Raw genomic sequence first — 72,089 nt, forward strand, 5'->3', positions numbered from 1 at the left:
CAGCCTTCCAGCAGATGCCTGCCTTCCCACCCTCCACCCCCAACGCATACACATAGGCTTCCTACTCCAGGAAATACATGCTTCTTATTGCTGGGATCTTTTTGTGTCCGAAGCTTAGTTCAAAGTCTAATTTCCAGTGGATTTCCTCTTTCATTTTCAATTATCTAAATTCTGCTCATAATTTAAGAATCAAGTTATGCCCTACCTGAACAGAATTAGTTATCTTGTGTTTGTTGTATGACAGGCACTGAGTTGAGTGCTGGGGTTAAAAATAAATATAGAAAGTATAGTGTTTCCACTCCATGACAAACACAAGTAATTGCAACATGAAATCACAGATTCAGAGAATACATACAGAATTTACTATGGAATTAGAGAGAGGATTTTTTAACACAATTAGAAGCATGGGTAGAGATAAAGAAGGCTTCTTGGAAAAGGTTACTCTCAAGAGGAGTCTTAAAGGATTAGAAGGAGTTACCTAGGTGAAGGGAACAGGGACATTCCAAGCACGGAGGTCAGCTTGAGCAAAGACATCACCAGGATAAACAGCACAGCACAGAAATGGAATTACCTAGAATTCAGTATTGAAGGAGAGCAAAACAGGAGGTAAATGGTCATGTAAGATAAAGACAAAGAAATAGGCCAAACGATGTGGAACCATTGGCAAGTTTTGTTAGGAAAATGACGAGATCAGACTTGAACTTGGATACATTATTTTTGTGCATTCTATAAGGATGAGTTTGAGCACATAGTCTTAGAGGATGGAAGACCAACACAATAAGCTAGGGTTTACATTAAAGAAGTGTAAGTAGTTACGGGGATGGAGAAAATGATTCAAGATTTAGGAAGTGAAGTGCTTGGTGATTATATGGATATGAGATCCGAGGGAAAGGAGAGACTCAAGAATAGGATCTCAGCCCCAATTTCTATTTTGATTAAGTACATGTTGTGTCCTGAGTCAGGAATGAGAAGGAAGAGGCTTGGGGGGGTGGGGAGTAATGAATTTGACATTGAGCATTTCCCTTTTGGTTATTTATTGATGTCCTGACCTGTTCCAAAGGATTTAGGGAAGTGCATGGAACTAAAAGTTCCTGTAGGACAATGAGATCGAAGTGACCAGGAGGTTCTGGACCATTTCAGAGCTGGAGAGAGAACTGAAGCACTATTGACATCATACCATGAAGACTACTACAGTGTATTACCACCTCTGGTGGCAGTCAACATCTGGTAAGTGGATTTGCTCAAGGAACTGCAGAAAGTGGAAGAAATGTGAGTTGATGGCAGAACCTTGAGGAATATCACCACTTAAGATGTAAACAGTAACTGCGAAATTCATGGAAAAGGCCAAGAAAGAGTGCTCAGAGATGTGTAGCTGATTAAAGACAGATTGGCAGAGTAGTGTAATAGAAACCTAGAGTGTAAAGTGTCAAAACAAAGGGAGTAAGGAATCTTGTCAGATGCAACAGAAACATCTATCCTATTCAGTGGGCTGGTGGCAGGGAAGCCAGACCTCAGTCTATGAAGAGGTGAATAGGCCAAAGAAGAGAAAATTCAATCCCACATTCAAGAAATAGGAATTAAGAACAGTGTGTGGTCAAGGGAGGATCTTTAGGATGCAGGGTATTTCTTTGTTTATTTTTTTCACTTACGTATTTAAGCTATTTTGTTTCTCTAACAGAGAAGTAAAGCAGAATGTTCAGGATAGAGAAGATAATTGATGGAGGAAATCATAAGAAAAGGCAACTCAGCGCACCAATGGGAAGGGAAAGACCACTCTGTTCTCTAAGACTAAAAGGAAGGAGATGAATTACAGGCATGTAAATAAGTGTGTAGCTAAAGAGGGCAGAACTGAGGGAGAGCATAGGTCATGATCTCATCTCTCTCTTCAAAGTAGGATACTTTCCCTAAAAGTGGTCCCAAGGAACTCTCCTTCTCCATTTGTACTCCTATGGCACTATTTTCTGAATGATTTCTTAAAAATGCTCTAGAGTGCCTTTTATTTCTACACACGCACGCACACACACACACACACTGTTTAGCCAAATTCATTACTTTCCTGGACAATTAATATTGGTGCATATTGGCTAGCACATATGCACAAAATGGACTTACTCTATGATTAAAGAATAAATATAGATTCAGTAGTAAATTCCAGCCCTCCAGAATGTCCCATAATCATGTACAAGATTGCAAGATTTAAAGAAATGTTGAAAAGAATAAGTAATGGAAAGAAAAGAAATTAAGAACCACTGCTTATTTTTAATTTTTTTTTAAGATTTTTTTAATTTATTTCACAGAGAGAGAGAGAGAGATCACAAGTAGGCAGAGAGGCAGGCAGAGAGAGAGGGGGAAGCAGGCTCCCCGCTGAGCAGTGAGCTCGATGTGGGGCTCAATTCCAGGACGCTGGGATCATGACCTGAGCCGAAGGCAGAGGCTTTAACCCACTGAGCCACCCAGGTGCCCCTTATTTTTAATTTTAGTTCATCCAAAAAGGAAATGAACAATTCTAGAGGTTTTTAATTATTTGGGATTTTTCAGTATTAACCAAAATGAGAGAGACAGAGAGACAGAGAGAGAGAGAATGGAAAGAGAAAAAAGAAAAATACAAACCTAGAAAAATAAATATTATTTTGCTACACTTTGGATCCTCCACAACATGATGTTTGGCATATGGAAGGAGTCAAGAAATATAGAGTAATGGGTTGTCCTGTATAAAATTCCTACAGAAACATATAGCTCCTTAACAATGGCATTATCGCTAATAGTGAAGAACCCCTGAGAATTAGAAATAATTAAAATAAGAACTGGAGCAGTGCTCTAGGGACATCGTGTACTCGTATGAAAGGCCACGTGATAGCTCTTCCTGACCCCAAGGCCTCTGGGTGTTTTGGCAGGCTTGATGATAATGTCGCCAAGTGGGTTGCTGTGGACGGCAGGTTTATGCCTGCAGTCAGATCCCACCCACCAGCTCAGGGGCCCACAGGGAAATAGGGCCAGACCTCTTTGGCTTCAGCTCTATTTCCACTTCTATAGATAGCCATAGCACTCACATAGAATCTAAGGAAGTGAGATATTTTGTAAACAGGAAAACAGGACTGCCATTTGTCCTGGTTTCACCCCAATGGGGGGGAGCAAATAGAGTCGATCCCCTTGCACCACAACAAAATCTTCCCTTTACAGCTCCACCCTACATCTTCAGGGAGTCTGGAAGAAAACGTGTTCTGCAGTCTGTGCTTTCTCTTCCCTTTGCTTTGCTATCCTGCTAAGGGACGGACGAATATGGACTTTCATGTTCAGGCGCATCTCGCTCCTGACACAGTTCTGCTCACTAAGGCTAGAGTAGGATATATACAATACTGTATTATGTATTTCAAAGTCACTAAGAGGCTAGATCTTAACTGTTCTCACCACAAAGAAGAAATAATAATTATGTGATGCGGTAAAAGTGTTTGCTAACATTATGGTGGTGATCCTATTGCAATAGACAAATGCATCAAATGCACAGTACCCCTTAAACTTCCACAGTGTTATCTGGCAACTACTTCTCAATTAAACAAACAAAGTTTTGCTAGGGCTGCCATTCCATGAAGTCAGCTCTACTCAGCTTCAGATACCTCTCAGGCCATCGAACTGTGGTGGCTTTCCTGTGAAAATTCCTGCCAAGTCCACAGTCATGGATGGCTTTTGCCTGCATATCTGATTTGCTCTCTCTTACTCGGCTGGGACTCTTCATGCTCTGAATACTGACTCACTCTCAGCTTCCTTGGCCCCTCCCAACAAAACTACAATTCTAGGAACTCCCAGTTCTAGAAATATTGATTCTACCAAAATAAAAGCATAATAATACGAGGATGTTTATTATAGCAGAATTTGTAGCAGCAAACAACTGGAAATGACCTCAGCACCCATTAATCGAGTATGGTTGAATAAAGTATATATCCACACTATGTAATATTACACAGATATTTGCAAGGTCTAGAAAGCTATGATGATTTTTTTAAAGGACTTGAATAGAAGCAGTTATAATGTGATCCCATTTTTTTCCTAAAAGTGAAGTCTTTGTATGTCTATTGGTGTGTCTAGGATTTTATACGCATTAAATAAAATACAAAAGGACAGGCATCGGATTGTTCAGATCAGTTATGTCAGTTGGGTGGTTGGAAGGTTATCGTACCTTATTGTTGATGTTCTTAAGCAGGAATTACATTTATAACTTTAAAAACAAAACACCTAGAAATTCAGGATACCTGACCCTCATCCAGACTTGCAACACCTCAAGGAATTATATGAGAAGGCTTAAGGTTAAATAAAATGATTAAGTTTGTGTAGGGAAATAATTGTAGACCCATTAAATTTCTTCTAACTCTTGGAAACAAGACATGTTATTTTTATTTTATTTTATTTTATTATTTGCAAAGATAATTCTTCTTTACTCTCTTATGTCATTAGGAAATCCTAACAATGTTGATCCATTTTGAAGATCTACATGAATTTTAAGTAAAGGAATAGCTTGTCTATTTACTCTCCTTCTGACCACTATTCCTTGTTAAGACTTAAATGTTTTTTCTAGATAGGGCCATAGTCCCATTTTTAAGAGGGTCTGGTGAACACAGTTGCTTTATAGGAATGATCCTGTCAGCTGGCAGATTGACATGTATTAAATTCAAGCAAGCTACCCTGAGATGCAGAAAAATAAGGCCATTCTTCTCTCAGGTGATGATTTGTGAAATCTAAATCTTTTCTGTATCAAGTATTTCATTTCAAAATTCCTAATTGGGACAAAAAAAACGTAGACATCGAACACCATGAGCTGCTTTTGGACGTTAAAACAATTGCTCATGATTTTCCCCTCTGTCATTTTCACAGTCGACTTGTCATTCCTAGGAAATGCCAGGACTGCTCATAGACTGACTGACACGGAACGGTTGGCATCTCACCGGAAGGTATGTTATCCTAATTTAAAAGTTTTCTAAATATAAAATTGGAGGATGCTTCCAAAGCAGGTTCCTTATACAAAAAAAAACAAAACAAAACAAAACAAAAAAAAACACCTTTTTTAAAAATTTCGGTTAAAAACTGTAAACTGGGACTTAGTATCTGTTAGTCCTTATTTTCTAAAATTATATTTTAACTGTTAAACCCAAGTATAGGAACCTATCCTATGCTTTAGTATATTTTTTCTTCATCGCTATTTTGCACACATAGAACATTTTCAATAAATGTTAAATGGGTAATGGAATTTAGTCATACGCTTCTTTTTCTTAAGATTTTGTTTATTTATTGGAGAGAGAGTGATCTTGAGAGAGAGCACAGGTGGGGGGAGGGGCTGGGGCTGGGAGGGAGGAGAGGTGGGAGAGGGAGAAACAGGCTTCCTGCTGAGCAGGGAACCTGAAAGGGAGGTGGGGAGTTCCATCCCAGGACCCTGGAATCCTGATCTTTGACGGGAGCTAAAGGCAGACGCTTGACTTACTGAGTCACCCAGGCGCCCCAGAATTTAGTCACACACTTCTATAAAACTTTATATACCTTAGGAATGGCATTTTTATATTCAATTGCAATATTAATAATAGAATATCAATGAAATACTAATAGAAAGAACAAACTTCTGAAATTAAAGAAGTGGTTTGATGCCAAGAATTTTATGTGTGGGTGCACACGCATGCACACATGCATGTGCACACATGCACACATACCTGTATAAAACTTTGTACATAAGATAAAACCTATATAAAATATTAAATAGCGCAATATCTTTTCTTCTGAGCTGGCAATTCTTGCTTCTGAAATAGGGTAAGGGATGCAAAAAGTTCAGAGAAAAGCAGAAGTCAAATTGAAAAAGTGTGATAATGGTGGGGGTTTTTTTGAAAAATAAATCAATATATTGAGGAAAGAATGCAAATAGAGCAAGTGATGTTCATTGCTCCACTTAAAAGACTTTTTTAAGTTTATTACAAGTGGCTCTACTATGGGTTAAAGTAAAATCTATTCCAAATTTATCAGGGGTAACGGAGCAGTTTCAGTGATTAGCTATTTCATGTCCATGCAGCTGTAAGGCTATAGCAGAGGATCATCTAGGAGCAAAAAGGAAATTATGATCATTTAACTTTTTTAGAAATATCCCTCTTTTTTTCTTCTCCCTCTGTTTTTCCTCTTAGACCCACTCATCTTCTCTTTCTCCTTGCTGTCTAATCATAAGTAATCCTTTTCTGGGCTGCAAAAAACATTTCTTTTTGGCTCTTCTTCTCCCTTGGAGGAGTTACCATTTTATCTCAGACTCACTGGAGACCAGCACCTAGAATGGTGAGTAAATCCCAGTTCCACGAGCACCAATTCGTGTCTGTGATCCTAAATTCATAAAGTCTACCAGTAAAATTGGGAGAAAAAGAATGGTTTCTCTCTTTTTGAGTCAAGCTGCATTTCTAACATAAATCTAGAACTTCTTTCAACTCTTCTTGACGCTTGATTTCCTCTCTGGCAGCAAGGAGCTTACCTATTTTTTTTTTTTCAAGAAATTTGTCAAATTCTCTGAAAGTATCCTTTAAACATTCCCCACACCCCCCACCAAAAAAAAAAAAAAAATAGCAGCAACAACAACAAAACCAGCTTGATCAGTTAATGGTAAATAAATGAGAAACATACGGATTAAATTTCCCTTAAAACACACAAGGATTTAAAAATTAAGCAAAGAATTACCAAGTAAAATATTTGTTTGCCAAATTCCAAATGTTTGAAAAATAGTTCAAGATGTTTGTTGAACCTGAAATGGGCCCGAGTTACCCATCCATATTTAATTCAGGCAAAAATAATTCTTATCAGCTGAATGCTCTAGTTAGTAAACTCAGGAAGAAAGAAAAATCAATAACTATATAGATTTTTTAATTTTTTAATTTCCATTTTTTCTAGCTTTATTGAGATAGAATCAACATATAATACTGTGTAAGTATAAGGTGTACAAGGTGTTGATTTGATATGCTTGTGTATTACAAGCTGATCACCCCTCATAGCATGAGTTAACACCCACAATATGCCACATAACTGCCATTTCTTTTTTGGGGGGAGAATATTTAAGGTCATTCTTTTTTTTTTTTTTTAATTATCTAATTTTTTATTTGACAGAGAGAGAAATCACAAGTAGGCAGAGAGGCAGGCAGATAGGAAGGGAGAAGCAGGCTCCCTGCTGAGCAGAGAGCCCGATGTGGGGCTCGATCCCAGGACCCTGGGATCATGACCTGAGCCGAAGGCAGAGGCTTAACCCACTGAGCCACCCAGGTGCCCCAAGGTCGTTCTTTTTAAAATATAAGCATCCAAATTGAAAACCAATTGCATTTGTAAAAGGTACTCTAGAAAGATGTGATGATTCCATTTTGGATTTTCCAGAACACATCCCAAATTATGTTTTGATAAATTATGCATAATCCTCCTTTCCGCAGCCTGTGTCCTCCTATGCTCTTCAGTTTAGCTATTTCCTTTAGTAATATGGCCAAAAAATATTGTGGGAGAGTGAAAGTGACCAAGTCAAGAGCTTCTTACTGAAAGAAAAATCTGTTCCCAAAGTAACTTTGGCCTTTAGTGATTTTAAGAATTTCTATTTGGTTACTTCATCACCTGCTCTTACAGATATTAGTCCCACCAATCCTGATGAGGGATTCGTCCCATCCTGACAGATAAGTCTGAGACTAGCTAACCAATAAAAAAATGTGTTTGCTGGAAAGTTAAAGCTGATGATAAAGAGTTGGTGAGTACTATAAATAACATACTTTTCCCAGATGTATTTCCTAGATATAGACGTCTAATGAAGTGAATGGAAAAGAGAAATTGTTGGAGAGAAAAATAAAAAAGAGAGGAGACTCTTAAGTACTCTCTGTTAAGGTTATGACTTGGGGCCACTATAGTTGTAGCTGTGTACATTTTATTGGGAACAAACTGGAATTTCAAAATGGAAAGGGGCTTTGGAAATGATCTAGGCTAGAGCACCTTCCACATCTTCCAACTTCCAGATATTTTACTCAGTATCCTTAGTTTAGAAAATTATATAATGATAACTCTATGCATTAATTTTCTATTGCCATCATACTAAACACAAATTTAGTGGCTTAAAACAATACAGATTCATTATTGTACAATTCAGCAGGTAAAAACTCAAACACAGGTCTTCCTGGGCTAAGATCAAGGTCTCAGCACGTCTGCATTCCTTTTGGAGGCTCTAGGGGACAATCTGTTTCCTTGCCTTTTCTAGTTCCTAGAGGCTACCACATTCTTTGGTTCATGGCCTTCTTCCTCCGTCTTTAACCCCAGCAACGCTTCATCTCTTAGACCTTGCTTATGTGTTTGTATCTTCCTCCCTCTTCTGCCTTCCTCTTCCACTTGTAAGGATTCTTGTGATTAATTGGGCCCACAAAGATAATCCAGGATAATCTCTCTATTATAAGGTTAGTTTTTTTAGTACCCTTAATTCCATCTCTAATCTTAATCCCCCCTTTCTATGTAACATAACGTATTCACAGCTTCCAGGGATTAGGACAACATCTTAGAGGATAGAGTGTGGGCATTGTATTACCTGCGCATGCTATAATCTCATTTGTAGATGGAAGCCCAATGGGAGAGAGGGATTAGACCATTACCTTTGTGGCAAATTTATTCTTTTCCATGTTTCTATGTGAATGGAATGGCATCGTAATAACCTGCCACCTCTAGTAATTCTGAAATCACTCAATGATTCCAAAACTAGAAATGTGTCTTATCTCCTGCCTGTCATCCAGGCATTGATTTACTTTTAGATCTGGTCAGGCCAGTGCACAAACTAAAAATAATCAATAAATCTTTAATTATTGAGTGGCTGATAGGCCTAGAAGTGGACTCCTGACTAAGATCATCCATTGGTTGGTGCAGTGTTTTGGGAATTTGGAAACCAAAGCCAAGCAAGGTAAATAAAAGCGGATCTACCTAATCGGGAGTTGGAGTTCTTATCTCATAGTGGTCTGGAGTGTTTCCTGAATGTAAATTTAAAACATTTTTGCCAATGAGGATAAGAAAATGCAACAGAAAATAAACTTCTAAATAAAAATGGAAAAAAAAAATTGGCCTTTGTGTTAATGTTCTAAAAAGTAAGCACTGCAGTAAGCTCTAATCTCCTAAATTCAGAATTGTAAACTTTATGGGGGAAAACAAAGCATTTAATGATTTTCTTGAGGCACAAACAGTACTAAAAAATAGATAAAATATGGTGTAATTTTCCAACTACATTCAATACAACCAAATGATAAAATTTTCAATTAATTTCTAATTCATTAGTCATAACAAGGATACATTTAATTTTCTCATGTTTATTAATATCATTTTTTCCCTATTGTCTCACCTCTTCACTGTTCCCTAGATCATGAAGTATTTAGCACAGTGACCAGCTAATTGATCGCTCATTCTGTCTTTATAGGAAAAATAAATTTATAATTAAATTCAAAATGTATTTAGAGCATATGAATATTCATATGTTATTATAAATATGTAAACAGTAAGTTAAAAAGAATGAATCAATGAATGAATGAATTGGTAAGAAAATCTTAAAAACAGCTTTGAGCAGATAAATTACCTCAATGTTTAAATTCTCAGGAAAACAGTACTTTAAAAGTGCTAAAAGAGAATGATAAACTGTATGTCAATATCTAGCAAACCAGAAATTTTTAAACATACTGTTTGGATCCGTGCTGCATGACGATATATCATGATTTCCAAATTTCTCTAAGTCCCAAATGGGAACATCTAGTTGGTCAGAGGGATGCAATGTATCAGCACGCTTTTTAAAGTTTTCATTTGGGAAGCGTGGTCTGATCTCTAACCTGCTGTAGGACCTCTCTTATGTTATAAAGTATTTGCATGCTGGGCAGTCCAAATAAATGTCACTGAGTTATAAAGATAATCTTAAAATGAAACAGTTGTTAATTATCATTAGAGCTAGGAACATCTATTAATTTATTGAGAAAAAATAACCAGCTGTTATTTTAAGCCCATTATATACATCATCTAATTTATCTCTTCAAAGTACTGTGAGGTAGGTGTCACGATGTGCCCTTCACAGTTAAGGTTCAAAAAAAATTGTTAAGTAGCCTGCCTTAGGATACTATAACTGATTCTAAACATCACATACTTCTGCTGGTCTCTAACCAACCCTAACTACATTAAAACCAACCTGAAGTCTTTTTTAAAACAATACTAACAAAACCCTTTTGATGGGCTACAACAGAACCCAAGTGAGTGTTGCATCTCCATTCATTCTGTTGTACATAAGGACAGGAAGTCTACCCATGAAAAACCCAATTTCAGTACTCAACACCAACTTCAAGTTATTTCTGGGAAAGTAGCAAAGATGACTTTTGCACCACTTACTTTGGAAAAGAGGAGATGAACTTAAAACAGTACTGAGGGGCATAAGCAAAGAAAATGATCTTAAATCACTACCTTCTCCTTTTGATATAATTAGTATCAAAGTCATTGGACTGAGTTACCAAAATATTGTAAGCCCCTTTTCCTCTCTAGTTCTTTAAATTCAACAGCGTTCTAGAATTGTGAAGGACTAATTCTGTCTGAAGAACGGTCTGGAAATTTTAACCTCAAAGAGTGCTTTTCTAGTGATTTTGATTTGTCCTTGAGGGCACATACCAGAAAACATGAAAAGAAATGAAACCTGACAACTTTAAAAATTTGAATTAATTATTCAAATATAAGGTATTATTTCCTTCATTGACTTTTTCCCCAGTATCATCAAGATAAATCTTGAATGGAATTATAAATTTTTCTTAGTACTATTTTCTGCTCTTCCTAATATCTATCTCGTGCCATAAAAATATTTAGGTAAGTCAATGTTTATGTTATTACATTTATAGTTTTGTAGTTTTCAAAATATGTATCATTTAAGGATTCGAGTCCAAGTTAATTTAATAAGCATCCCATACTTCTCTTCCATACTCTTTTTCCAGATATTCTGTCATCTGATCTTTGAGGAACCACACAATTTAAGGCAGGACCTCCTGCTATTTTCATGCCAGTCTCCCTGAATCCTATTATTAACAATTGAAATTTCAGCAGCCAGATGCTCTCCTCGCCTTGTATGCTGCATGCTGATGACTTCTTAATTAGTGTCTTCTACCCAGGAAACTCCCCTGAGTTGTAGATTCCTATATCCAGTTTTCTGCAGGCATCTCTGCCTGGATGTACCATAGGTATCCAAAACTCAACATGTCTGAACACTGATCACCTTCTCCATCACCCAAGCTTTGCTTCCACCACTCTTGGGTCAGGCTTTGTGTGTTCACCTTCTCCATCACCCAAGCTTTGCTTCCACCACTCTTGGGTCAGGCTTTGTGTGTTCTCTACTTCATACTCTTGAGTCTTCTGTTTTCACACATTTTACTTTCCAAGTATTTCTTGGCTCTTCTCCAACCTCTTTCTCCCAGCTCACCATCAAGAGATTCCTACTGGACTCCTTTAAATCCATCTTTCACAGGGTCACCCAAATGAATTATTTCAAATCTAAATATGACTAGAGCATTTTCCAGAAAAGTCTTTATTGTGTCCAGAATTAAATCCCTGTTCCTTTATGATGGATATAAGATTCTTTGTGAGCCATACCATACTCTCCAGCATTTTTTTTCTTGTCAAGATAGCCAGAGTTGATCATGTGGTTCTGTCTCATTGTTTGACACTTTTTATACTCTGATGGCATCAAATCACTTGAGCCCCTTTAAAAGGGCACTGTTTCCCCATGTTCTTTGCCCCTTGAACTGGCTCCTTTCCTTTGTAAGTGAAGATTCTTTGTTCATATGTCACCCCTTCCTAGAAGCTTTTGCTAAGCCCCTTCATACCTTCATATATCCATACCCACCAGTGATGAGTTCTTCTCTATGTTCCCAAAAACTTCTAGGATCATCATTACAGATGAACACAGGATCATGCCAAACCTGAGCTTTTAAGAATACCTGAAAATATCTGGGGTCTTTCTATTTCCATGTCTCACACGCTTTAGGCCATGTGTAAATGTTTGCAGTTGAATGACTAAGTTAAAGATACTAGAATGCAGTTACATAGGTATTTCAAGTTCCTTTTTTTTTTTTTTTTTGGTTACACCATGCTGTGTCTAATGCTGATCCTATCTACTTCAAAACCCAAATAAGTACTGCAATTTTGGTAGGACAGAAATCACTAGTTTGAAATGTTACATTTTCATAGTTTGATACTATACACAATAAGTAGAATTTTAAATGAAAATTGATTGATCTGGTAAAGTGTTCATATTCTGCCAGCTATTTTCACAGTTCTGGGTCCAAAATCATTATAATATAGTTTCTACTTTAGCATTCATCAAAACTATAAAAGAAGTGTTGCCATTCATGGATGTATTAGTGCAACAGGGCCCAAATGCTGCTTTCAAAGACTATTTTCTTATACAGAGACATTTTATAGTCAGGCAATCATCTTGTTAAACATTTCCTCTAAAATTTTAAAAATCATTACCTGGGAGTCTATCACTGTGGCACTAATCACACCTCTACAATTAAGCTTATTTCAACCCTTTCACTGGAATTCTTTTTCTTTAATCAAGGGTTTATTATTGGACTGTTAATGTGAAAGTTGAAATAAAAAATCTCAGCTCAGGAATGAATTCTAATAGCAGTTATAGAAAACCCTGAGAAATTCTAATATTTTTCTGTGAAATTTCTGTTAGGATGTGGGTTTCATTCCCCTTCCCCCTTTATTTTCTCGTAGAATGATTTGCCTTACTTAAGGGAAATGGAATGTTTCCTCATGTTTTAAGGATATCCTTAATCTACTGCATTTGGGTTTTTCTTGGGATGTTCACAAAAGCACAATTATTTTATTAAGCTGGAGGTGCAAATACAGTTGGCCTGGCGATGTTTTCTACCTTTTCTACATCATGAAGTGGAAGTTCAGTTTTGACTTTTGTAAGAAAAAAGCATCAGAAAGTATTTTATCTTGCCAAATGAATCAACCAGCTTTTATTCTTCCCAAGAGTTTCACTAATGGAGAAGAGTTTTAAGTTCAAGGACAATACTTATCTTAATAACAAGCTAGTCAGATTGTGACTTTAGAATGAGCCAATTTGGTATAAAACTGTAGTTTTAAAGTAAATTCACACACGATTGCATTTGCTATTCACAAAAGGCCTCTAAATAATCAGAGCAGTCCTAAACCTCCTGAACTTTCCACTGCCTTCCTCCTCCCCCTTCACCACCACCCCTTCAGTTCAAGTCCCAACCATCTTTCACCTCGATCAATAGCTTTCCGCCACCTCACATCATCTCTTTCTCCTTCCAATCAATTTCGCCTGTGATAGCCTGAGAGATACAGGTTTTTAAGTGGTTATATGTTTTTAAATTAGAATGCTTAATGCCTTCACTCATTTTGCTTTTTAAGGTAAAGAATAAAGCCCTTGACACCAGAGAAAGGCATTGTTACTAACCAAGCTCTATATCAGTCCCCATCTTGGTTGTCCCTTGACCACCTACCCAAAGAGCTAGAAGAGCTAATATTTACTTCTCCTGACTTTCTTGCACTTGCAGCTAGAAGAGGGCATGGGACAGCTCTCTAACCAATAGGGTATAATTGGAAATGTGCCAAGGACCAAAACGACATTTGCTCTTTCATATGAAATGGATGTAGCTGTTGCTGCTACCTTTCCTTCATTTCTTCCTGTCTTGGATATGGCTGTGATGCCTGCGGTTTTGGCAGCCATTTTATGACCATGAGACAATGAGTGTGAGGATGAAAAACAACCCACTGACCATAGACAGTAAAAAAAAAACAATAAATCTGTGTCTCCATTGGCATCAATAGATGGCTGAACTAATGTCAATAATTGTCTACTGCTAAAATCTTTGTTATTGAATCCATATTTTTAAAACTACTGCTAGTAGAATCTTCCATTATTTGAAATCCAAAGCATTTCCAACAGAAATACATGACTTGGGGCGCCTGGGTGGCTCAGTGGGTTAAAGCCTCTGCCTTTGGCTCAGGTCATGATCCCAGGGTCCTGGGATCGAGCCCCACATTGGGCTCTCTGCTCCATGGAGAGCCCTGCTTTCTCCTCTTTCTCTGCCTGCCTCTCTGCCTACTTGTGATCTCTGTCTGTCAAATAAATAAATAAAATCTTAAAAAAAAAAAAAGAAAGAAATACATGACTTACAATGCCCACCGTATTTCTCCCACCTTCCAGTGATATTAGAGTTCTGAGTTCCTAAAATGTTTCTCCTGCCTTGGGGATTCCTATCACACCACCCAATCCCCCATGCACACACTTTACCTAGTTAACACCTTCTCAATCTTTGAATTTCAATTAAAATGGATCTAAGAGATTTTCTGTGACCTCTGGACTAGGTCCTTTCCTTCAGTTATGTACTCTTGTAACATCCAATGATTATCTGTCTTGACACATATTATATTGTAAGTACATATTTATTCATAGGAGTATTTAATGATGTTGTCTTTTCCATGAGATCTTTTAGAGTTGAAGCCACATTGTTTACTATTGGCTGCCCAATTTTTAGCAAACAGCAATTTTTAGCATCGAAGAAGCATTCAATTGCTTCAGGGAAGGAAAGAAAGAATGAAAGAAGAAAGGAACAAAGTTCATGAGAACTAAAATCTCAAATTTGAAGTTAAACTTGGGCTTTCCTCTGACTTTGTAGTTTTCTATCTCATGGTAGTGGTATTTTCCCTTCCAGGTAAATATTGTTTTCTATCTCATATGTGAAGACAATGAATGAGCCTAAAGTAAATGTTCTGTATTTTTGAAACCCAATATGAAAACATTATAATGCGCTTGTTGCAAAAAAAGTGTTAAAAGAAAAAATTATTCGTTATTTATTATTCTGGCTTTCTTTTATCTCATTTAGTTTGTCTTTATTAAAAAAAAAAAGTTGAGTTCATGTGCTCTGCTGCTGATTGGTGTTTGGTTATCAATGCAACACTGTCAGAGAATCAGGAATGGGAGAAGTGATCAGTCTTGACATTGGATTTCATGTATTACTAAGGGTCCAGTAAGGTCCCTAAGGTTTCTGCTTGGTCTATAAGGAGCCATGAAACTCTCTGAAACTATATAGCAAATTTTGTATGTGTGTGCATTTCTCTAGGGAGAGAGCTGAGAGCTTTAATCAGGTTTTCAATAGGGTTTTAGTTAAGAATAGGTTAAGGTTAAGAATCACTGGGTCAAGTTATTAAATATAATGGTGGTGTTGGAAATCAGAAGTTATATCCTTTTAAACAAGATTAACTGATAGGTGTTTACAATATGCATGTTTTGGAGAGATGTATTTGCAGTATAAATAAATCCATGTTTTATGTGGTTTTTAAAAATCATCTGATCAACTAATCAATTTGTTAATCTGCCTCTTTGCAGTGAACTAAGATAATGACACTTCATATATATCACTGCGCTAAGCTAATTAAATGCATTATTATCACTTAATTTTTCCAGCAAATCTGCAAAGCTACTATTATTGTCCCTCTTTTCCTGATAAAGAAACTCAGTCTCTAAGATTTCCGAAAGCATGCTCACTATCAAAGCTGAATGCAGGGAGAAAGTAAAGTAATGTATTTCCAACTTCAAGAAAACCAAGACTTGTTTTAATGAGAAAATAATGATCATTAGAAAGTAATGTGTGATAATGGCCAAAGATATAGTACATAATATCAGTAATAATATTAGATATAGTAAATCTATATATAGATATAGATTTCTAATATAGATATAGATATCTAAGAATATTAGATATAGTAAATAATATCAGTAATAATAATCACTTTAGGATTTAAAAAGAAGATCCTTTGAGATCCTGCCTGGACTGTGATCACCGGTTGAAAGCTGAGTAAAAGAGAAAGAGAAGATTTTAGTCAACTGAGATTAAATGAGCAAGATTAGGAGCAAAAACATAAGTTCCAGGGGCTAACTGGAGAGTGGACTTCTGTTGGAGCAATGGAAGATAAGGTTGGGAAGGATGTCTGGGTGCAGTTTGATGGTCTTGTATATTAAACTAAAATGTTTGACCTTTGCCCTTAGATAATGAGAACCACTTGAAGAGTGTTTTGAGCTAGAAGGTGACATCATGAAAACTGTTTTTAGGACGATTAATTTGGTACCAGTTCACTGGATGGACTGGAAAGAGGCAAAACCAGAACAAGGTGGTCCAGCCAGAAAAGCACAGAAAACTGAGAAAAAAAAAAAAAAGTGATGTGGATAGAGGGAAAGGAAAAGGAGAAGGGTTTAAAAAGGCAAATCAGAGGGAACAATTGATTAGGCTCAGTGTAACTTTGTCTCTTTAAAAAACAAGCCCTTTCCTTAAAAAGGGGAAGCCACCAAGAGTCTCCACATTTATGAAATCAGACTCCAAAGGAACTCCTTATACCTCATTTCCACCCATTTTGTCTGTACTTCTCCTTTTTTGTGCTTCCTGGCTTATCTTTTTTTTCTCTCCATTTTTCATTCCTTGACTTATTCAACAAACTTATTTTATTCCTGTTGAAGGACAAACACAGATCTACTGCTGGAAATATAGCAGCAACCAAGAGAGGCAAGACGTCAGCTATGATGGAGCTCACATTCTATTGTTGACGGACAGTCACCAAAAAAATGAATACACCCACAAGGAAAAGGGCAGAGAATTAAAATAAGGTAATGTGACAGACAACAACCGGGGGAAATGTAGGAAGAATGTTAAAGTGGCCCTTCTGAGAAAGTGACATTTAAACAAAGATTTGAATGACAAGAAGCAGACAGCCATACAAAATATTGGCAAAATATTTCTTTAGTGCTCTGTGTATAGACATAGTTAGGGCAATGGCCCCAAGACAGAAATGAACTTGGCTCATTCCAGGAACAACAAAGGGCCAGTTGGCTTGAATGTGGTAAGCCACAGTGAAAGTAGAAGGAGATAACGTCAGAAAGGTAAGTGGAGATGGAAGAGATAAGGCTGTTTAGGCCACTGTAATAAGTTAAGATGTTGGCATCGTAATGAGTTAGGGCATTACTCTACTTGGGAAGGAAAACAGTTGGAAAGTTTTCAAGAGGAATGTAAGATAAGACCTAATTTCCATATTTAAAAGATTACTCTGTTGCTCTCTTGAAAATTGATCATAAGGGCCAGAGGAGAGGCAGGGACAACATAGGGAGGCCATTGTTGTAGTTGAGGCAACAAGTCACTGTCAGAAGAGAATTGACCATAAGTTTAATAGTGAGTAGTACGGAGCTGGTGGGAGTTTGGGGTGTGTTTTGAAGTCAGAGTTGGTAGCATTTACGGATGGATTGAATGCAGATAAAGAAAGAGCAGAATCCCAAATAATTCCTAGATCTTTTTTTTTTACTTGAGCATGAATGGTGGAACCAGAGGGATGGAAAGGTTAAGACCAAAGTGGAGGTGAATGGACGTTTCCTTTCTTAGTTGTGTTAAACTCATCTATTCTGCTCCATTAGATGCTAGCCTGACTTACCCCTCTTTGCACAGAAAGCTGATGACTTAGTAGCACCATCCCCTTGACATATCCTCCTCCCCCACCCCACCAGGATGGTCAGTTCCTTTGTACTGGATTTTGAGGAAGTCTTGACTTCCTGGACCAGTTTGGACAGGTAGCACATCGTGGCTGGCAGACAGGAGGGAAAGTAGCATGGGTGCTTGAGATACTAAAGAGGACTGGGAGATGTTAAAATTTAGGGTATTTTGAGGTTTAGGCTTGGAGAATGAGATTGTAATTGACAGACATTTGGATATCAAGAGAAGTATATAGTTTTGACAACAACAAAAAAGATACTGAGTTTGGATTTGTTATATTATTTGAGATCAAAACAAAGTTTTCATGATAATATTCTCCATGAGTTAGAGCTATATTGGTATGCAGAGTTCTGTATTCCTGCTTTACAAATAAACATATTGTGGAGGGTTAGTCTGGCTGCTAGATCACTGATCAAGAAATCCATAGCAGCAATGGCCACAGTTGCCAAACTGTAGAAAGAGCCAGCATGCCCTTCAACAGATGAATGGATAAAGATATGGTCCCTATATACAATGGAGTATTATGCCTCCATTAGACAGGATGAATACCCAACTTTTTTATCGACATGGACGGTACTAGAAGAGATTATGCTGAGTGAAATACGTCAGGCAGAGAGAGTCAATTATCATATGGTTTCACTTATTGTGGAGCATAAGGAATAACATGGAGGACATGGGGAGAGGGAAAGGAAAAGTGAGTTGGGGGAAATCGGAGGGGGAGATAAACCATGAGAGACTGTGGATACTGGGTGAGCCCAGTGGTGGGTATTAAGGAGGGCATGTATTGCATGGAGCACTGGGTGTAGTGCATAAACAATGAATTATGGAACACTGAAAAAAAAATCAATTAAATGAAAAAAAAAAGAAATCCACATAAAAATTTGAACTTCAAAAATGCTCTGAGCTTTCAGAAGTTCGTGCCAATTTAGTTTAATTAATTCATTAATATTCCTTTATGATGGCCTCTATATATCAGTAAGAATCCTATTTACAAAAGAATTCACCAGCAGGCTTTAAATAGGAAGCGATTAATTATTGAGCCCACTTACAGAAATGTGATGTTAATGTAACTTCTGGGGATCCCATCCACTGCATTAAAGAAAATATAACTATGTGTAGGGAGTTGTTTTGTTTTCTGAGGAATTTTGGACAAATGTTTCCTGATTTGTTTAGGGATTTGTGGAGGAGGAATGAATGGTGGGTGTCCTTCTCATTCTCTTGGGTTGATTTTTTTTTTTTTCCCCGAGAAAAGAATTTTGCAAAAAACCCTTTTCAAAACTCAAAATTGCCTTTTTCATCTTGAAAGGGAAGCATCAGAGGAGTTAAGAAAATTTACCGTAGTTGAAAATCCACTTCATTTTCTTTACAGATTATTTTGAATCTGCTTTAAGAAATGCATATGTCCTCTCTAAATATATGGTGGAAATGGTTCATTGAGTGTTATGAAAAGAAAGTTTAGTCTCATTTCCTAAGCAGACTTTTTAACCTGACAGTGCTAAATGGGGAAGAATTCTTTGGGATTATGGTGTGTGTTTTGATAGAGATCCTGTAACAGCTGGTTATTTTCAGTCATTTTCTCACTGCGGGGAGATTTTTGCTGCTGTATGAATTAAGGGTGATAGAACCTTGCTATCCATGCAAAATTAGAGAAAAAGATTTCATTTTATTTTCTAACATACACACTTTACTGTTTTGTTTATAAAATGTGTATTTCAAAATGTGGACTCCTACGAAAAAATAATCTACCAACAGTATCAGTCTTGAAGATCAAGAGAAAAAATTTTTTAAGTCTCCAGATAGGTGGGCTCGTGACTTCCTTAGTCACTTTCATGATAGAGATATTTAACAGCACTCGAACTCGCCTTTTCTTTACTTAAGGGGCACTGGACTGTTGAATAACTCTGATCCGGAAGCCCAGATCATTTCGGGGTGAGATCTCTGGGCATTCACTGTGTTGCGTTGCTTGGCAGCCATGAGAAATCCATCCATCAGGTCCAGTTCTGACTGCACGCAGGTAAATGGTTTATAGACTGTTAGCCCGCACTGCTGGTTTAGATTTGAGGAATTACTCTACAAGAACAAGGCAGGTTCTATTTTTGACATTTCAGCAATGAGACCACTTGTACATTATGGCCTGATTTGATTTACTGTAAGAAAATAAGAGAGCTGTAATTTGTAAAAGACATTTATTACATGAGTCCAAAAATTAAAAAAAAAAAATGCTTAGTGTCTCTGTCCATCCCATCTGGTTTTATTTTAATCTCACTCTAGTCACATATGAAATTTTGCTTAGCTGTCTTCATTTTCTTAGTCAATCTTGATTAATGGCCTTCAAAGTAAAAATAATTGGCCTGCATCAGGGTTGTTTTATAACTCTTGTTCACAAAGAATGTGAAAGGCTGGAAAATGAGCCTAAACAGAAGGAATGCATTACGCTCGTCTTTGAGAAAGAGCAGTCCTTCAGTTGTGTTTCACTGTGTATTTTTATAACAGGCGCCTCCTTGCCCGTTCGTGATATTGCAGATATGTGGGGCCAAAGCTTATGTATACTTCGTCAGACTGACCACGGCAGCTCGACATCTCCAGGCAGCCACACATGTGACTGTGGAACTCACCCTGGCCAGCCCCACAGGCCTGAGCCTTTCAAAAGTAAATTATCAGGAAAGCTGAGGCTCTGAAACCCAGAAGTTAAAAAACGGGCAGGGGGCTAATTGTCTCTGAAGTTTAAATGGCTTGTTTATAAAAGGCTTCTCAAGCATTTGTATTTTTTTCCCCTTTCTTGAAAAGTGTGTTCAACTTGAAAGGAATTGGGGGAAATGCAGGCGCCGCATGGCCGTTGTGGATTTGGAGTTGAGCTCTGCTTCCTCTCAAGGCCCCTACTTCTGGGAGAGCCCGTCAGTTCAAGGGGGGCAGAAAGGAATTTGAGTTCAAAAAAAGGAAAACAACCCTCTGAGAAGATAATTTCTTTCTTACGTGAAATTTGTGTAAATGGAGATGTGATGTCTCTTAAAAAGCTAGTCGTTTTATGATTGTACTGATTAGAACATTAACATCAAGAACTTTCCAGCTTTTCAATAATCTCAATACCAAGCTCAATTACCCAGTGATGTTTTTCAAGAATTTCAGCTGTTCTCTTGGTGTTTTAAAAACAATTAAAATTCCCTCTGAGGTTTGATTCGTGCTGGATCCAATTCAGTTCGCGCGGACCTGTAGACACAGATGGGCCCGTGTTCCACGTCCGGCTGGTGTTCAGCCAGGACCTCTCGTGGGGACCATTACTTTTTCTCCTTCACACAGCCCCAGCGGCGGACTGCGGCTCCAGGGAGGTCGTTGACAAGGTGAAGGCGGAGAGGACTGTTTCCTGACGCAGAGGAAAACCTTCGGACAGATTACGGTAACTATGGTAGAGTCTTGAAGGAAGGCCTGTCATGTTCCAAGTGTTTTCATAAAAGGAAAAGAAGTTCTTTTTGAGTTGGGGAGGTTGGATCCTTACACCAGGGTTTGTGAGTTCTGGCCTTGCCTCCTTCAGGCTACCTGCCTTCGCATCTCTTCCTGTCAGGCTTTCCCGCCCTCTTACTTTTTCCTAAGGTTTCTCCATCTTTGTCCCTTCCTTCTCAGCTACCCTGTCTTCTCAGCCCCTCCCCTCTATTTTTGTGTCCCCTGAGCCCTCAGCCCTCTTAAGCCTTTTCCCTGGTCCCCAGAACCCACTCATCTCTCAAGAGATGTGACTGGCTTTTTTTTTTTTTTTTTTTTTTGGCCTGGTGATTTGAGTTCTTTTTTCCACACATCATAAAATAGTTTCATTTTTCAGAAATCATGGGGCAATCACAAAAGATGTTCTAATCTAACACACGCACCCATTCAGCAGCCCAGCACTCCCCTACACTAATCTACTAATGTGACAGTTTGTTTATTTATTTAGAAATGTATTACAATCGTTCCTGATGTTTATTTGATGGTTTCTGACTATGTGTCACTGCATGAAGCATTTCAGAGTTTATTTAGCATCTGGTTTATGCTAAACTAGCAATATTTCCATACACTATCTATTAATCCTTATAACAGAGCTAGGACATGTGTATTTTGTGCTCATTTGATAGGTGAGGGAACTTTACCTTGGTCACAAGTGACTGTTTTAATCCAAAACCATTTTTTCTTAACCCTACGTCAGGGTTTCTAAGCCTGGTACTATTGACATTTGAGGGGCAGGTAATCCTTCTTCGTGGGGGGCTCTCCTGTGCATTATAGGATATTTCGTGGCATCCCTAACTTCTACCCACTAGGTACTAGTGTCACCCTCCTTGTTCCCCTTCCATGTTGGTGTCAACTCCAAATTTCATCACTTGTTGCCAAATGTCTCCTGGGGAAGAAAACCACTGCCCTTCATGTCACCACTGTACACAGATTTTCTAAGCTACCTTTGTAATTTATCAGGTCACCAAGGCTGGCTTCATACTGATACGGTCTCAGCCATGGTTGATCTCAGGAGATGGGGAAGAGGCGGCCAGGGCTCCTCTGAGATGTCCATTGGAGAAGCCCAGATAAAAGAGTTATTACCACCTTCCCTCAAAGGTTTGTCAGAAGCCAGACAGAATTTCTAAAAATAAGACTAATGACAGTGGATACATTGTTGCACATTCAAGTTTAGGAACTCCCTGGCGGATGGCGGGCTCCCATCTACTCTTCCAAGAAAGGTGTGAAGCAGCATGTGACTTCCTTAGTGGATCTGAAATCGTGGGCAGACCAGTGGCTGGAAGCTTCCAGATAGGGCTCACAACCTGCTCCCAGTCTGAGCTGTGTTGACCCTTAAGTTGACAGACCCTAACTCTCTTCTCTATCAACCTAGTCCTCACTGGAAGCACCAGATGCCAAGCTAACTGTTTTGTCAACTCGTGTAATTCCAGTTTCTGTGGATTTTCACTCCCCAGTTTGAAGTCTTCCAAGTCTTGCTTTGCATTTTTGTATTTACAAATGTAAAAAATGGGTGCACTTTCAAAGAGGGGCTGTCTTGTTCAATCACACTGGCCTGGGCCTTGATTCACACAAGTGCTGCCTCAGGGAACACTTTCTCTGTGGTGCTCTCACAGGCACATACTCAGCCTCTTAACTGGATCTCCCAGTCATGGGGCAGAAAGAGTATCAGGTTTGCTGCTATGACATGCGAGATGTTACAGGACCTCTGGTTTCATTCAAAACTGCCACCTGACCTAAACTTTAGGGCTGGGCTTGCTCCCAGAAGGAAAGCAGATCTTTGCTGTGACCTAACTAATGCCTAGTGTTCTGGACTAAATTGCATCCCTCAAATTTGTACCGAAGCCTTGATCTCTAGTATGACTGGGTTTGGACACAGGACTATCAGATAGGTAATTAAGGTTATATGTGGGCATAGGGAAGACCCTAATCTATTGGACCAGTATTCCTATAAGAAAAGGAAAAACACCAGAGGTCTCCCTCATCTCTGCACAACCACAGAGGAAAGACCGTGTGAGGAGAACACAGCAAAATCAGGCCATGTGCAAACCAGGAAACCAACGCAGACAGTACCTGATCTTGGACTTCCATCTTCCAGAACTGTGAGAACATCCATTTTTGTGGTTTAGTTGAGCCACCTAGACTGTGGGGTTTTGTGGTGGTAACCCTAGCAGATGAACCCAGACAAAGTGGGAGGGAGACGTTTCGGAGCTTGGTGAGGAGGAGAGGGCAGGGGACAACACCAGCCTGGAGTGAAGAGGGAGGCTGCTTTCCCCACGGAAGATTTAGGGAAACACTGCGTCCACAACATGGTGTTAATTCATGCCATAGCTACCCCCTGACCCCACTTCTCAAATTATACCCCCCATTAACCTGATGCAAGAAGAGAAATGGTCCTTTCTTGGGTTGAAGAAGAAAGCTGGATGTCCATGGTGAATATCTGAAACCCCGCAAAGCCATCTCAGGTTGTCTGCGGCCCTGGTGGTACACAGCGCTCTCTAACTACGATTGGATGACATACTGAACCAGGGAAAAGGTTTTACACAGAACAGTTGCTCAGTTAAGGATGAGGTAGGAACATGAGAAACATGGCCGGATTGGTTCATTCAGAAGTCCTGTAAACCAGATTCTAATGCTAATGTGTTTGAAATTTACAAAAACCGAGTCTTCAAGCTGTTGGAGTTCTTATCAATTTAACTATGTGTCAAGTAGCATACTGCTTTAAGAGACTTAAAAAAAAATTGTACCAACAACATTATTTTAAACAAATAATAAATAGAACTGTCTTGCTGTGGCAGAACTAACAGCTTACTGGCTCCAGAAAAGAGAAAATAATGGAAGCAAAGGAACGTCATCATTTGTACTTTAATTAGTAGCATCACCATGTCTTTATAGGTGAACTAAAAGAGTTGATATGCCCAACAATCTTGACAGCTACGGAATGTGGAGACAAATAGTAGGAGCTGCTTCTGCAGGTGGGTTTCACTATTTTTGAGGGGCTCGAGAAAATTGGAAGGGGTATTCAGCCCTTCCTTTCCCTAGGCCTGTCCTCTCTAGCTCCCTTGCAATCCCTACTGCAGAAATGGCCTTGATCTTTTCATACAATATGCAGCTATCTGCTCTTTCTTACATAAACATTTGCAATTCACCAAGGAGAATGTGCGATGCATCTTGCATGCTTATCAAGCGCCACAAGAACTTTGCAGATTACTGCCTGCCTCAGGATTCCAGTTCCCTGGTGCTTATGCATAAGCAATGGATTTATGCAAACATTGTAACATTTCCAAACAGACTGTGACATGAGTTGTTCCTAGTTCATATAAGGTTCAGATATGCAGCCTATTTTCTGCTCCTACTAGATCATTCATCTCATCGAGTTTAAAATGTATCATCTCAGCTTATAATGTTGTCAATATAAAATGTCATAATGTGGTACTCAATTTGAACAGCAAGATGGATATTAATCTCAGAGGTTCCCGTGCACGGCTGGGGTGGGATTGTATAATGTGCAACAGCATTGGTCTGTTTGTTTGCATCACACACCATATGCATAGGTGGTAAACATTTTGTTGTATTATAGACCGACTACTAATTCTCCTTGATCTAGAGTGTTTATATAGCCCCAGTGGTATAATGTGCATTATAACTTAAATTGGATAATATATTTAGAAAGAAAAAAAAAAAGCCTTTACAAAGAACAGCATCATCAAAGGATAATGATAACATGCCTATTTACATAATGATAATGCACATATTTACTGCCAAGCATGTTTGTTTTGCATTAGTGTTTGTAGCAGGGCACGGGGAATTAAAGAATTACAAAAGGGAGTTTTTCTAGCCTCCATTACTGTAGTAGGGTGGTTATTGGCAGTGAAGAAAGAAATGGAAACACCCATATCTGAACTGGTGAAAAAAATGAACAATGCCAGTTGTTAAGTTCGCATTGTTTGTGGGTACAAAAAGGCATGAGCCCAAACTCCTTACTTTCTTTCTCATTCTGAGACACGGTGTCTCTTAAAACAAGTAAAACCTCTTGCACAGATTTTTTTTTTTTTTTTTTTTGGCAGCGAGCGTCAAAAATTAAATACGTAAAAAACATCTCTGTTGGTTGTGTGCATTCTTAACAAACACATGTTTAAGGAAAGCCACCGTTGGAATCATTCACTCCAAGTTGTGAAAATCTGCATTTTTGCTTTTTGCATCCAAAACTGTGAATTTTATTTATATGTCTACGAAAGCCTGGAATCTTGCACTTAAAAAAAAAAAAAAAGTTGGGAGATGTTATTTTGTGAGCTGTCATATGTTTTCTGAACTTTTTATAATAGAGAAGAGTCTCTGAAGAGCCCTTTTCCTCACTCCTGTAACAAAGGCATGTCCCAGTTTATTAAAAAATCATACACAACAATACTGCTTGCCAGGTTTTACAGTCCTAATGAAAATTTGGTCCAGAGCACAAAAATTATCTGGAAAAATGCCTGAAATTTCCCTGTCGCAGATGTTTCAACAGAAGGTGCTTGCATGCCATTCGTTAATACGGCGCCATACGGGACTCAGTGTGACCACTGCAATATAACCAGTAAGTAACACACGCGGCGTGCGCCGGGCTGCGCCAAATTCTCCGTCTGTTGTGTGGGACTCGTATCCCATGGATTGAGACGTACCTTGATGAAACTGCATTGTCATGGAATGATAATATTTGTGGATCACCATGCACGGAAAACATCCTATCGAGAATGTGGGAGGTCCACTGAAATATTCAGAGCGTTTCTTGGCATCGTGGGTGCTTAGGATAGATGGCAATATTAGTGTTTTCAGACCCCTTCTCCCCCCACCCCCATCCTGTGCCAACTTACAGGAGTAACTCCATGGAGAGAAAATTACTTTTTCAAAAAATATTAGTTTGGGGTAACATAATTAAAAGGCCATGTGGAAGCGGTTTCATCTGTGCATGGAAGGCAAATGCACAGGCTGCCTTGGTTTATTCTTCGTTTTAAAATATATATGAGAGAAGTGACTCAGTGCTCCCTCTCTTTGAAATAAAAGGAATTTATTCATCCTGGCGGAGGCTGGTGAAAATAGAAGCGCATCTAGGATGCTACTCACATACACTGAATTTTCCCACTGAACCTAGATAATTCTTGCTGGATAAGAGTATCTGGATAGTGATTCATTCTAAGGAGCAGATTTGCAGCTACCCAATACATAGTCCATACTCAAATCTGGCTGCTATATCATGAAAATAGTGTGCTTTATGCGGGGTTACTGCAGGGTAAAGAGATGGTTGGAAGAGGGCAGGAGAATCATTTACCCTGTACCTCTTGGTCAGGAAGGGGTGCTGATGGCATGTATGCACAAAGTCCCTGTATTTTTTGTGTTTCTTGAAGTATTACTTGGGTAAATACAAACAGCTAAAATACACTACAATTTTTATAACCCCGTTCTGGTACTCATATTCTATTACTGTATAAGGAAGCCTCAAAACATCACAGTGACCAAGACTGCTTTCAAACTCTGAGAAGCTCTATGTTGAGCGGCACTGTCTTTCAAAATAATAATTGATGTATGTGATCATGCAGCTTCATTTACATGTCATGATTCTTTTGAGGGAAAGAGCTTTACAGGTTTTCTTTAAATATTTTCTTTTCTCTTTTTTGGAGGGAAAAATAAACTTGAGAGCCTTCGCCATCTTAACTAATTTAGTATCTCTATAAGATACTAAAAAAATTAGCAAGTAACCGTTACTTGAAATTTTCCTTGGATTCTTTATCCTCTTTACAAGGATTGTGACATCAATAAGAAACATTTCGGCAACAGGGTGGAAGATAGGGAGATTCTTTGGACAACTTTTCTTAAATAAAACAACTGCTTATGGCTAGTAATTTAAATAGTTATTTTCTAAGTGTGTTCATGTTAAAATAGTATTTTTCTAAATTTTTTTTAATTTAAACTCAATTTAATATATAGTGTTATTGGTTATTATTATTAGTTTTGGAGGTAGTATTTTGTGATTTGTCAGTTGCAAATGACATCCAGTACTCATGACATCATGTGCCCTCCTTAATGCCCATCACCCAGTTATCCCATCCCACCCCCCACCTTCCCTCCAGCAGCCCTGTTTGTTACCTATAGTTAAGATTCTCTTACAGTTTGTCTCCCTCTCCATTTAAGTACTTGTAATATGTATTTTCCCATTTAATCTTTGCATTAGCCTCCAAAGTAAGTATCCCCAATTATTAAAAAGCCCCCCCCCCAAAAAGAGAAAAACCCCTTCCCCCGCAAAAAACCCTAAGGCTCAATGCTATTAAGACTATACTAAACCAGTTATTGGTGTTTCTAGGTCTTGAACTTAGAACTTCTAACTCCAGATTCTGGGCTTTCATTGCATTATGATGTCATTCAATACAATTAATTCATACCTTAGCCATGAAATCAGTTATTATCAAAGCATGGCTAATGAACCACTCTTAGCCACAGAAGCAAGGATTTCCGCAGATCCGTTCAGAATGTGTTACTGTAACTTAATGCCATTGTCTATATGGACAGCATAGGAGGTAATTAACTAAGCTTCTACTTCTGACGTATTACTACAATATTTATAAGTCCATTGATGATACACCGAGGGACAGTATTCTTCAAAATTATTTCTCTTTTCAGAATATAGATCTGTTTAAGGATATGCATATATTTATATATTTTAGTATTCTTAAAAATATTTTTGAGAGAAAGTTGATGTGGCCTACACATGATGAATGTTGCTTACAAATCTTCTGACTTCGTGGAAGTTGCCCACCATCAAGAACAGTTTGAAGTCTACTTGGCTTCATAAAAGCCAATGAAAAACAAGCTAAGACATCAATTTATAGCTGTGACATCCTGCCTCAACATGGACACATACCACCTGGTTGCCTTTTTTAAAGATAAGAAAAATGTTTTTTTAAATCCCATAAACTGACTTTTATTTGAAGAGTTCCTGTCCTTTTTAAATCGTCCTGAAAATTCAAGTGTTGGTGTGTTTCTGCACTCCAACAGAAAAAAAAAGAAAAGTTTCTCTGTGTGACGATCCTTCAGTTAGGAGTACTATATACTGGGCCCCCGGAAGACATCCCTCTGTCCTAACATTGCTAGAAACCACTGATGGGGAGTAGCAAATTGTACACGGATGATCCTTATTAAGTCCGACTTGAAAATTTTTCTCTCCATAGCAGCACTTCACGGGAAGGGAGGGGGAAATGTCTCCGCTTGCAAGTAAAACTCAACCAAATGATATTACGCTGTTAGATAATATGCCCTTCCAGACACTGATCAAGTTAACTTTTTTCTCTATGCAAAACGGCATCTTCTTTGAAGCTAGGCTGCTATCACTTGATATTAATTTTAATGTGTATTTACTAATCTCCAAAATTCAGTTCATTCTCCGTTGGTTTTCTTTACCTTCAGGTAGATTAAAATATTCTTAAATGCCACCTCCTCAGAAGATTCCTGAAGTGTTCTAAGCCTTCCCAGAAGCTATTGGTCAGTGTTGAACAATACTGAGAATTCTAAAGTAATAAAGTAATTCCACACAGTAACGCCCACTGGCAAAGCCCCAAGTAAGAGATGCTACCCGCTGTGTGGCTGATGGATGAGAGCTGTTTCATGTGTTTCTTCCTAAATAGTTTCCTTTGATATTTAAACATTTTTATGGTCATGTATTTTTTTTGTTGTTGTTTTCTCTTTCCTCAATCTTCTTCCCCCATCTTTCCCTGCACCCCTCCCCCCGCCCCCTCCCTTCTCACCGGATTTGTCAGTCCCTGTAGTCAGTCTCTGCATTCCATCTGGGTTGCTGAAGAAGGCAGTGCAGTTGTTTTTTGCCTGTTTCGTCAACTTCAGAACATTACTGGGCGCTCAAAAACCCTTCTTCAGCTCCCTAGAGCGTTACTCTATCATCCTCTCATTTTGAAACTAGGTGAGATTTAAGCTCCTGGCATTGGTAAACTGCGTATCGGTGCTCACTAGAGAAGAGAAATCAGGTAAAACACACAACGTTAACCTGGGTACCTGGACGTGGGACTCAAATTGTCTGCTCCAAACCAAAGCTAAAAATGGTTACGGAGCCTCCTCACACACTTGGGTTCTTCATGATAGGGCAGGACCTGCTTGAGGCAGATAATTAATTCTCCCCTCTTTGTTTCTTTTCCTTTTTAGCACCTGTCCTTCTACTTCAGAATGCCCAGAACTTCGTTTTATTTCATTGTTGAAGACACTAAGGCACAGAGAAGGGAATGGACTTGCTCATGGGACCAAATCAATAAGAAGGTCGCATTTCCAGTTGCCATCTAATACTAAATTCTGAATTGAAACACATCGGGTGCTGTGAGATAAGGACACCTCTCTCTTGCACAGAAGGCATTTCAGCGTTCAAAGTGTCCTTAGATGCTGCGTCTCATGCTGCTCTCCCCCTTCTTTGGGACTATCAACAGCTTTGAGGAGGCCATTCAACTAATCTGTGGCCTCTCCAGCACATACCAGAGCGAGGGGGAAAATGTATATGCTTCCTGAAGGTTCTAGAGCATTTTGAGCCGTTGGGAGTGTGTGGACTAGGAATGGCGAAAACAGATGGGAAGCTGAAACAATAAAACAGGAAAAAATGTTATGAGGTCATGAAACGTTGCTGAGGGCGGTAAATGGACCTCTGAGGATGAGAGGAGAGGCGCTTTGTGAGAATCATTCACAAGATGAAGAACAGAATGGCTGGCATGACGGCGACAAGAGTGACTGAGACAGAGTTGAGGGTTAAAAATATGACTACCTAGGGGTCTGTTACCAACTGGAAACTTCTCCATTGACACGAACGTTCTCTTCATGGTGAGCTCATCCTTACTGGGGCAAGTGAATGGCTTTCCTTTCTCTCTTCTATTTTATTGAGTGTATAAATGATGCCTCTTTTGCGTGGAGGGGCACTGGGAAGGGCATTTAGCTAACTACACTTGAGAATAAGCTTCAGTGGGAACAAGGTGATCATGGAGCTCTCCCATTTCTTCATTGCTTTTTATTTCTGTAAATAATATTTAGAGAAGTATGTTGACAGGGCACTCATCTAAGTTTGTCGTAAGCAGTATGTCCGATGTCTTCACAAATGCTGTCCCCCACACGGAAGGACTGTGGTTTGTAAGATCCAGGCTGTGGTTGACCTGAACCAGATTTCTCCTGAGCTGAAAAGTTTCTTGTTTCATTTGGAATCTCATATATTCCATTTCACATTTGAACATTTTCCCCTTCAAACTATATGATTTTAATTATGAAAAAATAGTATATAAATATTGGAGTATTTCAAAATAACAAATACCTCAGATATTCCCATGTTAACAGTGGGGAAATGAATAACCCCTTTTTGAAGTCTTCAGAAACGCATAGGGAGCTAGGGCTTTTGGCCCTGATTATTGATTCAGAGTTGCCTTTTAAGAGTAGAATAATTGTTAATTAACTGGTGACTCAGTTTCTCTTTAAGGAAGTTTAAACCTAATTGCTGTGTAGATGTTTAAGAATGGCTGTTTATTGATAAATTACTATGCTATCTTTGGTGAAAAAATAGTGTAGAATTAAAATGTAGTATGATGGCCTGAGGTTGGCTTTTTTTTTTTTTTTTTTAGGTTGGCTTTTTTAATGCTGGTTTTTAATTTGACTTCGAGAACTCTGTTTCTTTGTTTCCTTCACACTCTTCATAAGTACATTTACTGTAAAATAGCTCATTAGAATTACCACATGTGGTCTTTGCAGAGATTATTTTTAGCAAGGGTGGTTTAGTTCATTAACCGTTTGATTTTGATCACATCAGCAAGAAGAAGGACTAGTTACAGAAATGTTAATGAATGCACATTCATGGAAGAGAACTAGGGAATTAATACAAGGGCACTTTGATACAAGAATTAGCTTTCAGTTTTTATGCCGGATGCACGATAAGATAATTTGTAGTGACCACAGAAATGATGAAAGTTTTGGCCTTTCCAATTTTTTTTTTTTTTTTCACATCAGGAGGGTGAGTTATCTATTTAAAGGCTTTCAGACATTTTCTCCCGACTGTAAGTAGTTAAGGTAATGAATGCACTTGGCAGTCATGCAGACTTAGGTCCAAATCCCAGCTCTGCCGTACCCTAACTTAGATAATGCTATTAAAACTCTATCTGCCTCTATCTATCCCTCATCTATCATAAGGCCATATGACACTTATCCCACATAGATATTCTATGAATTAAATAATGTAAGATGAGGTATATAGTGATGGGCACAAGGAATGCTCTTTCATACCATGGCTTATTTAGTAATCCTATGTATCCTTCTCCCTCTAGGTATGGGTAGCAAATTGGGCTGAAGTGGTGTGGGGAAGTTCCAGGGAGAGATCGTCAGCCCCAGCCTGGAGCTGAATGTCCTCCAGCACCTAAAATAATTTCCCACAACACTTTCTAAATGCTTGCTGAATAAGAAGTGACAAACAAGCAAAACAAAGTCTTATTCTTCTTACTCATGTACCTGATAACTAATAAGAATAAATTCATTTATTGGTATTTATTATACAATAAGCACTTTACTCTTAGTTCCATGAATTCCTTCAAAACCATCCTGAGAGCATCTTTTTTTTTTTTTTAAAGATTTCATTTATTTGACAGAGAAAAATATAACGAGAGAAGGAGCACAAGCAGGGTGAGTGGCAGAGGGAAAAGCAGGCCTCCCACCAAGCACGGAGCCCAATGTGGGGCTTGATTTCCAGACCCTGGGATCATGACCTGAGCCAAAGGCAGCCGCTTAATGACTGAGCCACCCAGGCACCCCTGAGAGTATCTTTATTCCCATTTTACAGATGAGGAAGCTAAGGCTTAGAGAGTAGAACTTTCCCAGGGTCATAGAGTTAGTAAGTAGCAGAACTCAGGATTATTCCAGGTGGGCTTGCTTTGAGGCCCTGGCCCATAAACAGTAGACTACTCTGCATTGGCTTCATGATTAAATAGCTGCTCTCGGGACGCCTGGGTGGCTCGGTTGGTTAAGCAGCTGCCTTCGGCTCAGGTCATGATCCCAGCGTCCTGGGATCGAGTCCCACATCGGGCTCCTTGCTCAGCAGGGAGCCTGCTTCTCCCTCTGCCTGCCACTCTGTCTGCTTGTGCTCACTCTCGCTCCTCTCTCTCTCTGACAAATAAATAAATAAATCTTTTTTAAATAAATAAATAGCTGCTTTCAAGTCAGCTGTTCCGGCCATGTGACCCCCTGGGGATGCTTCCCTAATCCTCTTCAGGGATTCTGGCCACCAGTTTACGATACAGTGTCAGAGGTATTCCAGTGAAATGTCGCAAATGTCAGAGCCTTCTCCCCCTGTCCACGGATGATAGCATTTTGGGGGTTTGAAGGATAATCAAAAGATGTGTAATCCTCAGACCTTTGTCTATTATCTAATTTCCCCTCACCACCTATGATTTCTAGTGTAGCCAACAGAACATGCTACCTCCTTTTTTTTTTTTTTTTTTTAGATTTTATTTATTTATTTGACAGAGATCACAAGTAGGCAGAGAGGCAGGCAGAGAGAGAGAGGGGGAAGAAGGCTCCCTGATGAGCAGAGAGCCCGATGTGGGGCTCGATCCCAGGACCCCCAGATCATGACCTGAGCCAAAGGCAGAGGCTTTAACCCACTGAGCCACCCAGGCGCCCCTCTACCTCCTTTCTTAAAACCTTTTGTGATTTCCTTCAGATCTTCCATTTACTGGAATGCCTTATTTTTCTTCTAACAGGTGGCCAATCACAAATGCTGCTTTAGCCAAACTAAACATTAGATGATTGTTATTCTTGGAAAACAATGCTAAAGTCCAGAACTATAATTGCCTGCCAGGTAACACAGCGTAGCAAAAATAACATAACATTGGCTTGCCTGGTTAAAGCATTGCTTATATTCTGGATCAGAATCCATTGGCCTTGGTACCGGCAAAGTATATAGTACAATAAAATGCTATCAATACCAATTATTGTGAAATGGAGTCAGAAGGCTGAATACCAAGAGAACTTTCTCATCAGCTATTAATGATGTCATAATGAGTACAAGCCCAGCACATTACACGCGTGAATGTGACCTTTTTTCTTTCTTTTGGCTTAAACATTTTCCATTCCATCTGAGTAGCAGAGGCCTTTACTATATTCACAGTTTTTCTCTTGGTTTCACATCATTCCCTAAAATCACGTTCGTTGGGTGTTTTATCTTGAAAGTAAAACCCAAGAAGATACTCAGTTCCTTGTCAAGAAAGAACTAAGACAGGGCGCCTGGGTGGCTCAGTTGGTTAAGTGACTGCCTTCCGCTCAGGTCATGATCTCAGGGTCCTGGGATCAAGATCTGCATCTGGCTCCTTGCTCCTTGAGGGAGCCTTCTTTTCCCTCTCCCTCTGTCCCTCCCGCTGCTTGTGCTGTCTCTCTCTGTGTCAAATAATTAAATCTTAAGAAGGAATAAACTAAACTCAAATTTGAGTCTCAATTTGTGGACTGTCTTACTAAGAAAATATATTTGTACATGTTGCTTGTTTCTCTTTAATTAAGTAACCTTACAGTCAAAATCAAAATTGTAAGTAATTTCAATAATAATCAAAAGTCTTTTCAAATGTAGACAAATCCATTGTTCAAGTGTAAACAAAGAGATGAAGACATTCAAAATCTGAGGAGCATCAGCAGCTAATGTAAGGGTCTAGGAACTAGTAGACTTGAGGCCAAGGAACACTTCTGAGCGAGAGTTTTAAGATAAAATACAGTTAAAGTTGAATTTCAGGCAAACAAAAACATATTTTTAAGAGAAGTATGACCAAATATTTTACGGGACATGCTTTTCCTATAAGATGATTGATTGCTTATCTGATATTGAGGTTTAACTGAGTATCCCGTATTTTTGTTTTTAAGTCCACCAAGCCTACTCTAAGCTTCCATAGGCTTTCACTTGAAAAAATAAGGTAAAAATCCTGAGCTACGTCCTCACATGGTTAAGATATTCAAATGGGGCCAATGACAGCATAACATGATAGCATAACATTTTTGACTTCAACATATTGAGCTCTATCCCCTCATAGCTCACAAAAAGAAAGAAAAAGAATTAGAATCAGAGAGAGGCAGAGAGACAGAGACAGAGAGGCAGAGGGGGATAGGAAACAGCACGGGCCATCCACCCAGCCCTCCAGCGCCCGAGCACATGCCTGAGGGTGAGAGTGACAGGCTAGGCTGTCTCTGCTGAGGCTTCTGTCTCTCTCAGGCTGCTTCTCATAATGTGAGCACCTGATGGTGCAGGAGTGTGATTCTAGTGTTTAAAGATACTTATTTTTCATGCAACATGGTCCCTAAACGCAAGCCAACTGCTTCATCTGGAGCTCAACCAAAGAAACAGCGATCTGTTCCAATGGCAGAAGAAAAAAAGAAATCTTTGGACTTACTGAGAAATGGGATGTTGAAATTGAATGTGGCACTTTCTAAGGGATTTTTAAGGGTAATTAAACTGTAGACAGTCTTCACCTTACTTATTGGTCTGAGGGCCCAATCTCCATGTCAGATTAAATTCCACTATCATTGATGTGAAAAGTGTTTTGTACTTTTTTTTGTACAAAAAGTGTTTTGTAAACTGATGCAAGCCATCATTATTTTTATATTCTTCTTTTACTTCCTGTTATTTTTATTATTTTTATTACTATCATCATTATACTGAATAAAGTGGTATTTAAGATTTTGAGAGTCTGCCACAGAACTGATAAATGGGAAACAATGTGAAGATGCAAATAGATTCAAACATAACTACAATTTGATTGCTTAGGACTAATGTCCTGGAAGAGTAAAGGAGTAAATGTATGTGGTAAAGCATCTAAGGTAAACCTTAGATGCAATGAAATAACTTACTACAAATACTAGGCATAATTACTGCACAATGACAGTACTTCTTTACAATGAAATTACAGGATATGAGAGCTTGTTGAAATGATTGGAGGAAAAGTAAACCTTTGAAAAAGAAATCTCCTGGAACTTCTGTCTTGTACATTGTAGCATCATTTTTTATGGATGCTGAAGGGACCAAATAGACCAGTCATTTAAATAGACTTATTACACACTTAAGAATATGCTATGGGGAATTATCCTGCCCTAGCGGGAAGAAAGGTCAACAAATTTCAATGACCTTGCTTTTCCTGATTGTTATGAGAGTTTTTACTAATGCCTATCTACTGAGTGATTCAGTTGGATTAGAAACTGATAGGAAGATTAGTTGAAGATGAGATGATGAAGAAGAAGCTGTTACTTTCATAGCTTATTACACTTATCTGGATATCATTGCATATATTATTACAGTTATTTAACTATAAGCCGCTTGAATGCAGGGACCATTCACATTTTTTGAACTTCTTTTTTTTTTTTTTTTAATTTGAGTATAGTTAACACACAGTATTACATTAGTTTCAGGGGTACAAAATATTCACCTCTTTATTCCCTCCAGTACGCAGCTGAATATTTTCATCCTCACTCCTTTGGGGTAGTATTATTGTTTAGCCCCATGTTTAGAGCTAGGGAAACAGAGATTAAGTCACTTGTTATGGTCTCATCACTGGGATGTGGTTTAGACAGTCCAGCCCCAGACTGAAATGGTTCACTCTTAATGCTATACACATGTCCCACAGTCATATCAAGAATACACTGAGGGTCTGTGAACACAGGCTGATTAATACACATCAAAGGGGATTCAGTAAGAGTTCCTAAGAAGAGGAGCTGACACAAGAACCATGTGTCACCTTGTAGAAGTAGGATTCCAGTCAGGGGAGGAAGATTACTCAAAGCAGAAGAAATGCTAGAGGTAAGGAGGAATGAGCAGGTTGAGGAAAGCAAATGAACTCACAGAATCGTAAGCTGTGAGAATGGTGTGGTGCCAGAGATGGTCAGGTATGACTTTCATTGACCATTTGATTCTAAGTGGTGGGACTGTCACTGGGCAAGGTGAGGCTTAATTGATGAGAGGATCCAGATGGAGAACATGGGAGGAAGAATGACTGAGGTGGGCACAGCCAGAGATGAAGAGGTCACGTGAGGAACTGTAAAAGGGAAGGTGGAGATTAAGGGTCTGAAAGCACCCTCTTCTGTTCTGCCATCGCTTCAGTCTGGGACATGCTGAATTGGATTTGCTGAGAGGTCTTCTCAGGTAAATATATCTAGCAGTAGTTGGAAGGCAGGTCTATAACCCAGGGAAATATTCATGGCTGTGGAAGCAGATTTTTCCAGTCATCCAAGAGCAGAAGGCTCAGGAGAACATAAAGTTGCCTAAGGAGAGACAGGATATAAGTGGAAAAGAGAGCTGAGAGTAGGCACTGGATCAGGCCTACATTTGAAGAGTGGGCATAGAAAAGAGAGGAAATGGTCAGGAAAGTGGCAAGCTTCTAAAAAGTCTGAGGAAGTCCCATTTATTTCACATAGGTAAAAATGACTAGTAGGAAATGATAATTTTGGTTTTTAAGTAACATAATGTTCCCTTCCCATCCCTCTACCTAATGACATGGATACACACACACACACACACACACACACACACACACACCACCTTTGCTAAAGGCAGTATGTTCTACATTATACTTAGGAAATAAATACTTCCAAGAACTGTATAGAAAGACTCTTAGAAGCGGAAAATCAAAAAGGATTTCAAGAGCCCATTTGGTCCATCTCTTTGCCAGTAGGGGCATTTCCTAAATCATCCAAAGAAGAAAATTGTCAATTCTATTTTAAAATATCTCTACAGATGGTGATTCCATAAGCTCCCCTGCTAATTTGCTCCAGTGTTTAATCAGCCTGACACACAAAGTTCTTCTTTACATCTAACTCAGTGCTCTCTTGTTACAATGTGGAATCTATTTCTTCCACAGAAGTAGATATCTAAAACAATCTAATAACTCAGAAAATCCATAAGTCAAATGTTATCAATCCTAATGGTGGTAAGATGCACATGGTATTCTTATTTCATGTCAATAGCATGCAGTTTGTCCCAATGACAAAGTCATCTCATCTTAAATATACTATAAGCTGGCACTGATGAATACTCAAGTGTCCTTTTGCTCTGAATAGGAAAAATATGTGCAGAAGACTTTTTTAGAATTACTAAACCAGAGTTTTTTTGAAGAAAAAGTCCCCATCTAAAGATTTTAATGACTCTTTGGGGACTTCAGTAAGCCTTTTATGTGTGATACTTATGATTAAATGCAAAATCTTCAAGTGCCCGTAGGTTTTTATAATGTTATAAACATTATTTTTTAATTACTCTCCTTCTTAAACAATGCCATTGGGCACTTGTTTTATTCTTTAAACCAGAAATCTACATAAATTCCTGTAGATTGGAACTTTTTTTGGATGATAGGCAGTAAGGGAAGAGATTACTGAAATAGCTGAAAAAGAGCAACAAGACAAAAGCTTTATTTTTTAATTTTATTATTGACATTGGGTTGGGGCCAACCATGTGTGCCCAATGTTGTGGAATACTTCATTAACCACAGAGATATGGCTCAGAAGGGAAGGAATATCCTCATTGAAAATGTAGATGCAAAAAAGTTACAAAGCAGAATTTTAAAAGACTGCCCTATTTCTCCCATTTCTCTGATAACACTCCCAGCAGCTTCCTGGAAGTTGCACCATCTTGGGCACCCAGGATTGTAGGTGCCAAAGGGGGGAAAGCCACACCAAAATTACAGACAAAATGATCAAGGAAGAGCACTATGACCTTCTCTCATAGATGGAAACAAGCTAAAACAAAACAAAACAAAATAAACAAACAAATAGCAGAAAGCAAAACAGTAGCCCAAAGATATTTAGGGACCAACAAAAAAGAAACAAATAGGAGAAAGCAAAACAGTAGCCCCAAAATATTTAGGGACCAACAACGAATATTTTTTAAAAGAGCCACGAATAACACAACTTCAATGAATATTGAGAAATAATCTCAGTTCTTTTAAAAATACAAAGAACTGTCCTTTCAATGTCATGAAGTATCAGCATGCTATGCTATCTTTTGCTCACAGGTCTACCCTCTAGAAAACATGCTTTTGTATGTGCCTAGAATTTTCTTCCCACTCTCAATGCTTTCTTCACTTGCCTAATACTTTAGTTTTCTGAAGACTTGACTTAGATGGTATCCACTTCAAGGAAGCCATTGTTGACCTTCTTAACAGAGTGGGATGCTCCTGTTCTCCCTACCTCAACGACTCCCTATATTTAATGCGTCCTGAGATGAATCATGTTATATTTGCATTGTTTCACAGCTTGCCCATCTGTCCTTCCCTACCCAGTGTCAAGGGCAGGAGAGAACCTTTCTCTTATTCAGGCCTACCTTCCTAGTGGATGGCATGTTGTGTTGACTAAAGTGTGTCAAATATATGAAAATCAAATAAATGCATATATGGCTCCAAAGCCTTTCCTGCTACTCTATTTGTTGATGTCATTCTTGGGCCTTCCTGACCTTTCAATGAGGTCAGTGTTATGGACTGAATTATGCCTCCTCAAATTTGTATGTTGAAACCCTAATCCTCAACACATTAGAATGTGAATATATTTGGAGATAGGATCTTTAAAGAGGCTGTTAAGGTGGAATCCTTATAAGAAGAGTTACCAGGGGTAGGAATGCAGAAAAACGACCATACAAGAACATGGAGAGAAAACAGCCCTTTGCAAGCCAAAGAGAGAGGCCTCAGAAGCCGCTAAACCTGCTAACACCTTGATCTCAAACTTTCTGCCTCCAGAACTGCAAGAAAATTAACTTCTGTTATTTAAACCCTCTAGTTAATAGTATTTGTTATGGTAGCCTGGGCAAACTAATACAGTCAGTATTTTCTCTTATACATACCATCTCTTATACATCCACTCTTCCCCTTTTGTTTCCTAATTACATTTTTAATATCTTGATCAAAAACTCTTTCCCACTTAGGGAAAACAAAAACTGTTTAGGTTTTTCAAAGACAGGAAATTTAATGCAAGGATTGGGTTACACAGGTTATCAAAAAGCAGAGAAATTAAAAGGGAGCTGGTGAAGCAACTCAGAACAAGAAGCTGCTATCACCCAAAGGATCTGGAGGGACAATGGGAAGAGAAGACTTTACCAGAGCCCAGAAGTAAGGAGGGTCTCTCAGGACTTCGAATCACGGCTAACAGAACTGGTGTCCACGGGAGAGACAGTCATCTCCCGAGACAGAGAGGAAAAGAAGAAGCAGGGCTGCTGACTTCCTCCTACCCTCCAAAGTTGAGGTGCCCGCTCTTGGAAGAACAGGTCAAAAGCTAGTTGACAAAGGAAACTAGGAAATATAGCATGCAGGGATTAACCCTCTTCACTCTCCCACCACAGAGGAGCAGAGAAGGGTAAGAAATGGATGTGAGAGCAGAATTAAATGATGCGCAGCCCACTGGAATATAAGAAACGGGAGGAATAGGGGTGTTTATGTCTGGTTCTTGCTTTATCCCCAGCCCAGCACCTAAAAGACACTGTACAACACATACTAAGTATTTAACAAAGAGTTGTGAAATCAGTTTTAGTTTTCGTTTTAGAGAATTACCAAATTCTCTGCCATAACTGATATGCTGCGTACCGGGAAAACCCTTCTAGAGGATGATTCGAGAGCATGTTTTGTTCCTTGATTTAGTGCTAGCACTTAGAGCATGCCTGACCAGTAGTAGGCGCATGCTCTAGACATACTTGTTAGACCAGTGAAGAAAAGTTTGGTAGAGTGGGAAAACCCAACTGATCATCTTGATTAGACTGTGATACATCAAAATAAATGCATTATGAAACTCTTAGGTTGGGTGTCAGAATTCCTCAAGGCCAGGTTTACAAAAAAGATTTACATGTAAAGAATGTGTGAAATAGACTTGCAAGGTGGGATCACTTCAGTGTATTCAGACCTGAAGGCAAGAAGGTAGACTAATTCTCCTTATTCTCCTACCACTGATCTTTCATGTTCTCCTTCAGCCTTAACGTCCATAAAATGCGTAATTACCCTTTCTGGCAGTTCATAGAAAAGTGCTTTCCTCCAGCCCTTGTAGGCTGCCCTGGATGGAAAATGCGCTGGGTTCTCAAAGACTTAACACCCCGCCTTGTGAACATGAGCAAGATTATTCTCTCTGAGCAGCCCTTTCCACATGTGATACACTTGGCAAGCTGCCCTGGTAAGTGTCAAGCTCTGAATGTTTTTGTTTTTGCCCTGGTGGTCCTGAGGAGTTACTGGAATACTTCTGGGGGTCTGTTTTGTCTCAAACTGTGGGCTGATAGTGACATTGAGAAGAAGCAGGTAGAGACAAAGAGAGGGCTCTGGACTGCATCGCACTGAATTCTGATAGCAGACTCCCTGTCTGCCCGGGCGGCCTCAAAGCTTCCTTCGGTCTGTCTCTGGCTCCTTCACTTTGTGCTTCTCAGTATTACAGGGCAATCTTTTGTGTGAATGCTTTCCCCTTTTGCTCCCCAGGGAGGCTTGTCAAAACTCCTTATCTGCTGATGAACGAAAGGAATTTCTCCCGTGCGGGCGGGACCTGGTTAGTGCAGCTCCGGCCAGCACCAGTAGGTCATTGAGTTAAGGGAGCACCAAAAGGCAAAGTGCACTGGAAATATCAGAGTTGCTGTTGTGCCAGGAAGTGCCATCAGCAGGCATTTTACTCCAAGCAGAGGGATGGACAAGAAGGAGAGGTATGGCTAAAAGAGGCACTCTTGGAATCATTTACTTTGATGGGGAGAGATATGCACTGTACCAGTTGACATTGACTTTGGCCTTTGTGGCATTCATTCCACACTGATATTTGAAAACATGTGGTTAGGGGCTTGAATGAATTTTAGAGCTGAATGAGAATCAGCTCAATTTCTTCTTCATATAGGACTTTTTGATTATTTGAACTGAGATTCATTTTCTTAAAAATTCCTCCAACCTCAACCATCTGAAACCTTATCCAATTACACAGAGCAAAAGAGATTAGACTATTATATCCATTAGCATAGACATTCTATGATGCCGAGTTATGCACCTCACCCAAGTACTTGCAAGGAGTGATGGCTCAATTCTCGGTGAATGATTTAATCAAGGAATCAATGAATGGATCTTCCTTCTGCCAGGGAGCTCTAGAGTATATGGCACCACTATCCATACAAACCCTAAAAAGCAAACAGAGTGAAGAAGGAAGGAAGGGAGGTAGGGAGGAAGGAAGGAAGGAAGGAAACAGGAGGAAGGGTGGGTGTCCTTGTGACCCAATGTTGGGCAGGGGATGGAGAAAGGAAATGTAAGGGCAGGGAAAATGTAGGTGACTCTGCTGAGATGTTCATTATGTCTGTTACATTCTCATGATTAATTTACTAAGTACATACTAGTTGAAAGATTTGCAAGAATATACCCTTATAAATACATCACAGTCTGGGTAAAAGCTACTAGGAATGAACTATGAGGAGCATAGGGCTTAAAGTCAATAGGGTTTAAATCCCAGCTTCACTTTTTGCTCTATGTAACCAACTTTAATGTACTTGATCGTTCTGAACCTCCATATCCTCCTCTGCAAAGTGGATCTAGGAACAAGAGCTATCTTACTTGTCTATAGAATAGATACACACACACACACACACACACACACACACACACACAGTTAGCTCTGCTTGGTTTAGAGGAGTGTGTATACACACACACGTAATTATAAAAATATATATATATATAATAAAAATATATAAATATTTTAACTTTAAAGCTATTCAAACACCTATTTTCCAGAAGAATTTATAGCATGCATATTCTTGATTCAAAGATATTTTCTTTGAAAAATTAAAAAGGCTGCTCAATAAATCAAACTTCTGGAAGATAGAATCTTCACCAATTTTCATTTCAGAAAGTAGACAATTCTTTTCAAGAGATCTCCTTGTTCAGAGAGAGATGTCTTTTCTAAAGCAGACCATTTGCAGTCTTCTGTTGTGCTATCTACCAAACAGACTGGAGGAAATACAACTGTATGACTTGTATCACCTAGATGGCATAGTAGTTGCATCGTGCATTTAGGAATTTCATGAGAGGCGTTCAAACAGATATCTTAGCTAAAAATAATGTCCATCTATTTCTGCTCACTGCGTTCAGAATTATGCTCTTTGGGGAAGAGGGTACAAAAAGACTAAAGACTCTGGGCTCCTGCTCCTTTCTACGTTTCTCACCTTTAACTCTGATTCTGCATCTATTGGCAGGCCTTGCAAGTGCCTCTTACTTTGTTTCAGGACCCCTAAACTCAATTTCCAAATAAATACCTTACAAAAGAAAAAAAGTATCGGTTATAAATTTCTAAGTTCTAAACTTAGTTGTAAATGTCCAAGTTCTAAACCAAGTTCTAAATTTCTGTTTGCTCTTTCCTATCAAGGTTTCCCTGAAGGCTGATACTGGCCTAGTTCCGTTGGTTGCCATCCCTTGGGATGGGCTTGTATCTTTCCCTGTGACTAAGCCTCATCCATTCTCCCTTTCGCAGCATCTCCTGCCTTTGCCCCATCCTCCCAACCAGGTGGCTTCATGTTGGGCTAAGATGAATGCCTCTAGGTAGGATGCTGGAACTGGCTGGTTCTTCTTTTTCCTGATCCAGTTTTACACTGAATGTGCTGAAGGCCAGAGAATTTCTTCAGATATTGCATAGGAAAGGTAGCCTATTGGATGGTAAAGAAGGCACTATCATTTGAGGTTACCAGAGAGGACAGAGATTCACTGAGTCACAGAGTCATGTTTATGACAGACATGAAACAGACCTTAGGGAACTCTTCCAACCATCTTGTCTTAGAGACTAGTAAAGAGAGGAAAAGTCTAGCAGAGGGTATACATAGAGTAATTTAAATGTAAATTTGGGACTTAAGGCACTAATTTGAGATAAAAACAAGTTGGTTTTTTGTTTTGTTTTGTTTTGTTTTGTTTTTCACAAAGACATGAACAGAGGAGAATGAGAAAATTAGAACCCATATGGCTGAGGGGGAAAGAAAGTTGAAAAGTTTTGTGTGCAGGGTGAGGGGTAGGCATAGGAGAGTAGACACGAGAAGTGTTCAAAAGGGAAATCCACCAGGAAAGAATTAAGAAAGAAAGAAAACTCAGCTGTTAATAGATTAAGCAAGGCAGGAACTGAAAAGACCAGTTTTAGAAATTATATCAGTAGAACACCTCGAAAAGTCAAACATGAAAGAATATTTCTAGGCATAAGGAAAGGAAAGATCTAGAGGAAAGCTCAAACTGTTTAGAATGGCTTAAAAGGATAATTCGGGTGAAATCTTGGAAGTGGTTGCTCTTTCCTTAAGCGAATTAGAGGTTTCAGAGACACAGCTTAACCTAGTGCAGAAATAGTGTGGAACTGGCTGTAACCAGACTCCTCTAAACCAGGCAGAGCTAACTGTGTATGATTTGTTGACCTGTAGCCACATGAAACCCAAACTTCCACATTCCCAAGTAAAGGTAAATCTTGCAGCCAAAGATCACCGACTGAGTAGGAGATTTTGATGACCATGCTTTTTTGTATAGAGTGTTTTTCACTCTTTTGAACTGTTGCAGTCAATGCTAGCATTTATTACTGTGAGTTTAGTCAATAGTAAATTTGACAGGAAAAAAGGAGGACTGCTAATCATTTGAGTACTTACTGAAGTGGAAACAATATAGGTGGTCTAAATTGACTTTCAAATAATACCGGAAGCAAATGACTATGGTAACTTCAGGGTCATTTTGACAATGCTGATGCCTATCTTGCTTCATTGGATGTGTACTTTGATGGAAATAATGTACAGAAATTAGTTATACTCCTTATTACCTGTGAGGGTCCCAGGTCTTATAAACCCTCAAGATTAAGGAATGTGAAGATATATATGTTTATTATCACGTAAATATTCAATAACCATTTATGGAGTCTCTACATCTTATAGGAACTATAGAGTTTCCAAACATTATTAAGTAAAACTGGGAGAGTTTACAGCTGTTAGCATACTTTGTGAATTTTAGCTTTATGTACCAAACAGCAGCTTGCTTAGAATGTAGAGTTGGCCTTCTACCTCAACATGACAGCATTAGAGATTTTTAGATAAAGCAGATTACCATGTAGTTAAGGTTGCTGATTTAGTCTTCAGACATCATTTATTAAAAAACAAAACAAAAACAAAAAAACAAAAATGAAGAATCTAGTAAGTAAGATTGTATCTCTACAAATTATGGTCATAAGCAGCAATTTTCAGAAAGAAGAATTTCATCCATAATAACTACATTAAAGTCTTTACACAACAAAGTCAGCAAAACAAGGGAAAAGAGGGGCTAGAGATATGAAGATGAATTATTCAGATTTACCAAGTGTCACTCAAGCTGTTCTGTTTTGAAGATTCACTCATTAATATATTCATTTAGTTAATCTTATTAAATATCTACAAGGTGTTTGACAGTATAAAATAGCAGGACAATGTGTTTAGCCTCAAAAAAGCTAAAAATCTGGCAGGGAAGTCTCTCTCCACATAAATATCTATGGTCCAATACATGTTGCAATGAGGTTGTGATCAACATAGAGAAGGAGGAAGAAGGGAGAGAGCCATCTCATAAAGGAGGTGATAGTTAAGCTAGGACTTAATAGATGAGTAGAATATTTGCAAGTCAACAGAGAAAGGACATTCCAGACAGAGGTAATAGTATATGCAAACTCAGAGCTACAGTAGTTTCATATATATATATATATATATATATATATGTGTGTGTGTGTGTGTGTGTGTGTGTGTGTGTCTGTATATGTATATGTGTGTGTGTGTATATATATATATACACACACATATATATGTATATATACACTTACATACACACACAATGTAAGAGAGATATCATTAAAAATTAGTGGGGAATAATAATACTATTCAATAAATGCTGCTGAGAAATGAAATCTCTCTGTGGAAAAAGATAAAATCAAATCCCTATCACTATACACAAAAGGTAAATTCCTGATGGATCAAAAAGATAAAAAGTTCAGAAGAAAGTATTTAAAAAATATATGTATCATCTTGAGATACAGTAAATAAGAAACAAATGCACACATTATTGAAGAAAGTATAAAGCTATGTTCAAATTTAAGCACATGTTACACAAAGGACACCATAAGCAAGGTAAACAGACATACCACAACACTGGGAGAGGACTTTTGCAAAGTATATAACAAAACAAATTATAATACCAAAATATTAAAGATGCTTACAAATGAGACCACACACAAAGCCCAATAGAAAAATAGACAGAGGGTATAAAGAGGTAATTCACAGAAAAGGCAAAAATAATTGTTCTATAAACATCTGAAAGGTTGCCTAGCTTTCCTCGTAATTTGGGTAAACCACAATTAGATACAATTCCAGACTTAGTTTGGCAAAACATAAAACGTTTGATAATAGCAGATGTAAGCAAGAATATAGAACAGTGGAACTCTTTCATACTGTGATGGAATGAAAATTTGTCTGGAGAACAATCTGGTAATATCTAACAAATTTGAAGATGGATATCTCCTTTATCTCAACAGCTTCATCCCTAAATTCATAATGCAGTGAACTTTAGCAGATGTAACCAATGAGATGTGTAAAGAACACAGATTACAACATTTTTGGTTAAAATGAAAAGCTAAAATAAACCAAAAATAGAACATCAGTGTCCATTAACAACAGAAAGAATATGCCATTAAATACTAATAAGCTAGATGTATGAATATCAATGAATAAACCTTAAAAAATAGTAGTAACCAAAAATTAAGTTTCAGCTTGAGGATACCATACACGAAGTGTGGAAAGATGCAAAACAGTATTATTTTCTTTGAGGGGCAAAAAATACAAAAAACATGCATGGCTAAAAATAACAACGCCAAATTCACGACCATGGTAACTCTGTGACATTTTCTTTTATCCAAAAAAGAGAAAAAAATCTGAATTAAGATAGGTACCTGTATTTGTTAGATGATCCGCCATGATTTTCTGTGTATTCTGCAAGCTTTGCATTGTGAAATCAAAGTTCTTGGTTATTCATACAAATTTCAGGAATCATCCAGAAGGAATGTTTTTCAAAGACTGTGATGCTTGCAGCAGTGCTTTAACCAGCAGAGAACAATAAGGCTACATGGGTCTTGGAGATGGGTGATTCTTCTAACGGTGAGGGTGGCCATTGACACACTTCCTTATTTATTTCTTACCATTTCTAGAATCTTATTCTTAAGCATGAGTCTAATACTTTAACTGGATAGGAAATCCTCAGCAGTTAGCCATAGGTTCATCCTTACTGTAACTTTTGAATACATCGATTATGAAACTCAGTGATCAACAATTGCTTCACAGACTAGAAAGTTTCCCTAGCTGAGCAAAGCATGGAATAAAGTAACACTGACCTTCTCATATGTGTTTTTTTATTTGCTTTTAGTTTTAGTTTTTGTTTTTAGACAATCCCTCCAGACATATAAGCAGGGCTCAGCAGGGAGAGCTCAAGTCTGCTCCACTTGGCGCAGCAGGACATCTCAAAGGCTGGAAGCTGGAATCTTCTGACAGCTCACTCACTCACTCACTCACTCACTCACTCACTCACTCTCTAGTGAAGGCTGCTGGCTGTTGTCTGAGTCCTTAGCTTGGCTTATCGGTTGAAACACTTCCTCACAGCATGGCGGCTCTATTAGTTTTCTATTACTGCTTCAATAAAGTAAAACAAACTTAATGGCTTGAGACAACACAGATGTATCATCTTGTAGGTCTATAAGACAAAAGTCTGATAGAGAAAGAGATCACTGGACTAAAATCAAAGTATTGCAGGGTTGTATTTCTTTCTGGAGGCTCTCAGAGAGATTCCATTTCCTTTGCCCAATTTGTAGAGACTGTCCACATTCCTTTGCTCCTGACCCCCTTCCTTCACCTTCAACACCAGAGACATTGCCTCTCTCTGTGCCTTTCTTCCATAATGAGATCTTCCTCTGACTAACATGCTCCTGCCTCCCACTCCGTGAGAATACTATAGTCCATGCTCCTTCTGATTCAGAACTTTCTGCCCCTTCTACTTTTAAGGAACCTTGTGATTACATCTAATATAATTTCATCTGCAGGTCCTTAATTTGACATCTGCCGAGTCCCTTCTGCCATGTACAGTAACATATTCAGGGATTCTAGGGAGTAGGACATGAACATTTTTGAGGAGCCACGACTCTGTCTCCTACAGTGGCTGAGTGCCAAGAATGAGCATTGTGAGCAAGCGAGGTAGATGCGGTCATGCCCCTCCTGACTTAGCCCCCAAAAGTCACATGACATCACTTCCCCTGCATTGCTACTTGCCATGATGGTCAGAATGCCCACACAGCTTCAAGAGGAGGGAAACTAGACTCCGTCTCCTGATGATGGAGTTCAAGCTTCTGGAAGAGGAGTTAGAATAGAAATACTGCTCTGACCATATTTATAAAATACAACCTTCCACAAATAGTGTAATACATGAAAACACCATCTCATGTATCCAAAAGCCTGTAGTAAAACCTGCCTCTTCTCCTTAGGGGCAATATCTGTGTGCCCTTGAGAAAATCAGCCTTGCCAATGTCAAATTTCTTCATCTCTAAAATGAGCATAACAGTTGTACAATACCAAAGAATAGCAGTGGGCGTGAAATACATTAATCTATATAGAATGGTGCCTGGCTCATAGTAAGACCTCAATCAACCAGTTCTATGTATTTAAGCAAGTTACTCAACCATTTTGGAAGTCAGTTTCTTCATATGTAAACAGTGATCAGAGTGCTTACTTCATAGGACTGTTGTGAAGATTAAGGGGGTTTAGGTACTGCTGATAGGTACTAAGCATTCAAGAAATATTACGAACAGCATAATTAAATACATTTATACTTCAAGTTATATATACAATTATAATAATTAAATATGATGGATTATAACTAATCACTCCCCCAAAGAAGGAATATCACACTACCAAAAAAAAAAAAAAGAGGTGGAATTACAACTATGAGACTGTATGTGCACAGCTATAAAGAAGCTCAAAATTATTAGTTACATTTAAGTTTAAGTTTTGTTTTTGTTTTTTTTAGGTTTTTCAAATATATACCTCAATAAAAACGATCAACCGCAATAGTATTATGAGTGTGTGCAGTGGTTCATCATAAATGACACTGGAGTCTGCTGGAGAGGGTTTGAACAGCAACACTAATAAAGAAATGGAGTCCTAAGGAAAGAGGAGTGGTGGGCACTGGGAGGCTTTGATGAGCACTAATCCAGTCCAGGCTGGAAAGGACTCAGAGAGCTGTAACTGTGCGAGCTCACTGAAGCCAGCCAAGACTGCTTGGAGCAATGCCTTAATCACACTCTGATTAGAATGGCACTGTCTAGAAACAGACTCCAAATTAAGTCATTTTTGTCTTCAGCAAGTTCTCCTAGTACTACTGTGTATGATGTTGATAAGTACATGAAATAAAAGCTATACTGTTTTTAAAATTTCTAAAATGCCTTGTCTTTCTTGTCTTACTGAAGTAGAAAGTTCTTTTTTAAAAATAAGATTGTATATATTAGGGCACCTGGGTGGCTCAGTCGATTAAGTGTCTGCCTTCAGCTCAGGGGTCCTGGGATCAAACCCTGCATGGGGCTCCTTGCTCAGCAGGGAGTCTGCTTCTCCTTCTCCCTCTGCCATCCCTATCCACCCCCTCACCCGCTTGTGCTCTCTGGCTCTCTCTATCTCTCTGTCAAATAAATACATAAAATCTTAAAAAAAAAAAAAAGATTGTGTTTGTAGGATAAGAGTTGGCAAAGTCTCACAGTTCCTCCAAGACCTCAAGGATCAGAACACTGTGATATCACCAGCAAATTCATTTTCCATCAGGGTGAGTTTCATGGACATACAACAAGTACAGTCACACATGACCTTGAGATCGGAAGACTAGAGGCTTCTTGCTCTACAGATACTGTTTTGGAATTATTAATAATTTTAATCTTTGAAGGGCACCTGTGTGGCTCAATGGGTTAAGCCTCTGCCTTCGGATCAGGTCATGGTCTCAGGGTCCTGGGATCGAGCCCCATCGGGCTCTCTGCTCAGTGGGGAGTCTGCTTCCCCCCTTCTCTTTCTGACTGCCTCTCTGCCTACTTGTGACCTCTCTCTCTGAGTCAAATAAATACATAAAATATTTAATAAAATAATTTTAATCTTTGAATTTGTGTTTTGTAAGTGAAGTGTGATGGGACAATAGAGCATGAGGAGATGGGGCTTGGAGCCTTAGCTAATATGTAATATGTAATGAAGCCTCCTGCAGCCTTCCCACCTTCCTGGTACGGGTTCTTGGCAACCCATTCTCTACCCTCTGGGCCTCGAGCCTGCCACCACCTGCCCTGCTCCCACCACCACCCTCAACCAAGGGCAGGGTCAGGTCATCAAGGGAAGGCTCACATTCTGCATTGCCCTCCACCCCAGGTGGCCTATGGGGAACACCATGGAGAGGTTTAGGATTGCATATGCCTGTACCCCACAGTATCTCAGGGCAGGGTATCACGGTTGCTGTCCTACCCATTCAGGATTACCAGCTTTACAGCTTTTTTGCACAGGGTGTAGGAGGGGTGGTGGGGTGGAAAGCTTTTATCCTGTCCTGATCAAGGTTCCTAGCATGCCCTCCTGGAGGTTGGAATCCCTCAGGGTCAGCTGTCCACATGGCTTCGGTGGCCAGCACACAAAAGGGAGATTGACAAGTTGGACTGGTGGCTCAGGCTGAGCCCTGGGTTGCCTTTGAGGGTCTGTACTGACCCTGTATATTCACCTCCTTGAGTCAGTGCAATGTTAAAAAGTTAATGAAGGACATCAAAAGGTCAAGAAATAGATCTCAAAAGAAAGGAAAAGGTTATATTTTAGTACTTTGAGCAGCACATTTTTCCTTATTTCAAACAAGGAGCCCCCCAATTTTATTTTGCGTTGGGTCTTACAAATTATTTATCCAGCCCTGCTAAATAACCTTAATAGATGGTTGAAGTTTCTTTATTTCCTTCAACTCTAAGCACGTGGTGGAAGATAAAGAAAATTCAGTGCAGGGGGCTTACTATCTGTACCATAGAGGAGGCGATTTCCCTAGTCTGAATTTAACAGTTCCTAAAGCAAATCAAATATGGCTTCAATACTGATCTCCAAAAGCTCTCTCAAAATAGTCTTTTCAATGGATGCTGGCGGGCAGTCTTCAATTAAATTTCCATTCTGACTCATTTCTGTGGTTGGCTCTTGGCACTTTTTTAACTGAAAGCAGACCTGTAATTGGTTAAAACTGCATAATGATTTTATGGATTTTTAAGAGTGCTGCTTGCTTTTGATTGTTTCATTTTTCTTTTTTGTCATAGCATGGATTTATCTTGTGATGGCAGTGATAACGGTATAGCCCATCTCCAGTGCAGGTGAAGCAGTTAAGTTTGAAGGACTCCAAAAAGTACCCAGGATTTTCCCCCAAATATTTCACTATTCCCCCATGAGGGACTTGGCTGCTACGGAAGAGTTGTCCCTTGTTAGCATGAACAGCCTCTTCCTTTGGGCTTGAAAGGACAGTGCCACACAAACTGACTTGTTATGGGATTTCATCCTACCTACCTACCATTCAGTTGGATAATAAATTTCCCCAAAAGTACTTTTGTCCTAGGTGCATTTCTTTTCTGTCTGAAATTAGATTCCCACAAGTCAGTAAACATCATAGGATGTTAAATAATGTTCTTTCTGCTTGCATTTTGCATTCTTAAAAAAATCTTAGCAAAGCTTGCTTATTAAGCTACCTACATTCTTTTTCTTCCTTTCTTCACTTGTGTTAGCCACATGCTTCAGTGCAGGAGTTACAAAGGAGTCATACATTTGAACTAAAAGTGCCAGCAACCCTTTTATTAAACAGCAAGTTTTATTTTTAATACCTAGTAGGTGGTTACAGTGAAAATGTTAGCATGTAGCAGAATGGGGAGGGAGGTAAACTGGAAGGATTCCTAATAGATTAAAGATGAGGAGTAGGAAAGCAGCAGACCTAAGGAAGACTTCTAGGTGTAAGGCTTCATCGGCAGAGTTGACGATGGTGCCATTTACTCAGGTGAAGAAAACTGGTAGAGGGACTAGTTTGGTCTAGGGGTAAGTCAAGTGTTCTTTTTAGACTTAATGAGATGACTATTAATATTTCCACTATCTATCTAAGTGGAGAAGTCAAGGGTTCAGGTAGGTACAAAAGTCTGGATCAAAGTGGAAATGTCACATTGAATACATAAGCTGAGAGGTAATAGACAATATTCTTTATGTAAAGTCAGGAGAGCTGATGAGATCTGGGGACAGACTGCTTTAGAAGAAAAAAAAAAATAGTGTGGGCCTATGCCCTGAGGCATTTCAGTACTCACAGAAGAGCCAGCGAAGCTGACTGTGGGGGAGTTCTTAGAGAGGTTAGATGGAAATAGAGAGTGAGGAATCATCTAGAATAGGGTGTCTCATAGAGGGTATGATCAAATGTGTCAAATCTGAAGAGGATTCCAGAAGAAGAGAGAAGAAAAGGAACTATGGGATAAAGCCTATGGCAGTCAGTTCTGACCTCAACAAGAAAAATTTTAGTGGAAAGATAGGAAAGAAACTTAATTGAAAGAATAAGAAAAAAAGAATATATACAACACTTTCAAAAACTTCTTTATACACAGGAAACAAAAAAGTTAGTGCTAACCAGAGTTCAACTCAAGTTGCTTTAATCCATTATGCATGTTATAAATAGAGGTAGTTGTCATGGACTTACTTGTGTTCTCTCCCAAATTCATACATTGAAACCCTAATCCCCAGCGTGACCAGATTTGGAGAAAGGACCTTTAAGGAGGTAATTAAGATTAAATGAGAACATAAGGGTGGAGTCCTAATCCTAAAGGACTGGTATGTTTTTAGGAAAGAAAAGAGACAGAAGAGATCTCTCTTTCCACACACAAACAGTGGAAAGACCAAGTGAGGACACAAGAAGGTGGCCCTCCACAAGCCAGGAAGGGAGGTCTCACTAGAAATCAACACTGATGGTACTTCGATCTTGTACTTCCAGCTTCCAGAGCTATGAGAAAACACATGTCTGTCCATGCCACTTAGTGTGTGGTATCTTGTTATAACAGTCCAAGCTAATACAGTGACTTATAAAGTGTACCTACAAAGTCTTACGCAAATTAAAAAAATAATGGTTTCATATTAGCAAAGTATTTCTCTGTTGATATTGATCTCTATTCTATATTCTTTTCCAGTTTCAATGTACTCATCCTCTAGGTCACTCTCTATTTCAGCAAATGTACCAATATTTAGACATTTGTTCAGGACAAGAATTTCAGAGCCATCCTTGATTATCCCCTTTCTCTTACCACCTCAACTCCGTGTAAATAATCACATCAGTTTTGCCTTCAGAATGTATCCCAAATCTGACCACATCCCTTCTACTTCACTTCTGCCCCCTTAGTTTAGCTGCTGTCACCCATCTGCTATAAAAGTCTCCTGAGAGGTCATCCATATTCCACATATGTTCCACATACAGTAACCCTGATGTCCCATCTACAATATGAACCAAATCTTGCCTTCCCTATGCCCTCAACATTCAAATGGTGTTCTTTCTCACAGAACAAAATCTAAAGTTCCTACCATAATCACAAGGCTGCCATGATCTGCCCTCTTGGCTACATTTCTGTCTCAAAAAACTATTTCTAGATAACAAACAACCTGAAAATTCAGTGGCTTAAGACAGTAGTGTTTATCCCTTAAGTGTCTATAGCTTGGCTAAGAGTTGGCTGATCCTGGCTGGACTCAACTGGGATTGCTTGGCTGGGTGGCTGTGCTCCTAGAGAGACCAGAAGGCTAGCCTGAGCTCTTGTCATCACAATGGCAGGTGTGTGTGAGAGAGAGAGAGCAGAAACAGCAAGGTCTCTTAACCCATAGACTCAGAACTGGCATGTTGTCACTTTATTCTAATGACCAAAGCAAGTCATATGACTAAATGCAAAGTCAAGGCTAGGAAAATGTGCTACTCCCCTTAAGAGGAGACCTACAATATCACATGGCAAACAATGTGTATACAGACAGGAATAAATGACTGTGACCAGCAATGAAGTCTATTATATACCCATTTTCCTATATTTCTTCCTTTTGTTCACTTGACTTCAAGGCTCACACCTGTCAATCAAGTCTTTGCACTTATGTTTCCTCCCATGTAGGAAATTCTTTCTCTAGATTACTACAAAACTTTTATTCATTCATTCAATTCTCTGCTAAAATACATTCTCAAAGATTCCCATGACTAGGGTTAAAAACTATGGCCTACTGACCAATTTGTGCAAACTGCTTATTTTTGTAACTAAAGTTTTATTGAAACACAGCCATGCCCATTAATTTACTTATTATATATTAATACATATATATACCAATGGTAAAATTGAATATATGTGTCAGAAACTATGCCAGAAACTTCAAAATATTTACTATCTGAAAAAAACAATTACTATCTGGCTCTTTCCAGAATAAGTTTGCTGACCCCTACTCTATTCCAGGGTCTTTCTTTATTTTTCTTTTTGATATTTGTCTTTTGGCATTACACTATATATTTTTTTTGTTTATTTATGATTGAGCTCCTTCACTAAAATCTAAGTTTCTCTAGGGAAGGATTTTGTTCTATTCACTACAGTGTTGCTAGCCCTAGAAATGTGCCAGGAACTCAGAATTATATTCTAATCCCCTATAAATCTTTGCCTAAATGGCACTTTCCCAGTGAGGTCTCCCCTGATGACTATGGCACTTCTAGGCTCTCTTCTCTGCCTTATGTAATTTTTTCTTTATTTTATAGAACTTGTTGCCTTCTTACATAATACCTAACTTTCTTCATAACTTTATCACTTCTGTCCGAATCTGATATGAGGATATAAACTTCATGGGGGCAGAATCTTTATCCGAAATATTTACTTGGTATAGTGTCTGACATATAAGAAGCGCTCAATAAATATTTGTTGAATGATTGAGCAAATAAAAATAATTTCTTAGGAATAGAATTAAAATTGTTTAATTTCAGAGAATAAAATAAATAATGGGAGGTAATTACATTTTTCATTGTTCGGAGGAATCCTCGAGAAAAGTCTTTAAATGAGACTCAAGTCTTTCACCACCCCATGCCCTGAGATTTTTTTTTCTTTTTTCATAGAACAGATGAGCCTAACAGCTAATGGGTCAGGAATGTCTAGGTTATTAAGAACTTTTCTGAAATGCATGCTGCCCATTAATGTCAAGGGAGAATGGAAAACATCAGCAAATACTGATAACCCCCTTATGTTGAAGTCCTGCTTACTAGATCTCCTCAATGTGCATATTTTAATAAAGAGGGAGGAACTTCCCTTTGTACTCCAAGTAAGGTAAAAAGAAATTCTAATTGGATTTCACTCAAACTTTGTGTTGCCAGGGGAATAATAACAAAAAGTGGGTTGTCAGAATCCTCCCCTGCCCTCACTAGAATGTTAGAAGGGTCATGAGAGTAGGTTTCTAACATCCTGTGTTGTCTCACTTCTCATTCTCAGAGTAAGCAAAGACAACTGTGGAGTCAGGACCATTCAGAAAAATGAAGATTATTACTTTCAGGAGGCTGGAAACCATTCAGGTTAATACCCGGGTATATCCAGATGAGCTGGGTGAAAGGATGGTTCTCATTCATTTGTGAAGCCTACAGCAGCGGCTTCTCTAGGAACAGGAGCTCGGAGTCTGGAAGCCCAGTGGATTCTGCCCATCTCCCAAAGGTGAGAGGAGGAAGAGGAGATATAAAGGTTCACCTCACACAGTGTAGTGGAACAAATAGCCATTGGGTGAGAAATTTGCTGAGGGTAGTTTTATCATTACATGTTGGAGTGGATGCAGCCAGTGCCCTGCCATATTCCCTTGCACTTAACACTGAGAGGTGCAGCAAGCTGACTTCTCACTGCCAGTATTTGTTTTTTGCCTGAGCAACCTGCTTGTCCAACAGCACAGACCAGAAGTACAGGGGAATTAATCCCTAGGAGCTCCCCTTAAACAATGTCTGCCAGTAGCTGGTGCCTAAATACCCCAGCTCCCTCACCCTCCAATGAGTGAAGGCTGGAATGTGTGTTTTACCTGGAACCCAAGCATTCCTAGTGAGAGGAGCAACAGTCACCTGCTGTAATGTCTGATTTGATCACGTGACTTTTATTGGCTGTCTTACTTTTCTATCTTACTTCCCTTACATCCACCCACACTGGTGTTCTCTTCTACCTCCTCAATAAACTATTTGTTCTCAAGTTATTGTGTCAAGGTCCGTGTCTAGGAAAACCCAAACTCAGAAACACGCCTATTCAATTCATATTGATCTTTAATTCCCTAGCCTATCTTAAATGTGTGTGTGATGGTTTCATTTTTGTTTCAGGTATGAAAGAAAATGTGCTCAACCTTGAAAACCATACCCTCTTCTTAGTAGATTGAACCCTTTGGGAACATTTGGTATTAACCTTTCTGGTAACAGTAACTTTCTTATTCTTGGATAAGTGGACATATTATTGCAACCTAAAAGTATTAACAAAATATCCATAGGTATGTTAACATTAAGATGGTTAATATAATATTTTTAGACCTGATAGTTCTTTTATAAAACTCAAGCCTTTATTTTATACCTGAAAACTCATTAGGTGGGATGAGGTTTAGGCAATGATTCAGCTAAGATCCCACTGCTAATTGGCTTCACAGCTGAAACCACAAGTTAAATTCAGATATTACTTAAAATTAATATTATTTAATGTCTAGTAAGTGCTCAATATTCATCCTGTATGGTAGGCTTTCCCAGTTGTACCTGTTTTGACTATTTGGTAAAGTATATTTCTGGGTGGTTTGGGAGAGGGAAGTCTCTCTTGACTTCTTTGGTCTCGTCTCCATCCTACAAACAGGAGGGTGCTAGCTTCTCAACAGAGAACAGCCTTCTTTTTGTCATTTCTCTGTTTACCTGAATACCCAGGGTTATTCCATTCAAGGAAGAGGAGTTGTCCTTATATTCTCTCTGTGCCAATTTCTGCAGCCACCAGCTGTGGAAACAGCCATTCTCATGTTGTAGCAGAACTAATGATCTGCCTCCTGGGACTCATAAGAGACTCCTCTTGCCACCCTGGATAAGTGCATGGGGCTGGGTTGCTTGTATATTTCTGCTTCCCCCTGCATCAGACTCAGTTTCCGCACTTCTGCACAGACACTCAAGCCTACCCATCCCATGAGCATTGAGCCTGTGGCAGCTCTCCCCCACCAGTATGGGTGTGCCCTTGGCCGCCATCAGGAAGCCCAACAGCTGATGCTGTGGCCTCATCTTGTCACACCCCATGTTGCCTTAGCCTCCTGCAGGGGCTGGTTTGGTGCTTCATTCAGCAAAGCTCCCATCCTGTCTGTCTCCTCAGGAGCCTCAGGCTGTACCACACTGACCTAACTGAGCTCCTGAAGGTTCCAGCTTCTGGTTAACACAATCCAGGGGACTGGGGACTGGTTAACACAATCCAGAAGTATCATTACCATGGGTTTTGAATTAAAATAGTTCTTTTGGTTGACAGTGCTCAGAACAAGGGCATATAGCACAAGCATTTTGGTCCCATTCTAGAGACTGGGCATCAAAATAGAGAAAGCTTAATGAATTTCCCAGAATTACTTATTGTACCAGAAGTAGCTGTGGAAAACACAAAAGCTTGTCCCTTGATTTCATCTTATCATGACTTTTTTACTGCCCTGTGTCCCTTTTTGTTTGCTTTTCCCCTGGGTTTATCTGTAGGGAAATGTGTAGTGGTTAATTTCTTCCTAAAGAATAATTCATCCAGGGTAGTAGATGCTGCCTACATCTGCGAGGCTCTTAAGTATTTCATGCGTTATGTGGCCCAAATGGCTACATTAGGAAAAAAAAAATCCCAATTAGTGAAATTTAAATGTGGAATTTCTTTGAATTGCAATTCTCCTTTCATATGCTACAACATCCTGATCAATGGCACCAAAAAGCAAAAGGTTTCTCTTATTGCTATATATTTTTATTTCCCTCCAAATATCAATGCCACATCAACTGTTAATCTGAAAAACCTCATTTAATGTCAGCTTGCTCACAGTTATGAAAATTCAGGTAATGTATTCCTGTTACTAATTGTATTTGAGAAAGTGTTATTAATTTCATATATCAAGTTCGTAGTGGCCATCTGTTCCCTCCGAACTGCTGCGTCTCCCTCCATCTGCCCTGTTTTTCTTCTGCTAATCGGGTGGCAAGGGCTCAGATGATCGGGAAGTTTCTCTCTGACTTTTGATTTGTCACTCATCATCAAGCCAGCTGTGCATTTGTAACAGACTCCTCCGACGGGTGGTGGTGAATTTAAATCTGTCTGGTTTTCTTTTTTTTTTTTAAATAAAACTTTTTTGTCAAAAAATGTTTAAAGGAAGCCAGATTGTATTTTCTACACTGTAAAATGTGCTTTGCTGCCACTAATTTGGCTGCATCTGCACTCTCATGAATATAGATGAAGGTGCATGGCCAGGATATTATTAGGGACTGCGGCGAGCAGGGAAGAATTTTAAATGCGGCAAGATACCATAGTTTAGATTTCTGAGAACATTAGGACAAACTCGCATGAAACTGCTGACATTTGCTAGCTTTAAGTTCAAGATGAGTTTTTGAATCTTAACCGCAAAGATTCTTCTTTGAATATTTTTGCTTGTGTGTGGTTGGATGGGGAAAAGAGATTATGGGAAAGATTCTGGGAGAATGTGATTAAATAAAAAAGGGTTTCAAGTTCAAATTTCTTCACCCTGTCTTCAGTAAATCACGGACCAGAGTCAGTGTGCAAATGATGTGTTTGAGTCCCTCTCCTAGGGGAGCAAGCTGGGCAGGACTGTAGCTAAAACCATGGGTTTCAAGTAATTCAGAGAACTGGGGACTTGAAGATGAACCTAGGATACCAATCATTTATTGTGTCTGATTGGTTCTTGTATACTTTAGGACTAACAACAGGCTCAACATAATAAGTGTTTACAGAAATGTCATTTATCTCTTCTGATAAGCATTTTTCCCTAAGTCCAATAGATGACAGCAACAATCAGATGTTAATGATGATTAAACAGTTTTATTTGGCCTCCAAAATGATTCCCTATGACTAAATATAAGAAAAAATTCAACTTCTGTTCAATAAACATGCATTGATAGTGTTCTTTTAATAACAGAGAAGAAATAAAAATAATGGGACAATATGTGTCCTCAAGAAACTTACAATCTATTAACTATATAGTGTGAGAAGGTATTCTATTACAGTTCCAGTTGTAGTGATTAAACAGTGAAGCAACAACTCTTGGATGAAAACATATACAAATCTTCATAAGAATATTTTTAATTGCATTAGTGCTAAAACAAAGCCAAGATTTCTAGTATCTATTACATGTCTAATCCGTTCATATTTTTTACAATAAAAAGGGAAACTTTTCTTGAGTTTTCCCCCTTCATAGTCATAGCCCTTCAACATCTTGCTTTATAAATAAATAAACAACCAAACAAACAAAGGAATCTGCTCAAAATGGTAAAAACAAAAAACAAAACAACAAAAAAGCCCAACTTAGAATTCACATTTCAGAGCACGAAGAGTTTATGCCACAATATCTGTTATGGGTTAATTGTGTCCCCTAAAAAGTTCTGTTGAAGGCTAATCCCCATACCTGTGAATGTAATCTTATTTAAAAATAGAATAGTTTCCTCTAATCCATGGGGATACATTATAAGCCCCCGCAGTGGATGCCTGGAAACATGGATAGTACTGAACATTAGTACTGAATTTTTTTCCTGTACACAGATACGTATGACAAATTTAATTTATAAAATCAGGCATAGGGAGAGATTAACAACAATCACTAATAATAAAATAGAATAATTATAATAATGCACTGTAATGAAAGTTATGTGAATGTAGTCTCTCTCTCTCTCTCTCTCTCTCTCAAAATATGTTATTCTCCTGCACTCATTCTTTGTATTGTGATGATGTCAGATGATAAAATGCCCACTGACTAGATGAAGGGAGGTGAATAATGTAGGGACCTAGACATAGTGTTAGGCTACACTTGACCTACTGACACCTCTTCAGGAGGAGGCTAATGATCTGCTTTCAAACTTCAGTTACCAACTGAAACTGTGAAAAGCAAAACCATGGACAATGGCTACTGTAGGGTCTTTGCAGATGTAATCCAGTTAAAATGAGGTCATACTGGATTAGGGTTAGCTCTAATCCAATATATCTGGTATCCTTAGAAGAAGAGAGGAGCCACAGAGGAGACTCAGAGGAAAAACATTATGTGACAACACAGTCATACATTAGATGATAACTTCTACAAGCCAAGGAACACCCGGGATTGCATATAACCACTAAAAGCTAAGAATGAGGCTGAGGATTCCTCTCTCTCAAAACTTGCAGAGTCCTAGCCCCCAAAACTGTAATAGAATAAATTTCTGTTGTTGTGAGTCCCCAAGTTTGTGGTTATGTGTTACTGCAGCCTGAGGAAACTAATACAACATAACGCAGTATAAGAAATGAAAACAGAAAATTTGACCAATATATATATTTTTCTAATTCCCAAAATCTGCATTTAGTTTTAACATAGGGCATCAAGTTTCTCATGGTTCTTAGTATCATGAAGGAGAACACCTAACAACAATTTAAACTTTTTTTTGAAAATGTTTTCTTTCTTAAAAATTATATTGTTAGAAAAATAAAATAATTGTATAACTGTTAAGTACTTTCAAGCTACCATAATTAGTGACTTGAAAAGAATGGTAGAGGAAATACAAGATGTAAATAATTTCTAGGAGCAAAGAGAAGCTAATGTTTTATATTATCATAACTTCTTTGGCCATCTTTTTTGGGAAAATCGTTTTCTTATTTTTCCCCAGGGATGTTACTTGGGATACTGCTACCAAACCAGAATCTAGTTCCAGTTCCATTTTTTTTTAAAACCTGTCTTTTGGTATCCTTTAGGAAAAACATCTTTGCATCACCTCTTCTCCACTAAAAAAATTGCAGATACCAATATATACCACCTCAAGATTATTTGGAGACCTGTCTAGATCATTCAGAATAAAAATTTTAAAATGAACTTAAGCGTCTTCCTTGTCTCTTGTTGATTAAACCAAAAATGTCCCAGAGACCTGTGACAAACCCTTCCCTTCACTATCACCTGGATCTAGATTCCTTCCAACTCAACCAGATTTTGCAGTTGACATTAGTCCTCCACAGTTCTAAACACCTGTATTTGAACTGTCCTAAATGTTGCCCTTTCTCTACAACCCTGCTAATCAAAGTGTGCTCCCAGGGCCAGCAGTTGTCAGCCGCACCCAGAAGCTTGTTAGAAATGCAGACTCTCAGGCCCCTGAGTCAGCAATAGCATTTCTAATAGGGTCTCCACCGATTCAAATGTACATTCAAGTTTGAGAAGCACCGCTACACAACACATTATTATTTTTCCCTGTAAATCTCTAAAGCAGTGTCTTACAGTAGAGGACATACCTGTTCCTACTTTGGTAACAGTATCCTTCTCCTTTATTTAATAAAATCACAATCTTTTAACTTCTACAGAATTCGTGCGTGAACAAAAAGGGTATAGAAAGAGCCATGTGCCACAGTATGATTGCTGCTGTTTTCCTAATGTACTGCGCTCACTCTTAGCAAGACCTTGGGATATCCTTAATGATATTAACAGAATATACATTAACACGGAAGAGAAAAACAGGCCCTTTTAAGCGGTAGTTCTGTTTCCTTTCCCTAGGTAGATAATGAAGTAGATTCACTTTTCCCATGACACTGGGCTGCCTGATATTTTGCTGTGTTACATGACGTGCTTCAGCATGACTAATACATCCCAGCTGGTCTCAACAGCAGGAAAATGTGTCGTGGGGGGTGGGGGGGGGCGGTGACATGGTTAGGAAGTTACGCATGCGCAGGCAGAGGAGGCTCTGTTGTGTCTATGATTAGAGTTGGGGGTGGGGTGGGAAGAAAGAATGAATGAAAGGGGGGAAAATGAGGAAATCCCAGGAGTTCTGGAGACTTGAAATTTTTCAAGCTGTCATTTACCTTTGCAAAGTCGTGGTTGGTGACTGTGTTTACAGGCTGTGGATCTGTAAACAGCACATGTGCAAACCGTTAGCTATTGTTTTGAAAATGACAGTATGGCCAATAATTTCAATTTCAGTGTTTAAGCGTGAACCAGATGACGCTATGTTTTATTTAAAACTGGGCATGTATCATGGAGGGTGGAAACTTGTACCTCTTAAACACTTTTATATTGTGTAGTGTGCCATATGTTGCCTGCTTTCAGGTTTTTAAAGTGATTGCCTGCTGCCTAAAGGTAGCTTGTCTCAAGATTATAATCCGCATTCTGCCAGAGGGTAGAAATGAACCCATTAATTTAACAGCACACTAATGGGATTGGTATAAAGGTGTTAACTCTATTCCATATTCCTTCAGGATTCGGTTGAGTGATAGTTTGGTAAGAGAGAAATGGTAAAGAATCAACAAGAAAAGTACGCGACCTTACAAAAGATTTTGGCCGAGACTTTTAAGAATTGTCTTCCTACCACCAGCACCAAAACAAAAACAAAACAAAACAAAAAAACTTGACCGCTCAATGAATGAAGTCATTTCTAACTTCAGATTCTTTTTAAAATCTTCAATTTCCTTCCTGATTTGACAACTTTAGATGGGAATGAGTTTCCTGCTACCTGTTTATTCTGAACAAAGAATGCTGGCTACTGTTTGCTCTTGAGTTATCCTTGGTATATATTCAGGAAAGTTGCCGGGTGCATATTCTAGCTGAATATTTAGCTTCGATAAGATTTGGGCCACTCAATAAAAGATTCTTGCCATCTCAGTCTCTTTTTAAACATGTTTATTGGTGTTCAGCTGGAAGGGAGTGGCACCTTGCTCTAAAATAACCTCCAGGGGCTAAATGCTATTCAGTGGTATGGTCCTTGACCCCTTAGGAATGTGAGGCTATGTTCTGTGTCGTCCGGATCAGGGAAGCGGGACGGAGCCAGGAGTGGGTGAAGCATACCCTGTGATCTGATAAAGGTCGTACAAACTTCTCTTCTTACTTAGAGGAATGTTTCTCTAATCTTAGAGAGTTCAAGGCCTGAACGCCTAGATAATCGTTGATCCTGGGCTGGTATCCCAAGAAAATTTGCTCCTGAGATTCCAGTTTTCTCTCCCTCAGAGGAGACAAATGTTAGTTCCCTGGTAGTGGTTTGTCACTAAGTTGTCATCCAAAATACCATGACTCCTGAATTTACTTAATACTAGTGTCCGTGTTAAACCAGGATCTTCCCTTACAAAAAATAGGCAGTTTATAACGGGATTTCTTATCAGGTAATAACAGTCTAGGTTTATTTTAAAACCCCTTTCTTGTTAGCTTAAGAAATAAAATCCAGCAATGACAGAAGATTAGGTTTCCCCCGGGTGGGGTTCAGACAGTTTCTTCTTTGTGTTTGCCTCTCTTCTTTTGTAAGATGTGATCAGCAGCCTGTATTGGGAGGCCTGTGGGGGAAGGGATTAAGTTCTCCTCAGCTGGCTGTCCGAGGGTGTGGCTCTTTAACATTTTGGCTAACAGATGGTGACAAACCAACAGGTGCACCCAGATCACTGCACCAAGCTTTCTACATCTGCTGGGCGCACAGTGTGCTCACTGGGACTTCCCCCACGCCAGCTGGGGCCTTGGCTCCACTAAGCATGGCCCAGACAAGGTAGAGGGAGATGGAGGCCCATGACCTTCAACCGTTAGCCTACTGATATGTGCTTTAGAGGATAAGCAGGGCAAAAATGCTTTGATCTGAATGGGATGCGGTGAAAAGAGAAACAAAGGGTGTAGACCCTGGGGTGAAGGGAAGAAGTGCCAGGCAGTTTTGGTAACAAAATCCCCTTTTCAGGATTTGACAGCTTCTCTCGTCCGGGCCAGATTTCTCTTTTAGCAAGGACACTGGCCTGCATTTATTGCCACCCTGGAAAATTGTTGTTGGAGGACTCAAAACTGTTAAATGGAAATATCCCAGAGAATCATCGAGACAATCGCCTTTGCAGCAACAATAGCTAACCCTTCCTACGCTTGCTGCATGCAGCGCTCTGCCTGAATTATCCCACAGCAGCCCCAGAGCAAGTCTGGGGGGCAGGTACTGTTTCTTTTCCCATTTTAAGTGGAGAAACTGAGGCACAGAGAGTCCAAGTGATTTGCCATCAGAAAAGAGCAGAGTAAGCATATGGATTCAACATTATTTAAACATATACTTATTGAGTCTACTGTCTACGGGGCCCACACCTTCAAGCCAACTTTCAAAACCAAGTCGGCCTGACACCAAAGCCCTGACATTTAACAGCTGTGGAGAATTGTAAGGGATCAACTTACTCTATCCACTTGGAGGTGTAGAGAAGGAAAGGCATACTTGGGGTCACTGTAAGTTGCAACTTCATATATTAAGTCCACTTGAAATCATTGGTTCTTCTTTTGTTTCGGTTTTTGGTGTGATTATCAAGATCCTTACATCACACGAAACAAGGCTGTATCACCATGCTACTTTGCTTAATCTTAATCATTAACCTTATGTAAAGCCTAAGATTCTGAGGCTTAAGAATTCTCTCTCCTACACCTTTTTATCTTTACAGAGGAGGAGAACTACCCACAGAACTATCTCCTGGGAGCACACTGTTTGCTTTCTAAGTCAGGAAGAAGCAGATGAACTGAGAAGCATGATTTTTCACACGTGTCTTCATGAGGGTGTCCAGCACTCCTCTGGGCATGTGATGTGTGGCCTGACAAAGGTTAGAGAAGGACAACATTGTCCCATATCTTTACGCTCTGTTAGTGTTCAATGAAGAACGCTGTAGTAACTAGTGCTTCATTGGTTTTTACCAATCTACAATCCATCACTTTCCTCTCAATGGGGGGTATTTCCTAAGGATTTAAGAGATACTGTGCTGCTGTTCTCTGTTGTTTGTTTGCTTGTTTGCACCACCTACATGTCTGGCACTGTTTTGTGTCTTGTATGCATCTTATCATTTCATCGCCTACAAAGCACGTGATGTAGGTGCTATTACTGGCCCATTTTATACAGATGAGGAAATTGAGGCTTATTTTTTAAATAATTTTTTCAGTTTGTTATTTTTTAAAGATTTTATTTACTTATTTGAGAGAGAGAGAACACACATGAAAGAGAACATGAGCAGGGGAGAGGGGCAGAAGAAGAGGGAGAAGCAGACTCCCTGCTGAGCAGGGACGCCCAATCCAGGGTTCTGGGATCAGAGCCTGAGCCAAACGCAGATGCTTAACCCACAAAACCACCCAGGCACCCCAAAATTGAGGTTTATAATGCTTGAGTAACTTGTATGAGATCTCACAGCTGGCAATTTTATATTTGTAGGGTTTTTTGATTATTGACCAATATTCCCACTAAACTGTGTCCTCTAAAGACAGAGATGATGTCTGCTAAGAAGGTCTATTCATCCCAGGGTGCTTAAACTATTTAACAGGACCTTCATACACATATGCTTAATAAATATTTATTTAATGATTAAATGAAAAAATAAGCGAATAAAGTTGGAGAACTAGAATTCAAAGTCATGCTTATTTAAATCAAGATTCTATCTTTTTAATCACTGGGCAAATGACCCCACATTGCTCAGAGTGGCTATGTTCTGCTCATTCACTAGGTATTGTTATGAACTGAATTCTGTTCAACATCCCCCCCCACCCCAATTTCATATGTCAAAACCGTAACTATCATTGTGATTATATTTGGAGATACAGCCTTTAAGGAGGGAATTAAGTTTAAATGATGTCCTCAGGGTAGAGCTCTAATCAGATAGCAGTGCTGTTCTTATGAGAAGAGGGAAGACACCAGAACTTATTCCCCATGCCCACATAGAGAAGAGGCCATGTAAGAACAGAACAAAAAGGTAGCCATCTTCAAGCTAGGAGGGGAGGTCTCTCCAGAAACTGACCCTGATAGCATCTTGAATTTGTCTACAGAACCATGAGAAAATAAATTTCTCTTCTTTAACCCACCTAGTCTGGTGTTTCATTACAGCAGCTAACTCATCTGCTTTCATTTCTTGTTCCTCTTACTCCCCCTTTAGCCAGAGTATCATTTATTGGATATCTTCTAGCTGCTTCTGTTTCTTGGTCTTCAAAAAGCAGTTAGAGAGAATTGCCTTCCTCCTCTATATGCACTCTTTTTTTTTCCCTATAATTTTTCAGCAAAGAAATGCAAGTAAGCAGTTTTTTCTGCCTATTTGATCATCCTTTTTTCTTAGGAGGAATGAAATACCATGACAACTTAAGGACTGCTTGATGTATATGAATGCTATGGATTCTCTGTAGTTGGAATTAACTTCCTTCATTGAGAGCCTCCCCAATTCCAGAGTCACCTCCCTGGCCATCTCCCACCAGGTCTGTATTACAAGGGTGGTTTGTTATGGCCAATGTAGAGCAGCAACAATCAAGAAGGAAGAGGAGGAAGTAGAGATCTGACAATCCGAATAAAAGGCTAGTATGAAACCATGGGTTAGGGGTTCTGTTTCAGCTTTTGAGTCTGACTTTAAATGGTCAAGTGTACAAAATCTATAGCAAATTAAGTCATAATTCACCTTGTGGTTTAGAATCAGGAGGATTCTAATCACCAGGGAATCCAGTCGGTGGTTAGTTCTGGAAGTCCAGTAGTAAGTGGGCATTTAGGAAAACAAACTATTTTTTTAAAGATTTTATTTATTTATTTGACTGAAAGCGAGGGATCACAAGTAGGCAGAGCAGCAGGCAGAGGGGGGAAGCAGGCTCCCCGCTGAGCAAAGAGCCTGATGCGGGGCTGGATCCCAGGACCCTGAGATGTTGACCTGAGACAAAAGCAGATGCTTAACCCACTGAGCTACCCAGGCACCCCGGGAAAACAAACTATTAAGAGAAGATTCAGGTTAAGGGTCTATGCCTAAAAAGATAGAGAGTCATTAACCTGAATAACCTAGCAGATCTGAACTAAAGAGGAAAGTCAAAAGACAAAAGACAAAAGATGACAACATGAGGAGGGGAAAAGTGATCCAGAGGGCTTGGCCCAGGAAGGGAAGGGTTATTTATAGAAATGACTATATCCCGGGTTTGACTGGCAACAACCAGCCACATAAGAGCACAGTCAAAGCCCCTGAAAGCACCAGAAGCTCCTAAAATAATTCCACGATAGCCGTAAGAATACTGAGAATTATCATATATTCCTGCCTCAATCACAGTTCCCTGTGGAACTGGGGAAGGCCTGAGGCCGTGAGCTGGGATGTAAGCTGTGATGCTCTACAGATGTGCAGAGCGGAGAACCAGGGGAAACTGAGGCAAGACACATGAGAGGCCTGATCACAACCCTTCCATAGTCATACCCTGGAGCAAATGCTTCCAGAGAGAACTACTGAGCAGCATGAGGTTGGGGCCCTCCTGCATTGTGTTCCCTACTCTTTCCCATGAGTCTTGTCAGAATTCTTGGCACAAAATGGAGGCTCGATATATGTGGTAAGTGAGTGAATGAATGAATAATATAATACAATCGGAAATGGGGATCTTTCAGCTCCAAACATTTAATTCCTCTACTGTTTCAACAGTGCCCGCGGCAGGGGGTTAATTAACGTCTCTAGCAGTCAATATCGGTTATTCGGGAATCACCAGAAGTATGGCTCTTAATATTCAAGAAACCAATACTAATAAAAATCATGGGTGCTTCCAATAAGAAAATGTTTCCTGAATAAAAGTGGATCGATATTTTGCTGCTCTCCTTCGAAAGGATTAAGGAGTTGGAGATAATCATTTAAACGATTAGTAAGATGATCTTTGAGGCTAAGAAAGGAAAGTTAGTTGGAAGCTCAAATGTTGAATTTCTTTGATTACTCCTTTATCATTGCCCAGTTATTAATAAGCTCCTACTTGCGATTTCCACTTCCTTTCCTATGAACAAACACACACAGTGCCGAAAGTGTTCAGTCCCACCCGAGAGCACATGGGTGGTGAGCCCCCTACTCCCAGCCTCCTGGGAACTTAGATGTGCCCTGTGGGCGCACGCGCGCTGCGTGGAGCCTCGCCCGGGCCTCGGAGACCCGGGTTGTGTAGACCGGGTTGTTGCCTGCTCACTGACGGCTGCCCTTCCAGCCTGGTGGGTTTTTCAAGTGCAGTGGAATGGAAAACTCAGTTACTCTCATTGCAAACGAAATAGTAATCTATCAAACTGTGAGTCCCTCTCTGCTCTGTGGGCGTATTTAAAATTAGGCAGAGCACAGCAGCCCCTTGTCTCGGTGAACGCAGCAACTCGCCCTGGGCCACACAAGAACAGCCAGGCACCGTGCCAGCTCCGGCGGCGACGGCGGGTTCCGGGGCGCAGACTCGGGGAGCCTCATTTTGAGTGTTAGATGGATCTTGGAGCCGCGCACGTCTGCACAGACGGCAAAAAGATCCCTACAACCGTATTAACCCCACAGCTAAGATTAGCGGAGAATGTTTTTCGATCTTCGCAGTCATAATCTGCTCCTCGGGTGCAAACCGAGCACCAAATGCCAGGGCACTGTGAGAACAGGTGTACCAACCTCCACCTGGGATCGAGGGAGGGGAAGTAATGAGCTAAGAATGGCCGAATCCGAAGTTCCTAGGTAAGCAGGCTCTTAAACAAGTGTGCCCGGACTTATGGAGCTTGAAAATGCCCTCTTTGGCATGCCGCCTGCAACGCAGCCTCACATAAAGCAACGCTTCATAAAGTGTGTTTCATGAACAGAGTCCCGCAAGATGGCTGTGCGGAAGCCGCATACCTGCGCCCGCCCGGGCGGGGGAGCCCGGGAACGTCCTGTAGTAAAACACTCTGTTTAGCACAAAGCTCCCACTTACTTGACCGTAAAACTGTTTTTATGCAATTACCTCTTAACACCCTTCCAAATAGTTTGCAGTTGCACACGCTTTGGAAAACTCGGCTCTAAAAGGCAATTCAAATGTAGCTAGCATCTGAGCATTTCTGAGACTTCCGAAGGTAGGTTTGTTTGTTTATTTTTAATTTTTTTATTGTACTTGTTTTTCCTGTATTATATCTTGGCTAATTGAAAATAATAGTTTAAAAAAAGGGGGAAGAAGAAATACAGACTCCAAAGGTATGTTTAAACAGAAGCCCTGGCCTCCCCTAGGGCAATGGAATTTGATATTCCCCCTTCCCATTCTAACTATCCTTTTTATCTGAGGATATGAGCTTGGACAAATACATGCATAAGTCAATAGAGGGTCTTACCTATCTCACTAAGGGACCTTAGCAATAAAGATACTTTGGTTGAAGCATTTGAACTTAACCTTAAGGTAACATGGAGATCCACCCCGGGCAATACAGCAGCTTGCTTGTCTAAGAACCAAGAGCAGGGCATTAAAGGCTCTCCCTGTTTGAGAAAATATAACTTGACCCAACTTATTCTTAATACTGCTGGAACTTGCACAAGCATGAGAAGCTGCATAGGAGCGTGTGCAGGAGATCTTCACTGCCCAGGTCCTTTCCGTTGCTATTCTGCAAGCCAGGTATCTGGCTTCCCTGGTCTGTCCCCTCTCCATAGGATCCCCCACTTTACAAGGACTCTGGGCTTAGTTTAAGGCTCTTGTTATTAAATTTCTGGATGATTTTTTAACAAGGGTCCTACACTGCCGTTTTGCTCCAGGCCCTGCAAATGGTAGGGCTGGTCCTGCCCTCCTGGGGAAGATGAGTCTGTCTTCTGGTACGTTCTTCAGCAGGGTCACTCTCTTGGCCTGTCCCCAGCATACCAAACTGCTGCTGTCACCTCCACTGATCAGTTTAGATAACTTTTTGCTGTAAAACCTGAAGTAGTGAAAATACAGAATTTGGAGTCAGAGAAAAGTGGGTTCGAACTTTGGCAGGTACATTTACTAAGTGGGTTCAAGTTTAACATGCACATCTACCAAGGTTTAGACCTGAACGCTGTTACCTTGCTTCTTGGGGCTTTAGCCTCGGGGCCAGTCCAGGGTGGGCTAGGGATGCCTGCCTAGCTCTCCCATTTTTGAAAAAGGGAAATTGCTTGCGGACTGCAGAGATTGAGATGAAGAATCTGGTATAGGAGTCACTTGATACCTGTTAAATCCTTTTCCTAAAAGTCAGTGTTTATACTCAGAACTTTGAAAAGAGAGCCAATGTGTTAGTTGATGCTTAAACTCACAGTATGGTATAAAATCAATTAATTAGTTAAGTATACATGTATCTCCTTATTTATTTTTGAACAAAACATACACATCATATGTAGGTTGAAGTGCTTTCTGGTGCTAAATTGCAGAGACTCTTAGTGAACAAACTTGTGAAAACCCTTTGGCCCATTATCTTTTTATAGTTCTTGTTCTGTGCAAAGGGCTTTTCTGTACTTTCCCACTGAGATCTGTGTGCATCAAACAGTGGAGTATTTTGTAGAGCTTCTACAATAATTTCACTGGCTACTTAGTTCTCCTACCTATATCCATCAAAACTCCACATTTTAAGTAGTTTTTATCCAATGTGGTATTTTGATCAAAGCATGAACTCTTAAGAGCAGGCCCTTGTGGGTTTGAGTTTCAGCTTTTATTAGTTTCCCAGGGCTGCCAAAACAAATTGCCACAAACCAGGTGGCTTAAAACAATAGAAATCTCGTCTCTTACAGTTGTGGAGGACAGAAGTCAAAGATCAAGGTATTGGCAGGGTTGGGTCCTTCTGGAGGCTCTGAGGGAAAATCCACACCACACCTCTTCCAACTTCAGGTGGCCACCAGCAACCCTTGGTGTTTTTTGGCTTGTAGATACATCACTCCAATATCTGCCCCCATCCTTCCATTACCTTCTCCTCTGTGTCTGTGCCTCATATCTTCCTCTGGCTTTCTCTTATAAGAGCTTTTGTCAACAGATGGAGGACTCATAAATCCAGGAGGATCTCATCTTCACGAGTTTGACTTAATTACATCTGCAAAGACCTTTCTTCCAAAGAAGGTCATGTTCATATGTTCTGGAGATTAGGGCATGGACAAGTCTTCGTGGGGCTGCCATTCAACCCATGGTGGCCATTGGTGTGGCCTTGGGCCATCACTTGACATTGTTCAGCCTCAGTTTTCACCACCTGTAGTGTGGAGACTGCCTACCTTAGAACCATTGTGAGGGTCAGAGTACCTTGGGTAAGTGCAGAATGTCAGTGCCTACCACATAATAGATCCTGAAAGAATGGTAGCTGCTGTTATGATGATGTAGTTTTCTGCCATCTTTTCTCTTCCTGTGTACTGCACAGATTCATCCCTTATACTAATGCAATAAATAAGTGTGGCTCTGTTCTCAAGTGTACTTCACGCTGCTGGCAAGTTCAGTTGCCTCCCATCACCAAAGAATGGCATCATCCTTTCCCAGATGAAGGGGACAGGGTTTTATGGACCATTTTGATTCCATGTAGGAAAAGAAACAATTTTGAGACTGAGAACTACTTCCAAATGGGTGTGCCCATCACCATGAAAATCAGTATGTATGGGCACTTGCCATATGCTACTTGCACATACCTCCCCTAACTGGCCTCACTATAGCACCCTGGAGCCTGGGGGTGAACTATTAAGGAGACATTTAGCATTGTGCAGTTAAGAGTTTATTCCATGAGTTCCTGTTTGATGAAAGAAGAGATTGTTAAAGCAAGGTGGTGGTGGTGTTGTTGTTTTGGACAGCAAGAAAGTAGTCATAGTAAGAAAGTCTTTCAGTTTTGGATTTTTAAAAGAAAATTTGTAAAAGAAAATTCAAATTCCTACCAGTTTGAACAATACAGGGTATGTTGGAGGTAGGGTGTACCCTAGCACTGAATGATTCAGCAACTCACAAGTCTCAGAAAGGATCTGCGTTCTTGCATTTTACTCGCTCTGTCTTCCATGGTGTTAGCATTGTGCAGAGGTTGTCTTATTCACTTGATGTCAGGGAAGAGGCTGAAGAAGTCTAGGCTTCCTGTCTGTAACTTTCATCATCAAAATGAAGTGGGAGAAAATGAGAGGGAAGTCCTAGCTGCTCTCCCAAATAAGTGAGAAATCACATGAAATTTCTCCTTATGTCTATTCCATTATAAATGGATTTTGTGCCCATCTCTGAACCAGTCCTATTAGGGCATTTCCACACTCAGTGTGACTTTGGCTTGAGTTCCCTCAGCTGTCCTCTGTGAAACAGGCAGGGTGGCAGTTCTGCAGCAAAGGGGATGAGTCAGCACTGTTGAGTACTCATCTGACATTTTTGTTTCCGGACTTAAAAGTCAGCCTAGTGGGATGTTAGTCTCCAGTAAGGTTCAGCAACACTTGGGTACTTGCATTTAACCAAGGTTGAAACTTGGCCTGTTGGAAAAGGGAGAGAGAGTCAAGACAGTTAGCAGTGTTTGCTAGGAAATGAGTATAAAGATAGACCACGGACTCTTAGCTAAGTGAGGAAGAAAGTGATAAAGTGACAGACCAAACTCGATGATGAGACAGTTATTTTTATGAGTTGAAATTCTCAGGGAGGCTAAAGAAATGTCCAAGTGTCATTGGACTTGAAGGTGGAGCTGAAGACTGGGATGCATGTCAGTTGAGATTTCAGTGTTGATATGGTTATTCATGATGACAAGGCTCAGTGCACAGTGGGGTGCAGGAAAGATCCCCGGATGCAAGCAGTCACATAGGGGGTGGCCTGAGTGCTGACTGATGAGCTGCATGGAAGGTACTTACTGTGGTACAGTAAGGTGGCAAGCTGAAACACGAGGAGTTTTGATGGTTTTCTCCCTCCCTCAGTTCCCAATGGTAGAGTGTGCAGAAGCAGAACATCTTCAGCGTTTTACTCATGTCCATTCCCCCAGGGGTGTGGCCAACAAGAACTGTGGCTTCATCTGAGTCCATACCAAGTATGTTCAGTTGGAAAGCAGCATAATCTAAAGGGTTAGATTATGATGTTTTAAGAATTCCAGAGTGTAATTTTTTTCTTCTGGATGCTGATGGTTGATGGATGACTGATTAGAGAGTTAAAAATAAAGAGATAATATGATTGACAACTTATAAATACCAGGGATTGTC

General features: G+C 39.5%; 1 long non-coding RNA gene across 1 annotated transcript; it reads left to right on the forward strand.

Moving 5' to 3' along the window:
- The first annotated feature begins 29,709 nt into the window (after nucleotides 1–29,709).
- On the forward strand, nucleotides 29,710–48,478 carry LOC308342173. Its single transcript, XR_013966763.1, has 3 exons — nucleotides 29,710–29,867; nucleotides 40,053–40,184; nucleotides 48,071–48,478. It is a non-coding gene; the product is annotated as an uncharacterized lncRNA (long non-coding RNA).
- The last annotated feature ends 23,611 nt before the right edge of the window (nucleotides 48,479–72,089 follow it).

The sequence above is a fragment of the Martes martes genome (genome assembly GCF_963455335.1).
Source record: "Martes martes genome assembly, chromosome: 4".
NCBI lineage: Eukaryota > Metazoa > Chordata > Mammalia > Carnivora > Mustelidae > Martes > Martes martes.